This window comes from Pinus tabuliformis, chromosome 5_2 (assembly GCF_031772625.1).
Source record: "Pinus tabuliformis cultivar Carrire ecotype Pingquan chromosome 5_2, CPIR1, whole genome shotgun sequence".
In the NCBI taxonomy this organism is placed as follows: Eukaryota; Viridiplantae; Streptophyta; class Pinopsida; order Pinales; family Pinaceae; genus Pinus; species Pinus tabuliformis.
In genome coordinates this window covers 985,985,645-986,057,733 of record NC_142306.1, presented here as the reverse complement: position 1 = coordinate 986,057,733, position 72,089 = coordinate 985,985,645, and the positions used below count along the sequence as shown (strand labels likewise).

Genomic DNA, 72,089 nt, shown 5'->3' with positions numbered 1-72,089 from the left:
CATCTTCATTGTGGTGAAGAAATGGTAATCCATATATCCCACAACTTGATCCCAAGTATAGAAGGTAGATTTGTCTTACTTTTTCAACTTCGGCGTTCCTAACATGAATATAAGAGGAAGGTCAAGGTTTGAAACGAATAGGTGACCATATGTTAGCATATTCTGACACATAGGAAATAGTTAAGTATAACTTGGTCTAGTGTAGAGTTAGGTAAAGTGTGTTTCTTTACTATGTACTTTTGTAACTTACAATCCGACAGTCACGATATGTAGTGATCCGACGGTTCATTCTCTCCTCAGTATTACCAACACTTGATCTGTGTCTTAACACCCGATTGGTCCATGATCTCTATTTAAAGAGCATGGAGGGTCATTTGTAGGGTAAGCGTTCATGAGAGAATCTTATGTAAATTTTCATTCTTTTATTAATAAATTGCCTGAAGTGGCTGCGTTGGCTCAGGCCGTGGACTGTTTCCCTCTTTGAGGGTTTTAACCACGTCAACAATACTGGTGTATTGATCTGTGATCTATTTGTGAGCGGTGTCCTTTGGTGTTCTATCTGAGGAACTTACCCTGTAAATTCCTACATGGTATCAGAGCTATTTGAGGGTCGCATCCATTGGTGATCCAAATCTAAAGCCGGTAGAACTACATCCGACTTCAGTTTCCTAGATATATTGTTTCTGACTACTTTCAGGCTGAGAGGATTGCTCTATTGTGTTAGGAGCATCTGTTCCAGTGAGGAACCCCTTTCGTTTCACGTGAAAAGGTTTCTGGTAGCCCTAGCTACGTCATTTTTAAGATCTGGAGGTATACAGTGTTTATTTGCAGTTTCTAGTTATTTTCTCTCTGTTTATTTTGGTTTATTTAGCTCCATCTATACCTTTCATTTCTGCGTATGCTCTTTTCCCCGCGACTCTGTGTGATCTGGGAAAATCAGAAATAGAGAGGAAGGATTTTTCTCATTCGTATGCTATTTTCCGCCGCGCCTTAGTGTGATCTCGGAAAATCAGAAACATTGAGGAAAATATTTAATTTTCGGGTAAAGCTAACTTCAAGCCGTAAGGTTTGTTTTTTTTGTATGTCCGTGTTGGGTTTTGTGTTTTTTTTTTGTAGGAAAAAAAAGCTTTCTCAAGTAAGCACGCAGCCCAAAGCTTCAGTGATTAAAAAAAAATTACTAACCTTTTAATCTAGCTAACTTGGTCCAAAGCTACTTTATGAGAATAGAGGTCTTGAGTTCAAATCCTTCTTGGTCCAAAGCTACTTTATTAGATTAAGTTTGGAAAGGGGGCAGACTTTTTTTAACATTATCATTCATTTCTGCACATTCCTGCACTTCGTCGACATCTTCAACAACTTTTCTTCAAAAATCCATAATTTCCTCATCCGGAAGCCGTTTTCAGAGCCATTTTTTTGAATCAGCCTAATTTTTCAAGATCTTTCCATTGGAACACTTAGTTTGAGCATCTATAGCTTCAGTTTCTATTAAAATGGAAATTCCATGCCAAGTTATTCTTGACAGAACCAACTACTTCCAATGGTGGTCCTACATTGTTGATTTACTTAGAAGTAAAGGTCTTTACATAATAGCCTCAGGCCAAGAAACCAAACCAAAAGATGAAGATAAGGCAGCTAAATGGGAAAATAGGCAAGATCAAGCACGTGGGTTGATAGGGATGTCTATTTCTCTAGATCATAGATTCCATATTGCAGAACTTAACACTCCTGATGAAGCAATGAAACAAATCACTAAAGTTTTTGGAATTAAAATGAAATTAGAGGCCATCAACTCAAAAATGAGTTGCTTACATTGGACCCCAATAACTTTTCTTCCATTGAATATTTTTTGTCCAATTTTAAGACCCTTATACTTCTCTTGGAAGGTGTTAAGGTTAAGAAAGAAGATAGTAACCTTATCTATTCCCTTCTTACTAAGTTGGGACCAGCCTACTCTGTGTTTGTTTCCACCTTCCATTCTACAATAGAAGCCTTCATTTCTCAAGGACAAGCCTACAAGTCCCCTTCCTTTGATTCCTTTTGTGATTCTTTAATAAGAGAACAAGAAAAACTCTTACATATTAGTCTTCTTAATCTTGGAAACTCTTCTAAGAAAGCCTTAGCCACTCAGCAGCAACCAAATTCAAAGAATCCTAAGAAGTCGTATCCTAAAAGGAATGGTCCTAAACCAAACAAGTGTCCTAAGCAATTCCAGTCTCAGAATGGAAAATCATTTCAACAAAATGATAAGGCAAATAAAAACAAAGGGAAGAAGACTGATAGACATTGCCACTTTTGTAATCAAGATGGCCACTTAGAATCCAAACGCTTTAAGAAGATGGAAGCCTTGGAAGCAGCAATGAAGAAGCATAACATTCATTTGGAGCACTCTTCAACTTCAACTTCATCTTCAGGAATAGCACTTTTTGCATGTGGTTGTCAAGCATCTCGGTCTGGCTATGCACTAAATGTATCTTCTTCTTCTCGTTCTCATGAGTGGCTCATTGATTCTGGAGCTTCTTATCACATGGCCAAAAACAAAGCCATGTTTTCTTCTTTAAATGATTGTAACACCAAAAATATATATGTTGGTGATGATAGATCTCTTAGTGTTGTAGGGACTGGAACTGTTCATATAGACAATGGTCAGTTTAATGATGTATTATGTGTTCCAACCTTATCCTGCAACCTTCTATCTATATATCAGATAACTCATTCAAGTGAAGGTAAAATCGTTGAATTTTCACCTCACAATGTTGTAATTAAGGACCTAAGATATCCTAGACAGATTTTAGCTACTGGCATTGTTGATGATTCTACAAGGTTGTATAAGTTTAACAACTTTGGGTCATCGAATCTTCCCTCGGTATTTGTTGCTCATAACGATGAAGTGAGAAAACTTTGGCATGAGCGATTTGGTCACTTAAACTATCACTCCCTTCAGAATCTATGTAAAGAAAATATGGTGATAGGTCTTCCAATGGTATCTTACAAAGATGGTGTTTGTTTCGGATGTGTACTTGGAAAACATCATCGGGATAGTTTTGAAAAACGTGCCTCTTAGCATGCCTCAACCCCTTTACAGCTTGTGCATAGGGATTTATGTGGTCCACTTCCAGTTGTTTCATTCTCTGGCTACAAGTATTTCTTAACTTTCATTGATGATTTCTCAAGACACACTTTGGTATACTTCCTAAAACTCAAGAGTGAAGTATTTAACATGTTCTTGGCCTTTAAGGCCTTTGTTGAAAAACAATTTGGACATCAAATTCTTAAGCTAAGATCTGATAATGGCAGAGAATATGTTAACAACAAATTCATCAACTTTTGCACTGAGAATGGAATTCAAATGCAACATATTGTTCCATATACTCCACGACAAAATGGTATAGCTGAAAGGAAGAATCGCACCTTAAAGGAAATGGCTAATTGTATGCTTCAATCTAAAGAACTTAGTCTTAATTTTTGGGCAGAAGCAATTAACTGTTTAAATTACATAATAAATCGCACTCCTACAAAGGTTTTAAAGAATATCACTCCAGAAGAAGCATGGAGCTCAATTAAACTAGATGTAAGTCACTTTCGTGTTTTTGGAAGTGAAGCATGGGCCCATATTCCAGATGAGAAACATAAAGCTTTAGAACCTAAGAGTGAAAAATGTATGTTTGTTGGATATTCTGAAGATGTCAAAGGATATAGACTTATTCCACTTAAGTCCAAAAATGTTATCATTAGAAGAGATTTAAAGTTTGCTAAAAATATATCGGCCTACGAGCCTAGTTCAGCGGATGTGCCACCTCTCTCTATCTCTTCTACTTTTGAAAATATTTCTTCTCCAGATGATGAAAGCGAGGATGAAAATCCTCCCCCACCTTCTCAGGATCCTCCTTCAACTCGTCAGCTTCCAAAATGGGTCTGTGCTTCTCGGGATGCAGTAGGTGATCTTGCCCGTGATCCTACAGATCAGCAACGTACACATTCTTAGTTCGATAGAGCCTCTTCTTTACTGGCTCAAGCTTCAGCGAATTATGATCCTGACACCTTTGCAAAAGATTCAGGCCATCCATATTGGGACGCAGATATGAATGAAGAATATCGTTCATTATTGGCAAATGATACATGGGATCTTGTTCCTCTACCAAAGGGACGAAAACTCGTTAGATGCAAATGGGTTTATAGAACCAAGTATGGACCAAATGGGAATGTTGATAAACATAAAGCTCGTCTTGTTGCTAAGGGTTTTTCACAAGTTGAAGGCATTGACTATACTAAAACCTTCTCCCCTGTTGCCAAAATGAACTCTATCCACCTTGTTCTTTCCCTTGCTGCCTCTTTCAAATGAGAAGTCCATCAGATGGATGTTAAATCTGCCTTCTTGCATGGGGACTTGCATGAAGAAATTTATATGGAACAACCTACTGGATTTATACAAGCAAACTCCAGCCTTGTATGTCGGCTTAAGAAATCCCTTTATGGTCTCAAGCAAGCCCCTCGTGCTTCGTATGCCAAAATGGATAGCTTTCTTTCCGAAACTGGTTTTTCTAGGTGTCATTCTGATAATACTGTCTACACCAAGAAAGTGGGAAAGTCCCTTATCGTTCTTGTTCTTTATGTTGATGATCTTATCCTTACTAGTAGTGATCCCAACCTTATAAACCATGTGAAATCTAGCCTTAAAAAGAAGTTTGAAATGATAGACTTAGGACACTTGCATTATTTTCTTGGTCTTCAAGTCTTGCAATCCAAGGAAGGTATTTCCCTTTCCTAGTCCAAGTATGCATGTGATCTTCTACGCCATTTTCACATGGAAAACTGTAATCCATTTTAGCTGGGCAACCCATGGATCCCAATTCGTTTGGTGAGCGGCTCCCACGGGATACCTAATTTCATAAGGAGTATTGTTGGGGTCAAACAATGATGGCCCATTTTTCCTTGTAGAGAAGGTGATTCAAACAAGAGGGTCGCAACGATGGATCGACAATCCATGACAACTTTTGGTTATTGTATTTCTCAACTCAAGTCTGGTTCTTACTATTTATTTCTCAAATTTGGAAACTGTACCGTATTCTCATTGCAAACATTTTGTTTTGATATCGAATGAGATGGAAAAAAAATATCGACGAAAACTAATTTGAACAGATGAGCCACTCTTCTCCTGATACCATTGGTGCTATGTTGTGGTATAATGGTTGAAACTTGAAATTATGTATTTTTAGTTTATAAGTCTAGCTCCCCTTTGTTTTGGGTTTGATTTGAGGTATTTTTTAGGTATTTCTCCCACTGGCACTATACCAGTCTTTTAATTGCCTCTTTATCAAACTCCTCTAGACCTAAGTTGACTCAATTCTGACTCCAACCTTTGGGGAAAGAATCAAATCAGGGCCATTAAGAGATAACTTGGTCCAGAGTGTTGTCTCAATAGTCAAATTGACTATCAAATCATATTCTATATTTAAAAGGACAAAAAAAGTCATTATCCTTGTTTATTTATCCGATTTCACAACTTGGTCTCATAACATACAGATGGAAAACCACCCGTCGATGCCCAAAATCCATGGCATTTTATAACTTGAATGTGTTATCATCTATAGCATCTGTGGATTCTATAGAAAGTAAGACTCAACTAGAGATCACATCCATTGACACGACCTCTTTTGATTGCAAGGACTGGAGTGGTTCCTGAGGCTTGCAGGTTAGGAAGTTTCCCCCTTCAATGTGGCATTGTGCACCCCATAAGGTGATATTCATGATGCACCTTGACATGTAGCACAATGAGATAGTTTCCTTCCTCATTCCCTGCTCCTCCTCTTGACGTTCCTTTGCACCTCTCAGTGCAATTGCTAGTTATGTTTAGTTTAGGAGTTTGTCTATGTTGGTGTTGTATTTTTATTTTTGTTATATGTTCATATCTCCAATAATACTTATTTTAAATACATATTCATTAAAAAAAAAAAAAAAAATAATGAATGAATGACTTATATATATTGGTGTAGTTATGTTCCTAATTATGGTTTTTTATTTAGTATAAATATCAATTCAAATTTTTTGGAGTACTCGGAGTATTAGAGAGGATAATACGGGGTGATTAAGGGAATAATGAATGTAATGTGGTCGTAGTAATTAAAAATATCTACAATGTAATTAAAAGAAATTAATATAATAATTAAGGATAGTTCACATATACACCTAGGAATACTCATGAAAAATTATAAATACACACCATTATCATTATATTTGACTACGTTGGATGTATATTTTTGTATCAACCATAACTTATGGATTGATTCCTTCCATAAGGAGTATTTGATGGTATTACCTTACCTTAAGGGTTATTTTCTCTATATTCTTGCATGATTTATAATGAACATTTTGGTACCTCTAAAGTGAGGTTTAATTTTGAAGTTTTATGGTTTTTCTCTCTTATATTTAACAAGGTTCACTGCAATATGTATCAAATGCCTTTCTTGGGAATGAAGTGGGAGATTTTTGAGCACAAATTAGGAGTGTTGAGGTTTAATTTTGAAGTTTTATGGTTTTTCTCTGTTATATTTAGCAAGGTTCACTACAATATGTATCAAATCTCTTTCTTGGGAATGAAGTGGGATATTTTTGGGCACAAAGTGGGAGTGCTTATATATATATATATATATAAAAGAAAATGAGACAACAACCTCAAACAATTTTTTTCGAAAATTTCCATGCATAACTTGAAAAAACCAACTGCGTATATTTTATTTTCTCTCACAAAAAAATTACAACTTCCACATTAAAATAAATAAATAGTTTTGTTGCTAGGGTTTCAAGCGGGAAATAATTGGTTGCAAGCATAAGGACATCTTATGCCAGAGGAAACCCAATTAGCGACGTCAGATTCAGGAGTCAGCCAATCTCAGCTGCCAATGAGTGGCATATCGAGGGGTTGAGGGGGAGGGCTCCTCCTACCATAACACACTGAACGGATCTCAAAAGTTGGTTGGAGCGAATATTGGATTAGCATCTGTTGGAAAGGATACTGAGGTGTTTCCCATGATGTGATCCCAATGACAAGTGTGATCTCATGGGAGATGGTTTCTAAAGGCCTACAAAAACCTAAATTTTTTTATACCTAATAATAGATTGGAAAAAACCCGACATTTTATGAAGTATCATGCACTTATTTGAAAATTTATGAGAATATGACCAAAATAACAATAGATCGTACAATGAATCTAGGTGAAATGGATCCCTAAAGGGTCAATTGAGCTTTGGATGCACATCAAGGGTTTTTTTACAGTCATATTTGCAAATCTCAGAGATCAAAAATGGTTCCTTGAGAACGGACCATATTTCACGAACAAGGTAGGGTTATTCATCCAGTTTTGGGAGGAATGTTATAATCCAGAGAAAGAAAAAAATTTGGCTACTCTGTTATGGGTATGTCTCTTTTCCCTCCCAAAATATTTTTGGGAATCAGATATCCTAGAGGGAATAGGGAATGTCATTATAGAATTTGTATAGACCTCATAAATAACAAAGAGAAAGTGACATGCGGCCTATGCTAGAATCGGTGTTCATATGAATATATCCCATCCCTTGTTGGAAACCATCGATTTGGAATACCATTACGACAACTGGACGCACCCATTAGAGTATGAGCATGTGTCATTTAAATGTTTCTAATGCCATGAATATGGGCATATATTCTTTGATTTCTCGCTGATGGTGGCCAAAGAGAAAAAACTTAAGGAAATAAAAGATGAAGAAAGTTTTCAAATAGTTAGTCCAAGGAGAGGCCAATCTACTCACAATCAATAGAACTAACAGGGAAATTGATCCGTACAAACCCCTACAACACATATGGTCCATCTGACAGCCCAAGCATAAAAGTAGAAGACCCAAGGCAACAACCCTTTCACGACCTTGGAGAACCTAGACAACCTAGGAAACACAAATAGTAGACCGGATACTATGGCTATCCAAATCATGGATGTAGATCAACAAAAACACAAAGAGGTATAAATACAAATCCAAAACACAAATTTCCAGAAGATCTGGAGGAGGATAGGAAGCTTAAGGAGGTATTACTCAACACCAAGAAAATACTTGAAGTAGAGGAGAAAAATAATAGATTAAGTGTTGATTAGAAAACCATGTTGGAATTCTTCCATGTTTGGGTTAAAGCTAACTTAAAGGACTCACCTTATGCATTTCTGAAACATTTTCGGTCAATTATTTTCCAGACTTTCTCAACCATATGGGGAACAAAGGATAACTAACCAAAGTAAAGAGGGTGGGTAGCCGACCTCTCCCAGTTGGACCCTCCATTGGTAGAAAAAGGATATAAGGGGTGGAAATCGTCGAAGGAAGTGTTGAAGGAAGAAGAGGGGTTTTTGCTGAACTCTGGTCAAATGAGTCAGCTCACTGATTATTATCCTCAAACCTTACATCTTACTCAATGAGAATTGTTTCATGGAAAACATAAGGCCTAAATAACCAAGGTAAGCTATGTTATCTAGACCAATATTTATAAGGAAAAACCAAAGATCATTATTTTACAAGTGACAAAAGTACCTAGTGACAATTTAAAAGGAATAATGAAAAAATGTTGGAGAGGTGGCGAAACAATGGAAATATATTCTTGTGGCATGGTTGGAGGACTTGCAATACTTTGGGAACCAAATTTGGTGATTTTCCAAGACTGGGAGGCTACAACACATAGTTTGACAAGTACATTTAGGTGTTTAGGAGATAAGGAGTGGACCAGCTTGATAGTGATTTACATACCCCCCATTCCGAGCCAAAAAGATAAGTTCTTGGAGTATCTTAGGAGGACAAAGGAATCCCTGCAAGATACATGTTGGATAACAGCATGAAATTTCAATATGATCTGTAATCTAGATGAGAAGCATGCGGGGATGAGAATTCTAGACCCATCATCGGCCTTATTTAATGACACCATTTAGGACCTTAGGCTGGAAAATGTAGAAACTCAGAATGGTATTCACACATGGAACAATCGGAGGGAGGGAGATAAAAATAGCAAGCAAACTAAATAGATTTCATATCTCAGAGGAGGTTTTTTCTTGGGATGTATATGTTGAGGCCATGATTCTTCCAAGCTTAGGCTCAGACCATTGGCCTCTTTGTTTCAAAATATATATGAAATTTTCTTCCAGGAATAGGCTCTTTTACTTTGAGAGCTTCTGGCTTTGACACCCAGATTTTGTAGATAAGCTGGAGCACTGGTGGTAGGAGATCATAGTGCATGGAGAAAGCAAGATGAAAATTTTCCGGAGGAAATTAAAAGATCTGAAGCTCAAAATTAAAACTTGGAATAAGAAATAATTTAGAGATATTTTTATATAGAAAATATACTAGAGTAAAATATTGAAGTGATACAAGGCCAAATATTATTGGAAGGTCGATCAGAATCCCTTTTCGAAGAGGAAGGAAATCTCATCAAAGAGATAGAGCAAAGGTGAAAACAATAGGAAGTAATTTGGAGACAGAAGTCTCACATTCAATGGCTAAGAGAGGGAGAGAGGAACTCCTGGTTCTTTCATCGATCCATGCTCAATCATAGACAACATAATTGAATCTTTTCTCTCACATCCTAGAATGGAGAATGGCTAGTGAACCACAACGACATGGATGAAGAGTTGATTTCTTTCTTCTTGGGTAATTTATCGAAGGGGGGTCAATATTTCAATGAAGCCATAGACCGAGTGATAGAGCATATCCCATGATTGATCTTAGAAGAGAAAAATGAGGCCTTGTTAAGGGATATCTCCTTTGAAGAAGTCAAGATAATCATTAAAGAAATTCCTAATAACAAATATCTAGGCCCAAAGGGATTTATTTTTGAATTTTTTAAAGCCTACTGGCATTTCCTTGGTAGGGGTATTGTGGATCTAGTAGAGGAATATTGGAAGATGAAATAGATCTAGTATGGGCTTGACGTCACTTTCATCACCTTGATTCTGAATTCGAATGCATCCAGCGATCCTAGTGGATATAGGCCCATTGCGCTATGTGATCCATAAGATCATCTCATCAATCATAGTCTGATGGTTGAAACCCATGCTTCCACATATCATTAGCCCGGGACAATCCAGATTTGTGAAAGGAAGAAAAATTCTGGATGGAATAATAGTTGCACACAAGATCATTCATTCTTTGAAGAGAAATAAAAAGTTAGGTATGCTAGTGAAACTAGGTCTATCCAAAGGCTATGACAGACTAAATTGGGATTTCCTCACTCGAACTTTGACGGTGTTTTGGTTCTCCAGAACTTGGATCAGATAGATTAAATCATTGATTTACACTCCATGTTAGAAATTAATTAACAAAGCAATGGAACACATAAAATATTGTGAAATCACAAATAGAGAAAAGTATAAGAAAAGAGAGACTTAGATACATGTGGTTCATCCATTTTGGTCTACGTCCACGGGGAAACAGTCAGGCCTTCCTTTTATATTATATAGCAAAATGAAGATATACAACCTATAACAAATCCATTGTAATTTCATGTTCGCTCTCACGAGTCTCCTCTCTCTTTCTCACACAGAATAATAATACACAACCGCAATACAATTCCCTCATATAAACCAGGTTTCCTTCTAGGGAAAAAAACCATAAATTAACATAACTTCTATCGTCATATCTTTTTCCCAATGAATGACCTAGATTGGCTATGAAATTATAACATTTTACAAGGAATTTTTTATCAAACTTTTTCTTCGGGGGGCACTGCCCCCCGACACCCCCACTAGGGGGGTCTCATAAAATTGTCATCACCACTCCCTTGGACCCACCTAACAACAATTATATGGGTGGCATTTTCACCACGTTAGGAACTGGAGTCTAACACGACGAAAATGAGACCTCTGAATCAAGAAGATAATGAGGTTCCACACCCAATCATCTCTCACGTGGAGACGGATTATAGCAACTGCACCAATTCTTCACTTACTAGAAAATTCTCCCACTTGGAACTTTTTGTTTCTCATCTTCACCATCATACTTGAAGACTAACTGAAACAAAGACGAATCTCAGTTTCTCCCTGGTTACAACCTTTGTTAACATATCTACAAGATTATGTCTAGTGTGTATCTTGTCTAGCTTCAACTGTCCATATTCCAAAACTAACTGTATGAAATGGTACTTGAGTTGTATATGTTTAGCCTTGGAATTAAATTTTGAGTTATTTTCAAGATGAATGGCACTCTAGTTGTCATTGTATAACCTTCCCATCTCCTGCTTCTTACCCAATTCACCCATAAACCTTTGCAACCAAAACATTTCTTTTATGGCCTCTATGGTAGAAACATACTTCCCTTCCGTTGTTGAAAGTGCAACAACACTTTTCATTTTTGAAACACAACTTACGATAGTTCCATCTACGGTAAACACATAAATTTTTGTGTTCCTCATGTTATCTCCATTAGCTGCCATATATCCATCAACATATCCCTATAGAGAAATATTTGAACCACTACAATGTAACGCTTAATTAGCGGTACCTCTCAAATACTTGAGAATCCACTCACTACCACCCAATGCTCTTTTCTTGGATTTTTAATATACCTGCTCAGAACTCCCACTACATGTGCACTATCATGCCTTGTTCACACCATTGCATACATTAAGCTTCAAATTGTTGATGTGTATGGACCTTTAAACATATAATCCATCTCTTCCTGGGCCTTGGGACATGTCTTCTTACTTAGTTTGAAATGGCTAGCCAAAGGTGTACTAACTATTTTTTCATTCTGCGTATTAAATCTTTCTAACACCTTTTCTATGTACTCACTCTGAGACAATGTTAATTTGTGATTTTTCCTCTCTAGTTATTCTCATACCAAGGATTTGTTTTACAACACCCAAATCCTTCATTGCAAAATGAATTTGCCAATTTTCCTTTGAGCACATTTATTTCCTACATGTTAAACCTTAGAACAAGCATTTCATCTACATACAATAGCAATATAATATAGTTGTCATCATTTTTCTTTTTAAGTAAAAAAAATGCTTAGACTAACATCTAGTATAACCTTGTTCAGACATAAACCTGTCAAATTTTAGATAACACTACCTTGGAGCTTGTTTTAATCCATATAAGCTCTTCTTCAACCTGCATATTAATTTATCCTTCCCTTTGACCTCATACCCTTGTGGCTGCTTCATACAAATCTCTTCCTCCAAATCCCCATGGAGAAAGGTTTTATTTACATCTAACTATTCGAGATGCAAATCTTTTGTTTCCACTAAGCTTAAAATGGTTCTGGTTGAATTCCTTTTAACAACAGGAGAAAATATTTCATCAAAATCTATACCTTTCTTTTGTGCAAACCCCTTCACCATAAGTCTAGCCTTATACCTTGGTTTTCCTCAACCTTATTCCTTTCACTAGTAAACCCATTTACTTTGTAATCATGTTTTACCTATAGGCAACCTAACTAAGTCCCAAGTCTGGTTATGTACCAAGGAATCCATCTCTTATTTCATGCCTTGCTTCCACTTCTTCCTATTTTCTACCAGCATTGCTTCTTCATAATATTTTGGTTCACCGAAATCAATCAACAATACATAATACAATGAAGGAGAGTATCGTGCAAGGGTTCTAGTTATCCTGGTATATCTTCTAACACCACTTTCAGGTGTTTGGGGTGCTTGTTGCTGTTGTCGTTCTGGTTGTTGATCATTATGATTTTTATACACCTTTACTTTTTCTATGATCTCATCAAGCATTGTGTATTCTTTGTTTTCCTTTTCCTTTTTCTTTCCCTACATTTGATCCTTATACAAGGCCTTTTCATTGAATATGAAATCTCTTCTCCTTATGATTTTGTGATTTTCATTATCATATAAGTCATAACCAAAATCATTAACACCATACCAATTAAAGGTACATTTCTTTGATTTCGTTTCAAGCTTTGTTCTATTTTCTTTATTAATGTGGACAAAGGCTTCACAACCAAAAGTCTTTAGAAATGAGTAGATTACCTTTTTACATGTCCATGCCTCCTCTGGAATATCACCATCCAAGGAACTTGAAGTCCCTCTATTTATTAGATATATAGTAGTATCTATATCATCTGCCCAAAATTGTAAAGGTAATATTGCATGCAATCTCATGCACCTTGCAGACTCCATGCTTGTCATGTTCATCCTTTTTGACACACCATTTTCTCGTGGTGTTGCTGGAATTGTCTTATTTTCAAACTCCTTGTTGCATTATTCACCTCCACTATCTGATCTAAGACACTTTAACTTCTTTCATATCTCATTCTCAACCAAAGGTTTCCATTTCTTAAAATTATTAAAAAAAATAGACTTATTTCAAATAAAATAAAACCAAGTTTTCCTAGTGGCATCATTGATAAAAGTAACATAATAGAAAGATCCACCGAGAGATTAGTCCTGAGAAGGTCCCCATACATCTGTATGCACAAGCTCTAATTTTCCACTCTTCTTTTATTTCCCAACTCTAATAAATTTGACTCTCCTATGTTTTCCATAAACACAATTCTCAAAGAAATCCAAATATACATTATTAAAACCTAGCAACAAATTACTTAAGTGAAGAATCTACATCCCCTTCTCACTCATGTGTCCAAGCCTATGCTGGCACAATTTTGTATTTTCTCCTATGGAGGTTAAATCATTAACAAAAATAGAAATACCATTGCATAAATACAATGTACCAACCTTTTCTCGTTTTTCTATTACCGGGGCTCCTTTAGTGACCTTCTAGGTTTTGTCTCTAAATGTAGTTACACAACCTTCACCTCCCAACTACCCTATTGAAGTTATATTTTTCTTTATATCTGGAACATGCTTTACCTCCTTTAATAACCATTGGTTTCCATTCTATTTCTTTACAAAAACATTACCCATTCCAATGATTTTATAGGGTTTATCATCACCTAAACGAACCTGTCCGAAATCTCCTTGAACATAGTCATGAAAAAGTTTCCTATTAGGTGTGGCATGGAATGAAGCCCCTGAATATACCACCCAGGAATTAGTAATATTTTCTAATAAAAGAATCCAAGCATCTTGCAACACATCATTGTAGAGTCTCAAAGAAGGTATGTTTTGATGGTTATTTCAGTATCTTTTTCATTAGGATATATAAGCCTTTCTGCATTTTAAACTTAGATAATAACGAAACACGTGAGGTTAATAGGAAAAACTGATAATTGTCGTTCTTACGTGCAGGAAGGAGGAAAAGCAGAAATTATCCATCTCAAAGGGAAAGACGAAGAGGAGCTAACTGCTGTCCCTTTGACGGGGAACCGCAAACAGACCAGATCAAAACAGACCAACCCAGAAAAGGAAGCGGAGATACCAGTTCGAAGCAGAAAAGGAAAGAAGTGACTCAGGGTTAATGATTCTGCGAATCCCTCAGGATCTTAGATCCTGAGGGATCGCTATTTTATCTATTTTTTGTATCTAGATATCTCCGTCATCATCCTTATATAAGAGATAGCATTGTTGGATATAGGGGAGGTTCTGTTGTAATTCCTTTTTACCAGATCAACACTATGATCTTTATGTCCTGTTAAGACTCGCTTTGCTGTAAGTTTATTTCATGCATTAATACAGACTTGGTTACTCTTTTATCTTTGATCCTGGATCAATCTTAGGCGGTGTACCCCTAGAGGCTAAGGGCCCGGCCCTGGAGGACACTTGCTCTTGTACCATTACGCGTGGTGTCTGTGTGGTTTGTTCATAGGCGTAATCTGGTAATCTGTTGTGTTTTATGAACGTTATATTGCACGCTCTATTATGTTTAACTTGTTTAATGTTCCTGCAAATTGAAGTCTTATATTGACACTGCATTATGTTACCAATTCATTAAAGTTTTGATTAATCTCTACAGGATATTATCACTCCAGTACAGAGTTCATGGTGATTGTGTTTTAGCATTATGACAGTTATCTTGAGAAGTCTGATTTCAGATGATTATTGAATGTTACTGTTTATATCTTGAGATGCAATCGCATACGTTTATTTAGATCAATAAAGGAAGCAGATTGAGCACGTTGTGTTTCTAGGGTTGTAATTATTTTAAGACTGCAGGATTGATGTTTTGATTGGAGTGGTTAGATAGAATCGCAGCTTGATGAACTTGGTTATTGCTTATTCCAGTTGTTGTTCCATTTAGTTGTTGTTCCATTTCTGAATTGTTGTTCCATTTAGTTGTTGTTCCATTTCTGAATTGTTGTTCCATTTAGTTGTTGTTCCATTTCCGAATTGTTGTTCCATTTCAATTGCTGATCTATTTCAAGATTGCTAATTTGTTGTTTCATTTACTTGCCATTTCTTAAGGACAGACTCAGGCTGTAGCGAGTGTCAACTTCTGCTATTTGGCTCCCAGACCTCTGATCTGCTCCCATCAGTTATGAAAGGGATAGGTTATTGCCACCAAACCCTTGGCTGATGTGCTGTTCTATTTCATCGTTATTTCCTTTACTTGCCGTTTCATTTATATTCATCAAGGACGATCTCAGGCTGTAGTGAGCCCCAGCATCTGCTACCTAGCTCCCAAACCTCGGATTTTTTCTCATCAGTTATGAAAAGGATGGGTTATTGCTACTGAACCTTCGACTGATGCAATGCTTGGTGTGATTTAGCCTTTTGAAGTAGTTAAGTTGTAGACATGCAACCATTTACTTTTGTAGCCTTTAAGTCATTGTACTATGAGCATTACTCTGACAAGTGCTAAGCCTCAGACTGAGACACTCTTTTGAAATAACAAGACGTTCCGGGATTGACATTCTAATGTGAGGTAACTAGAGGTGAAAGAGACCCTTTTTATAGCTCTACATTTTGGCGTCATTGCCGGGGAAAGAGTGTAGCCATTTGTCTTTTTCAGGGTAGTGTACGAACCTGCTAGGGAAGAATTGGGTTTTGAAAACGGAAGGTAAGAACCTACGTATGGAGCATGTAAAAGCCCTGCTCCTTTGCCTGCTTTCCTGCAGATTTGTTGCTATCTGCTTAAGAAAGATTTAGTAGTTAAATTGAGTACATGACTAAGCAGAAAAAGCCAGAGAAAAATCCCAAACCTTTTCCGAAGCCAGAAAAAGCTAAGGGGCTGGTGACCCTTGGTCGAACAACATTCATAGACGAAATCTATAAGAAAGCCGAATCTCAGCCTTCAGTAGGACCTAGGAAAGTTATTTCCAGACATCCTACTAGCTCCCTTCAGGCCACAGATTCACCATCTGTAGCCTTTGCTGAGGTGCATAGTCAAACTGACGAACAGGACTTTCAAGAAATTGAAAATTCTATTCCAGAGCAATTGCAAGAAGGGAATTTTAGAAATCTTTGTTAAGGAGAAGGGGAAACATGGGAAGAGCCGAGATCTCCTCCTAGGATAACTCAGCCATTGAATAGCCCAGACAAAGGAAGTGCGGTAAAAATTATTATTGAAAAGATCCAATCCCCTCAGATAGGAATTCCAAATAGAGGAAGTGCTATTAAAACTAATCATGTCAAAGCCATTCCCGCTCAACCAAGGAACACTCTTCTAGATATTCCGAAAGGTTATTGGCATATATTTGACCCAATGGCTCAAAATCCACCAAACACCCAAACCTCTACATTACAATACCCCATAGTGGATTCTGCAACAAATGCCCCCATGAAAGCAATTCCCCTTCAACATATCCCTACATTTCACGGACTTACATCAGAAGACCCGGATGCATTTTTATTTGAATTTGATGTACTATGCAGGGGATATGACTACACCACTGACCCCCAGAAACTAAAATTGTTTCCCTCGACCCTGAAAGGGGCTGCTTTAAGATGGTTTATGGGATTAGGTGGTGGGGTTATAAATAATTGGGATCAAATGAAGGAATCTTTTCTAAAAAAATATCAAGATTACTGCAGGTCTAGAGAACTAAAAGATGAAATATTCCATATGGTTGCTAGACCAAGCGAAACATTAGAAGAATATGTGGAGCGTTTTTAGTATAATTTGCAAAGATCGCCCTATGCATCATCACCCTTACCCGATAATGTGTTGAAAACATCATTAATAAGAGGCATGAAAGAACAATGGATTGAAACATTAAACAGTATGGGAAAAGGGGATATTTATCAGGAAAGTTTTGCTGACATAATTGATCTATGTATCAGGAGTTCGAGAGGCAGTACACGGATCAAACCAGCAGAACATGATCGGTTTGCAAGAGAAAACAAAATCTCATCAGAAGGAGTAACACGGGCTGAAATTGGAAATTTATTGGAAAACTTTAAAATTGATATACTAGGAACACTGACTACACAATTGGACGTTTTGCAGGCCAAGCAAAAGCAAATGGAGGCAGAACAGAATTTAGCTATCTTCTGCCCCAGATGTAGAAAGAAGCATAGCCATAAGGAATACCCACTAGATGCAGTCCAAGCATGCGCCATTTGTGCAAAGGATCATTCGACAGAAAGTTGTCCCTCACTACCTAGACTAAAAGCAGTATATAAGGAGGCAGAAGAAGAACCAGAAACGATGTACATGCTCAACCAGAGTCGTCAGTGGCAGCCGCGACAAACTGGTATGTTTTCAGATCCAACTTCTTCTTTTCAGTATCCCCAGTATAACGCTCAACAGTATAATACATGGCAAAGCCAATTTCAGCCCCCATTTCCAAACTGGTCACCACAGTCATATCCTTCTGTTAATCCATGGCTAAATCAGACGAGCCAATCTGGTTGGTCGAATCCTCCTTATCCCCCACCATATTGGCAGAACAGCCCATATCCTCCACAATGGACTCCCCCTACTTCACAAAGTTCAGCCTGGTAGAATAACTGGCAGAGACCAACAAATCAGCCAGTAGGGAATGTCCCTCTCCCTCAACCTACACTTCCATCTTTACAGCAAAATCCCCAGGCTAATCTGAGACTGCAACTCCCAGCCCAGCCCAATCCCAATCCAAATAACAGACCGGTCCAAGCACTCCAAATTTTAGAAACACCAGAAGAAGGACCCGATCTGAGGGAGTGCAATGATCTTCAGCTAAGATCTGGGCGTATTATCCAAACAGAGGGAAATAAAACAGTTCAGATTGAAGATCAGTTACCTAGAGAACATCTGTCACAAGAAGAGGATGTGAATAGACAGCAAACTCATAATCAAGCAACCACATCCTCTCCCCCGTTCCCAGAACGTTTAGTCATACCTCGACCGATACAACAACCTAATTTTGACATTCTAGGAGAATTACAAAATTTGTACATAAAAATTCCATTCCTTCAGGCCATTCAAGACATCCCGATATACGCAAAAACTATTAAAGAATTGTGCATAAAAAGGCCAAGGAGGAATATAACAGATAATCCAAGAGTTCAAGTAGTCAGTACTTTATCTGACCTATTGTCAGGAAAGGAAACACCTTTTAAGTATGAGGACCCAGGAAACCCAATAGTAACTGTTCAAATTTATGTTCAAACCCTAACCAATGCCTTAGTTGATCTTGGAGCTGCAATCAATATATTGACAACTTCTACTTGCCAAAAGCTAGGCATTACATCTGCAGAACCTACCTCAACTCTGCTAGAATTGGCCGATCGGTCTGTGGTTAGGCCGGAAGGCATACTGCATGATGTCATGGTCTCGGTTGACTCCTGGGAATACCCAACTGATTTTCTGATAATAAACCCTAAAACCCGACTTGATGGACATCCACTGATCCTAGGAAGACCTTGGCTCGCTACTGCTGATGCCTATATCAGCTGTCGGCAAGGGAATATGATTATAACCAAGGGGGCGGATATCAATAATTTAGTACTATATCCCCCAGCACAGCCAAGTATCACTATAGTTAAAACTAATAGGCACCCTATATCATATCTGACTGACAACATCAGATCTCCATTAACTATATAAGAAGCACTAGAGTTCAAAGACCAAACAGAAGATGATGCCATCAGTAATTTCATTAGTCAAACTGAACTCACATCTCGTACCCAGTGTCATATGATAAAAGAAGCATTTGATAACGAAGTAGAAGAGGAACCTCTGAAAGATGCACATGATCACACAATCCCTATCACTTCAGTTGCACATAGTAAAATTGTGGAAATCGAACCTGGAAAAACCTTAAACATTAACGCTGACCTTACACCCGAACAAGAAACAAAACTCATCTATATTTTAAGAAAATATAAAGAAGCATTTGCATGGGATTACCCTGATATGAAAGGAATTGACCCGCAGTTATGTACACACCACATCTACATAGAAAATGATGCAAGACCTGTTAGGCAGCCTCAGAGAAGACTAAATCCTCACCTAAAAGAAGTAGTAAAAGCTGAGTTTCAAAAACTTTTAGATGTTAACTTCATCTACCCTATCTCTGATAGTAAATGGGTCTCCCCTCTTGTGGTGGTACCAAAAAAGAATGGGAAGTGGAGGATCTGCGTGGACTACAGGGAGCTAAATAAGGCAACACAAAAAGATCACTTTCCTCTCCCGTTCATCGATCAAGTATTGGACACTTTGGCAGGGAAGAAATTCTTTTCTTTTCTCGACGGCTTCAGTGGGTATAACCAAATACAGATTACCCCTGAAGATCAGGACAAAACCACTTTTACTTGTCCTTGGGGAACATTCGCCTACCGAGTTTTACCTTTTGGTTTATGTAATGCCCCTGCCACATTCCAAAGGGCTATCCTTAGCATTTTTGCAGATCTAATAAATGAAGGACTAGAAGTATATATGGACGACTTTACTCCATATGGAGATGAGTTTGATCCAGCATTGGAGACACTAGAAAAAGTCCTACAACGTTGCATAGCTACCAGGCTTTGTTTAAGCCATGAAAAATGTTACATGATGATGATAGAAGGACTTATTTTAGGACATTACATTTCAACAGCTGGCATTCAGGTAGACCCAGCCAAAATCCAAATAATTTTGCTTATTCCTACTCCTACTACTCAAACAGAGGTACGTAGCTTTCTTGGATTCTCTGGTTATTATAGAAGATTTATAGAACATTATTCACGTATTGTTGCACCATTGTATGCATTAACTGGTAATATTGATTTTTGTTGGACAAAAAAATGCGAACGTGCCTTCAACGATCTGAAGAAGCTCGTATCTACAGCCCCAGTTCTTTGGGGACCAAATTGGGATTTTCCATTCCAGATATCATCTTATGCCTCAGATACAGCCATTGGAGCGGTCCTTGGATAGGAAGAGGATAGAAAACCATATGCAATTTATTACATTAGCAAAAATCTATCCCCTGCTGAATTGAATTATATTGTCACTGAAAAATAATTTCTAGCTGTTATACATGCTATCAATAAATTCAGACATTACGTTACTGGATATCCTGTTATCCTGTACACAGATCATTCTGCTATAAAATATTTAGCAAATAAGCCTGTCACAAATGGCAGAATAACTAGATGGCTAATTTTATTGCAGGAATTTGATATTACAATCAAGGATCGACCCGGAAAAGAAAACCTGGTAGCTGATTTCCTCTCAAGAGTGCCAAAACCAGTCGATGCAGCAGCAGTTGAAGATCATTTTCCAGATGAGCATCTCTTTGTTGTTGTTGTTCAAACACCCTGGTATGCGGATGTCGCCAATTACCTAGCAGTAGGTAAGTTACCAAAGCATCTAACCCCTAATGAGCGAAAACAGATTATTCAACGAAGTACCAGATTTTCCTGGATTGGGGGTTATTTGTTTCATACAGGGGCAGACATGCAAATCAGAAGATGCATTAGACAAGATGAAATTTTTGATATATTGAAAGCATGCCATGACCAACCATGTGGTGGACATTTCGCTGATCGTAGGACTGCACATAAAGTATTACAAACAGGGTATTATTGGCCCACAATTTTTAAAGATGCAAAGAAATTCGTCCAAGCATGTGACAGTTGCCAGAGAGCGGGACGCCCTAGTCACTCAGATGAGATGCCTTTGAAACCACAGTTAGTCATCGAACCATTTGAGCATTGGGCTCTTGATTTCGTGGGACCAATCAACCCGCCATCAAACCAAAAAACATACATTTTGGTGGCAACAGAGTACGTCACCAAGTGGGTTGAAGCAGAGGCCTTGCCCAGAGCTACAGAAGAATCTGTTATACAGTTCCTGCTCCATCTATTTGTGTGTTATGGCCTCCCTAGAGAGATAATTACAGATGGAGGGCCATAGTTTGCTGGGAACAGAATAGCGACAACACTCAATAATTATCATGTTCAACATAAAGTTACCACCCCATATCACCCGCAGGCAAATGGGCAAGTAGAAAGCAGTAACAAAATAATAGAGACGATTCTAACAAAAAAAATTGCATCACATAGACGCGACTGGGCAGCCAAACTACCAGAAGCACTGTGGGCTTATAGAACAACATGGAGAAGCATAACTGGTCACTCACCTTATCAGCTAATGTTTGGAAAACAACCTATCTTTCCTATAGAATTTGAAATCCAGACATTACGAACAGCACAACAAGTTGGTTTAGATTTAACTGAGGCACAGACTAATCGACTACAATAGATTAATGAGCTAGATGAAATTAGGCTCTCTGCACTTCAACACACTACTCTGATACAGCAGCAGAGAGCTAAATGGCATGATGCTCTCATTAAAAACAGAGTCTTCCATGAAGGAGACTGGGCTCTTTTGTATGACTCTAGATTTCAGGACTTCCCCGGGAAACTCCAGACTCGTTGGTTGGGACCATATGAAATTCAGAAAGTACATGACAATGGGACCCTTACCTTGACTACTATCGATGGTTCTGGATATACCTTCAAGGCAAACGGCCATCGAGTCCGTCTCTATCGCAAACCACTTACTCGGGAGTCCTTCTGCCAACAACTACACCAAGATTCAGATATGGAGATCTTAGGGGAGGAAGACAAGTCTTCCCCGCCTGTAACTCACTAAAAAATCTACTTTTCTTTATAATTTGTATATAACTTATCGAATTATTTTTGTACATATTTTTTGCAGTATGTTTTGTTATTTCTGTTGTTCCTTTTCCAAAAGGAACAACACTTTTGATTTTTGTTGTTCCTTTTCCAAAGGAACAACACTTGTGATTTTTGTTGTTCCTTTTCCAAAAGGAACAACACTTGTGATTTTTGTTGTTCCTTTTCCAAAAGGAACAACACTTTTGATTTCTGTTGTTCCTTTTCCAAAAGGAACATCACTTTTGATTTCTACTGTTCCTTTTCCAAAAGGAACAGAACTTTTGATTTTTGTTGTTCCTTTTCCACAGCACTTTTGATTTCTGCTGTTCCTTTTCCAAAAGGAACAGCACTTTTGATTTCTGTTGTTCCTTTTCCAAAAGGAACAACACTTTTTATTTCTGTTGTTCCTTTTCCAAAAGGAACAAGAACTTTTGATTTTTGCTGTCCCTTTTCCAAAAGGAACAACACTTGCAACTCATGATTTTTTGCGGTTCCTTTTTCAAAAGGAACAGCACTTGTGTGTTTTTGCTGCTTCCAAAAGGAACAGCACTTTTGATTTCTGCCGATCTTTTTTAAAAAAGGGAACGGCATTTCCTTGAAACTACTGTTCCTTTCTCCAAACGAACAGCATCTGTGAACTGTTGTTATGACCTTCCTTGAAAGGAACATTACTCATACGATTTTGAAACAGCTTGATCCCTCTACCCCAAATTAAGGATGTTTATTGCTGATGTTCTTTCAAGTCTTTTGGAATACGGCTATACATTTATGAGATTAAAGCGAAAACGCAGCATACCGAAATCACTAAATCATAAATCGCTATCTTTATAAGAAACTGCCCTGACTTGGTGAAAGGATGCGGAGAAAGACATGCTTACTTATCATCTTTTGTTGCCATTGTTCTACTAACTTCGTTCTGATTGGTTATCTGTATTATGATGGTTCTTTTTCTTTAATTATCAAATGGCAATAGGATCAAAAGATCTATACCTTTCTATTGGGATATTAAGACTTCTTCCACCATTCCTACTCTTAAGGAGTGTTGAACCACCCTTTGTGCATAAACAGGAAAGGCTCTCTATTAAAAAGAAGCAAAACAGAATTTCTAAAGACTGTCAAATTGCAGGATAGGAAGTCTCATTACGAGCTGGCCTACCATGATCATCAGGATGGAAGCGAAGTGGCATTCCCATTAGGGCCACCACACCTGGGAAATGGTCCAAAAGGTATATCAAACAAATAATCCTTGGAACAGGAGGTCTCACCACGAGCCGGCCTGCCCACTATTCGCTCCTTCCTCGTGAATGGCATTATGACTAACTGGTCACCAAGCCAGCATAGTGGCCTACATTTTGACATTGCTCAAACGCTTCCTCGCATACACAAAGGACTATGGTTCCAGGGGTGAAACAAACAACTCTGCCAAGGTTATGGACACCTGTCGGCAGCAGAGCACTGTTAATGGTATTGAAGTCGTATGTTTACACCAATAGGTAAGAAGATTACATCCTTTTGCTTCTTATGCCGTGATAATTAAATTATATAATATTACCCAACCATATAGCGCATGACTATATATCATCGCCAATCATTACGAAGCTACTGACAGTGACCGCATGAGACCTTCTATTTATGGAAAATGTCTTATCCCCGAACTTCCATCAAATCACTGCAGCCCCATAATATTAAAAGCAATCTAACTTTTTTTACCTCGATTTCAGTATTAGGTTGTTTTTGGTGAACATGTCATATATCCATAAGCTGTTCCATAAAGACCTCGCGGCAGAACAGACGCTTCTCCTTTATTTGACGACTGGGACAGCCTATCACATTGCGGGGGGGAGGTAACCTCATCATTCTCTAGAGTACGTGTCAGTCAGTTATTTGAGAAAATTTTGTACTCAAGCATGACATGGCTCAACGGTATGATCTTTTGCTATTTTTGTTTTTCTTCTGCATGAGCTGACGTTCGAAATTATTTCCATGGCATACGCTGTTGCATTTAAATTTGAACGAGGAATACGCTACCATCTTCTCTGCGCTTCAACAAACAGCTGTTGTTCCTTTGAAAATTGGCAGTGAAACTATGGGAGGAAGGTCAGTCCGCCGAGAACCGCAAACATTAACTGTTTCGGCTGCAGCCCGAAGGATCCTGAAAAGAGTAGGATGGTTGAACTATTTCAACCGCCTGAAGGAGTCTAATGAAACAGTAGCAAGAGAATTTTTACAGAACTTACAGGAAGAATACTCCACAGTAAGAGGAAGGCGAATTGAAGTCACCAACGACATAATAGCAAGAGTCACGGGACTACCGGCCACGGGACCAGTATGGACAATAAAGAAGGAAAGGCTGCAGAAGATTTTGGAAATCTTTCAGGACGAGGGTCAGAAGTTGACAATCCGAGGAAAGGGGGTGCTACCAGCAACGCTAGGAGAGCCATGGGCGGAATTGGCAAAAATCATCCAAAGCTACATCACTTGCGAAGGCAGAAAAGACGTGGTAAGACCACGACATCTTAAACTCCTAGCTGTCTTAAAACAAAAATGTTCTGTGAATTTGCCTGCATTGTTGAATTCTCTATTGCATGATGTCGCACGAAGTATGAAGAAGGCACAGCACGTAGAATCAGTTATTAGCCACCACGGATTAATTCGCTTGATAGTAAATTACAGTCTCACCCAGCAGCAGAGCAGCTGGGAAGAACTAATTGTTGTTATCAATAAAGGGACGGCCACATCTGGACGCCCGAAAAAATGAAAACGAGTTGATAACACACCCCAACGTCCAGAGAAACGAAAACAGGACACTTGCACAGAAGTGCAACCTGAAAAACAATCTGAAAAATGACCCGAAAAGCGGAAACATGACGCTAGTACACCCGAACAACCAGAAAAGCGTAGAAAGTCAGCAAGGCTCGCAGGGTTACAAGGAGGGCTGGAGAAGCCCCAGGCAAGCACGAGCCAAGCAATAGAAATCGAAGATGAGCAGTCTGCAGAAACAGAAGCAGAAGAAGAAGGCAGCGAGGAAACAGAGCAGTCTGCAGAAACAGAAGCAGAAGAAGAAGGCAGCGAGGAAACAGAGAAGTCTGCAGAGACAGAAACGGAAGAAGAAGACACTGAGGAAGAAGAACAGTCTGCAGAAACAGAAACGGAAGAAGAAGACGTCGAGGGAGAAGAGCAGTCTGCAGAGGCAGAAACAGAAGAAGGAAAGGAGGATCCAGAGCAATCTGCAGGGAGAGAAGAAGAACAAAATGAGCAGGCTGAAGCAAAAGGAGACGAAAAGGAAGAAGTTGAGCAGTTCGAGCAGGAGGAAGGAATGGAACAGCAGGAAGGGAGCCCATTACAAGACCCGTTAAGGGAAGATGAATTGGCTGACATTTTGGCCAATATGGGCGAATATGGCCAACCCCTGAGTCCATAAAACCTCCATGCCGAAGAGAAAACCCAGGAGAAAGATGCACCCGAGGAATTGCATGAAGAAGAGGCAGAAATAGAAAACTTGCCCGTTCACAATGAGAAGATATTAGAAAATGTTGAGCAGGAATAACCCGTTCCTAGTCAAAAGCCACCAGAGGAAAGTCCGGAGGAAATAAGGGCAGAAGAGGAATCATCCCAAGAAATAACGGAGCCAAGTAAGGTTCTTACCCCGGAACAGTTACCTCAGGAAGAAAATCAGGAAGCTAGCCACAATCCAAACCGCAGCGAACAGCCTGTTGTTCCTTCGGAAGAGATGATGGAAATAAGGGAATTACGAAGGGAAAAGCGGACATTGTTGAACATAATAGCCCAGCTTCACCAACAGATTAGGATTCTAAAAGCAAGGCAAAGGGTGAAGGGGACTTCAAGGAGACAAGGTTTGACCACACCAGTAAGGCCCCTTAAGGGCAGAAGGCGGAGGACCAGAAGCCGTGCCACTGCTCAAAACCCTGACAGAAGCCAAACTGTTGTTCCAAATGAATCTGAAAAACAAATTGTTGTTCCATTTGAAAAGGAACAGCAGTGGGCTGGAGTTCGTGTTAAAATTGAAAAGGATGATAAGATGGTTCAGACGGAGGCACCACCATTGGGAGTAATAAGGGCTCTGAACTCGAGACAGCGTAATAAGAAAGTTCAAGTAAAGCTCCCGGCCTCCACGGATGCATGGAAGAAAGACCCGAAAACAAGGACCCTCCACCAACATTTGAAGCAGGCCCAGCAAGAAGCATAAAAGCTCAGGGAGCAAATGGTCCCCCGAGAAAAATATGAAGAATTACAGCAGCAGCTAAGGAACGTCAACTTATCTGAAAGCCAAGCTTTCGAAGGATGGCAAAGGGAACAGGAGAAAGTTGCCAAGGTAACCTGTATATTAGATGTAGTTATCAAACAAATGGATACCTTGTGTTCTTTATATAATGACGTTCTAGCATGTAGAGCCCCTGCCAAAAATTATGCCCTATTTTTAATGGAGAGGTATTTACAATTGAAAATAAAGGTTGTCAAAGCAGGCACTCCTATACAGATTAACACTATGGATGATTTCATAAACTGCTGTAAACATTACGGGGTGAAAGTGCAGAGATTATTATGTGAATTTTACTTGCATAACCTTATACTAGAACAAGAGACTGAATTGAACCCAGCCCCTTTTGTTGGGGACATTCAATTGCAAGCATTTATCTCATTTGCAGTTAATCAAATTAAATGGCTCAAAGCTTATAACACTTTTCAAAAACAAGAGAACGGATTAGATCTTTGGGTAAGAGCCGAGCCTAGGGATCCAGCGCAGTTATGGAGGAGTCATAGAAACCTTATGAGGGCTCCAAGAGTGATTGAAGCGCTAGGACCCATGCATGAGGCAATCATTCGGCAGGGACTTGAATACTTTTCCTCTATTAAGGACCCTGCCATTGATGCAGCTAAATTTCGATATCAAGTATCTAATCCGAATATTCAGTTCAGAGAACCATTTAAATACGAGAACTTTAGACTTGTTGCTAGCCGTTTTCCCCTCTATGGTGAAATTGTTTTGAGGGCAGGGCCATCCTGGTTAGGATATAGGTTCCGGAGTCCAATCATTTGGCATCCAGCACCTGGATACCAAGCCCTATATGAGATGCCTGAGGGTCAGACAGGCCACTTCTTTGATTATTTAGTTTTGCATCACGGCTGTAGACCCTCACATGAGATTCCATCTCCAGCTTACTCACTCACTGCATTGCATATCAACTACAATGTTTTCATGAGGTCATGAAAAAGGGTAAGCTGGGGGGTGTGTAGAGTCTCAAAGAAGGTATGTTTTGATGGTTATTTCAGTATCTTTTTCATTAGGATATATAAGCCTTTCTGCATTTTAAACTTAGATAATAACGAAACACGTGAGGTTAATAGGCAAAACTGATAATTGTCGTTCTTACGTGCAGGAAGGAGGAAAAGCAGAAATTAGCCATCTCAAAGGGAAAGACGAAGAGGAGCTAACTGTTGTCCCTTTGACGGGGAACCGCAAACAGACCAGATCAAAACGGACCAACCCAGAAAAGGAAGCGGAGATACCAGTTCGGAGCAGAAAAGGAAAGAAGTGACTCAGGGTTAATGATTCTGCGAATCCCTCAGGATCTTAGATCCTGAGGGATCGCTATTTTATCTATTTTTTGTATCTAGATATCTCCGTCATCATCCTTATATAAGAGATAGCATTGTTGGCTATAGGGGAGGTTCTGTTGTAATTCCTTTTTACCAGATCAAGACTATGATCTTTATGTCCTGTTAAGACTCGCTTTGCTGTAAGTTTATTTCATGCATTAATACAGACTTGGTTACTCTTTTATCTTTGATCCTGGATCAATCTTAAGCGGTGTACCCCTGGAGGCTAAGGGCCCGGCCCTGGAGGACACTTTCTCTTGTACCATTACGCGTGGTGTCTGTGTGGTTTGTTCATAGGCGTAATCTGGTAATCTGTTGTGTTTTATGAACGTTATATTGCATGCTCTGTTATGTTTAACTTGTTTAATGTTCCTGCAAATTGAAGTCTTATATTGACACTGCATTATGTTACCAATTCATTAAAGTGTTGATTAATCTCTACAGGATATTATCACTCCAGTACAGAGTTCATGGTGATTGTGTTTTAGCATTATGACAGTTATCTTGAGAAGTCTGATTTCATATGATTATTGAATGTTACTGTTTATATCTTGAGATGCAATCGCATATGTTTATTTAGATCAATAACAGAAGAAGATTGAGCACGTTGTGTTTCTAGGGTTGCAATTCTTTTAAGACTGCAGGATTGATGTTTTGATTGGAGTGGTTAGATAGAATCGCAGCTTGATGAACTTGGTTATTGCTTATTCCAGTTGTTGTTCCATTTAGTTGTTGTTCCATTTCTGAATTGTTGTTCCATTTAGTTGCTGTTCCATTTAGTTGCTGTTCCATTTCTGAATTGTTGTTCCATTTCAATTGCTGATCTATTTCAAGATTGTTGATTTGTTGTTTCATTTACTTGCCATTTCTTAAGGACAGACTCAGGCTTGTAGCGAGTATCAGCTTCTGCTATTTGGCTCCAAAACCTCTGATATGCTCCCATCAGTTATGAAAGGGATAGGTTATTGCCACCAAACCCTTGGCTGATGTGTTGTTCTATTTCATCGTTATTTCCTTTACTTGTCGTTTCATTTATATTCATCAAGGACGATATCAGGTTGTAGTGAGCCCCAGCATCTGCTACCTAGCTCCCAGACCTCGGATTTGTTCTCATCAGTTATGAAAAGGATGGTTATTGCTACCAACCTTCGACTGATGCAATGCTTGGTGTGATTTAGCCTTTTGAAGTAGTTAAGTTGTAGACATGCAGCCATTTACTTTTGTAGCCTTTAAGTAGCTGTACTACGAGCATTACTCTGACAAGTGCTAAGCCTCAGACTGAGACACTCTTTTGAAATAACAAGACGTTCCCGGATTGACATTCTAATGTGAGGTAACTAGAGGTGAAAGAGACCCTTTTTATAGCTCTACAATCATCTATTAGTTTCGCTTCATTATTTTTCTCTTGTTCTCCATCTCCTTCTTTTCCCTTTCGATATTTACAGTCTTTCTTCAGGTGTCCTTTCTTTCCACATTTCTACCACATTGTCCCTGATCTAGATTTGGATATGCCTTTCCTTGACTTACTATGATGTTCTGGTCTCTTTCGTCTCTCTAGATTTCTTCCCCTAGCCTCTGCAGTCAAAGCATTACCTGTTGTCTCACCTAATCTTTTCTATCACATTTTATCACTAAGGATAGCATCAATAACATCATAAAACTTTAAAGTACCAGATCCAGAGACAAAGATACTAATAGCCATGACTAATCCATTCCAAATTTCTGGTAATGAGCACAAAAACAATAAAGCCCTATCTTCATCATAAAAATTTACCCTTATAGGACTTAGTTGATTGGTAACCTTGTTAAATTCATTTAAATTGCCAGCAACAAATCCACCTTCTAAGATCTTCATATTAAATAAATGCTTCACAAGAACTATCTTGTTTGAGACTGAGGGTTTTTCATATAGTATGGCCAATGTCATCATTAGACCTTTTGTTGTCATTTATTTTAAAATTTTGAAAGTCACTCATGCTTCTGGACACAACCATATTGTTCCTAGTTCCTTTCTGTTAAGAAGATCCCATTCTTCATCTGTTATACTCGTCGGCTTCTTTATTTTTCCGCTCAAGGGTAGGTAAATATATTTTTGATACAAATAATCCTCCATTTTCATCTTCCATAGTTGGGAGTTTTGGCCGTTGAAATTTTCAACCCTAAACCTCCCATATTTTGTCATTGCTCCGATTTGAACCAAGAACCCTTCTTTCCTGTGAGTTTATGAGCCAAATAGGCCTTCGGCTCTTATACCAGTTGTTAGAAATTAATTAACAAGGCAATGGAACACATAAAATATTGCGAATTGAAAAACATAGAAAAGCATAAAACAAGAGAGACATGGATATATGTGGTTCACCCAATTTGGGCTACATCCACAGAGAAACATCCATGCCTTCCTTTTATATTATCCAGCAAAATGAAGAGATACAACCTACAAAAATTCTACTGTAATTTCCTCTTCGCTCTCACATAGTCTCCTCTCTCCTTCTTGCACAGAATAATTATACATAGTTGCACAACAACTCCATCATATAAACTGAGGGTTACCTTCTAGGGAAAAAAATCCCTAAATTAACATAACTTCTACTGTGAGATATTCTTTCTAATGAATGGCCCAAATTAACTATGAAATTACAATATTTTACAACAAAATTTTGATCAATTTTTTTCCTCGGGGGCGCTGCCCCCCGACCCCCCTGCTAGGGGGGGCTCATAAAATTGTAGTCACACCCCCCCCACCTTTGATCCCCCTAACAACAATATTACGGGCGATATTGCCTCCTCGTTCAGAAATGGGATCCAACGTGGCTAAAACGAGACCTTCAAATCAAGGAGATAATTAGGCTCCACACCCAATACTCCATTCTTCTTTATTGTCCTCAACGAGTACTTTTAGAGTCTCTAGGGGCTCGCATCAAGGCGATCTAAAATCACCTTTCATGTTCATCATATTTTCATAAGGGTTTGCTTGATCCATCCAAGCAGCAGCTCAATCGAGACACATCAGGGGTCTAAAGGTGTGTAAATCATATTTATCGACGATGCATCAACAGTTTGTAGATGATAACCTGCACTTCAGGGAGCCCTCAATCCATGAATAAATAGATATTATCTCGGTCCTAAAATACTTTCAATAGGAATCGAGTATGTTGGTTGATAATAAAAGTATTATTTATATTTTTTTAACACTCGAGTGTCAATTCAAAAGCATTTGACTCACATGATGGGCTTCTCAATTGACTCTCTTCCAGCCACGTGCCTAGGGGTTCCACTTGTGGCAAATCCCCTAAGGATATCATGTTGGAAGGAAGTATGTAGTAACCTATCGAATAGACTCTCCAACTAGACCTTCTGGAATTTAAATATGGCTAGGCAGACAACATTACTAAAAGCATTCCTTTAGGCAATTCCTATCTATCAATTGTCATTACTCCTCTTCCCCAAATGAATATACTCTGAAATTGTGACAATATTCCCAACCTCTATGGAGGTCTAGGGCTTCATGACCCCGAAATCCTCAATAATGTGATTGGAGTCAAAAAGTGGTTGTGTTGGTTTCAGGGTGGATTAAAAATTTGGAAAAGAATCTAGGACAAGAAATATGGCCAAGGGTGAACAGAGGTGGAAAATATCATATCTGAGGATTTTCCCCTACGGTTGGCCCTATGGAGTCTAGTAGGCAGAATAACAACCTTATCAAAGAGCATTTCTTTTGGGAGATACACGAAGGGACTACAACGTAGTTCTGGGAAGACTCATCGAAGAAACTCCCTAAACTGGAAGGGAAGGTTGAGCTAAACATAATCAAAGATTTTTTGAGCACTCAAAATTCCCATATGTTAGCAGAGTATTGGAAACACCCCAATCCTCAAGAGGAGTGGAGAAGGTGGAAGTTTGAGGTAGATTAGCAAGCAGAAAAAGGAATACATAACTAGAAAATATACAACAACTCACTCTGGGACCATCGAAACGCAATCTTGAGAGGATCAAACAACTTAAGATAGGGATATAGGTCTAAAGGTATGGTTTCGACAAAAGAAGCATATACTTTAGTAGAAGACTATGAAAATCTCCCTTAGGATCCCCTATGGTGCAAAATATGGACCTCCTTTATGGTCGAAGGTATCCCATTTCCTTTGGCTAGTGGGGCAAAGACATATTTTAACTTGGGATCACCTCCTGTGAAAGCTATATAATAGCCCCTGCAAATGGTTGGTATGCCAATTACAAGAGGAAACTATGGAACACTTGTTGAACTCATACTCAGAAGTAGAGGTGCTTTGGAGGTGCATATAAAGTACCTTTGGACACCTAGATTGATCAAGGAATAACCTTATTGAAACAATCGAATACTGGACGATGACATTCTTTAAAAACCCATTGTCAATCGAGCCTGGGTTCTGGTCCTAAGATTTCTCCTATGGAATATTTGGAAGGGACACAAGAGGATTATCTTTGAGGAACGGAGAATTCTATCGTAGGAAATTTGGAGAATTACTAAAGACAAGATTCGAAAATCAATATTGGCGGATAGCTGGACAAAAGATGATAGGAAGGTGAACATGGAGGAAGTTTATATTCAATATCATCTAAGCCTAGCTTCTTCAATGTTTATTCTAAAAGGAAACCCGTTCTGAGAGATCGAATCGCTTCCCATTCCACCATTGTACCCCCTTCGAAAGGCTTTGTGAAGATCAATTTCGATGGAGCTTCAAAAGGAAATCCTAGGCCCACAGGGAATGGAGGGATCCTTTGAGATTCAAAAGGTAGTCCTATGGGTCTATATGTAGATTATGTGGCTCAACAACTAATAATGTCATTGAATTCGCAGCTCTAGAGAAAGGCCTTGTGCTGTCTCGCAAATTGGAAATCGCAAAGATCCAGATCAAAAGGGACTCGAAAATGGTGGTTCAGGCAACCAAGAAAATGCTAAATGGTACCCCCACTTCCAAAATGGTCAAGCGTTAGTGATTGAAGACTTAGGCTAATCAAATAAGAAATATTTTGATATCATTTTGTTAGGATATTCCGACACATAGGAAATAGTTAAGTATAACTTGGTCTAGTATAGAGTTAGGTAAAGTGTGTTTCTTTACTATGTACATTTTGTAACTTACAATCCGATGGTCACGATATGTAGTGATCCGACGTTCATTCTCTCCTCGGTATTATCGACACTTGATCCATGGCTTAACACCCGATTGGTCCATGATCTCTATTTAAAGAGCATGGAGGGTCATTTGTAGGTTAACCGTTCATGAGAGAAGCTTATGTAAATTTTCATTCTTTTATTAATAAATTGCCTGAAGAGGCCGCGTTGGCTTAGGCCGTGGACTGTTTCCCTCTTTGAGGGTTTTAACCACGTCAAAAGTACTGGTGTATTGATCTGTGATCTGTTTGTGAGCGGTGTCCTTTGGTGTTCTATCTGAGGAACTTACCCTGTAAATTCCTACATGGTATCAGAGCTATTTGAGGGCCGCGTCCGTTGGTGATCCAAATCTGAAGCCGGTAGAACTGCATCTGACTGCCGTTTCCTAGATCTACTGTTTCTGACTGCTTTCAGGCCGAGAGTACTGCTCTGTTGTGTTGGGAGCATCTGTTCCAGTGAGGAACCCCTTTCGTTTCACGCGAAAAGCTTTTCGGTAGTCCTAGCTGCGTCATTTTTAAGATCTAGAGGTATACAGTGTTTATTTGCAGTTTACAGTTATTTTCTCTCTGTTTATTTCGGTTTCGGTTTATTTAGACTTTTTTATTACCGTATCTATACCTTTCATTTCTGTGTATGCTCTTTGCCCCGCGACTCTGTGCAATCTAGGTAAATCAGAAACAGAAAGGAAGGATTTTTCTCATGCGTATGCTCTTTTCCGCTGCGCCTTAGTGTGATCTCGGAAAATCAGAAACATTGAGGAAAATATTTAGTTTCCGGCTAAAGCTAACTTCGAGCCGCAAGGTTTGTTTTTTTTTGTATGTTCGTGTTGGATTTTGTGTTTTTTGTTTTGTAGGGAAAAAGAGCTTTCTCAAAGCAAGCACGCAACCCAAAGCCTCAACCCCCCCCCCCCTCTCTCTCTCTCTCTCTCTCAAACTTTTTGTATAGCTCACTTGGTCCAAAGCTAATTTATGAGAGTAGAGGTCTTGAGTTCAAGTCTCCTTTTTGTGGGGGCGGATTTTTCATTTCCGCACATTCCTGCACTTCATCGGCGACTTCATCAAATTTTCTTCAAAAAGCCATAACTTCTTCATCTGTAAGTCATTTTCAAAACCGTTTTTTTTTTAAACAGCCTAATTTTCGAGATCTTTCCATTGGAACACTTAGTTTTAGCATCTATAGCTTCAGTTTCAGTTAAAATGGAAAGTCCATGCCAAGTTATTCTTGACAGCACCAACTACTTCCAATGGTGGTCCTACATTGTGGATTTACTTAGAAGTAAAGGTCTTTACAGAATAGCCTCAGGCCAAGAGACCAAACTGAAAGATGAAGATAAGGCAGCTAAATGGGAAAATAGGCAAGACCAAGCACGTGGGTTGATAGGGATGTCTATTTCTCCAGATCTTAGATTCCATATTGCAGAACTTGATGCTCCTGATGAAGCAATGAAACAGATTACTAAAGTCTTTGGAATTAAAAATGAACTTAGAGCCCATCAACTTGAAAATGAGTTGCTTACATTGGACCCCAATAATTTTTCTTGCATTGAAGATTTTTTGTCCAAGTTCAAGACCCTTAGACTTCTCTTGGAAGGTGTTAAGGTTAAGAAAGAAGATAGTAACCTTATCTATTCCATTCTTACTAAGTTGGGACCAACCTACTCTGTGTTTGTTTCCACCTTCCATTCTACAAGAGAAGCCTTCATTTCTCAAGGACAAGACTACAAGTCCCCTTCCTTTGATGCTTTTTGTGATTCTTTAATAAGAGAACAAGAAAAACTCTTACACCTTGGTCTTCTTAATCTTGGAAACTCTTCTAAGAAAGCGTTAGCCGCCCAGCAGCAACCAAATCCAAAGAATCCTAAGAAGTTGTATCCTAAAAAGAATGGTCCTAAACCAAACAAGGGTCCTAAGCAATTTCAGCCTCAAAATGAAAAATCATTTCAACAAAATTATAAGACAAATAAAAACAAAGGGAAGAAGACTGATAGACATTGCAACTTTTGTAATCGAGATGGCCACTTAGAATCCAAATGCTTTAAGAAGATGGAAGCCTTGGAAGCAGCAATGAAGACGCATAACATCCATTTGGAGCACTCTTCAACTTCAACTTCATCTTCAGGAATGGCACTTTCTGCATGTGGTTGTCAAGCATCTCGGTCTGGCTATGCACTAAATGTATCTTCTTCTTCTCATTCTCATGAGTGGCTCATTGATTCTGGAGCTTCTTATCACATGGCCAAAAACAAAGCCATGTTTTCTTCTTTAAATGATTGTAACACCAAAAATATATATGTTGGTGATGATAGATCTCTTAGTGTTGTAGGGACTGGAACTGTTCATATAGACAATGGTCAGATTAATGATGTATTATGTGTTCCAACCTTATCCTGCAACCTTCTATCTTTATATCAAATAACTCATTCAGGTGAAGGTAAAATCGTTGAATTTTCACCTCACGATGTTGTAATTAAGGACCTAAGAGATCCTAGACAGATTTTAGCTACTGGCATTGCTGATGATTTTACAAGGTTGTATAAGTTTCACAACTTTGGATCATCAAATCCTCACGCGGTATTTTTTGCTCATAATGATGAAGTGAGCAAACTTTGGCATGATCGATTTGGTCACTTAAACTATCGCTCTCTTTAGAATCTATGTAAACAAAATATGGTGACAGGTCTTCCAATGGTATCTTGCAGAGATGGTGTTTGTTCCGGATGTGTACTCGAAAAACATCATCGGGACAGTTTTGAAAAACGTGCCTCTTGGCACGCCTCAGCCCCTCTACAGCTCGTGCATAGTGATTTATGTGGTCCACTTCCAGTTGTTTCCTTCTCTGGCTACAAGTATTTCTTAACTTTCATTGATGATTTCTCCAGACGCACTTGGGTATACTTCTTAAAACTCAAGAGTGAAGTATTTAACATGTTCTTGGCCTTTAAGGCCTTTGTTGAAAAACAATCTGGACATCAAATTCTTAAGCTAAGATCTGATAATGGTGGAGAATATGTTAACAACAAATTCATCAACTTTTGCACTGAGAATGGAATTCAAATGCAACATACTGTTCCATATACTCCACAACAAAATGGTGTAGCTGAAAGGAAGAATCGCACCTTAAAGGAAATGGCTAATTGTATGCTTCAATCTAAAGGACTTAGTCTTAATTATTGGGCAGAAGCAATTAACTGTGCAAATTACATAATAAATCGCACTCCTACTAAGGTTTTAAAGAATATCACTCCAGAAGAAGCATGGAGCTCAATTAAACCAGATGTAAGTCACTTTTGTGTTTTTGGAAGTGAAGCATGGGCCCATATTCTAGATGAGAAACATAAAGCTTTAGAACCTAAGAGTGAAAAATGTATTTTTGTTGGATATTCTGAAGATGTCAAAGGATATAGACTTATTCCACTTAAGTCCAAAAATGTTATCATTAGAAGAGATGTAAAGTTTGCTGAAAATATATCGGCCTACGAGCCTAGTTCGGCGAATGTGCCACCTCTCCCTATCTCTTCTACTTTTGAAAATATTTCTTCTTCAGATGATGAAAGCGAGGATAAAAATCCTCCCCCACCTTCTCAGGATCCTCCTTCATCTCCTCAGCTTCCAAAATGGGTCCGTGCTACTCAGGATGCAGCAGGTGATCTTGTCGGTGATCCTACAGATCAGCGACGTACACGTTCTCAGTTTGATAGAGCCTCTTCTTTACTGGCTCAAGCTTCAGTGAATTATGATCCTGACACCTTTGCAGAAGCTTCAGGCCATCCAGATTGAGAAGCAGCTATGAATGAAGAATATCATTCATTATTGGCAAATGATACATGGGATCTTGTTCCTCTACCAAAGGGACGAAAACTTGTTTGATGCAAATGGGTTTACAAAACCAAGTATGGACCAGATGGGAAAGTTGATAAACATAAAGCTCGTCTTGTTGCTAAGGGTTTTCACAAGTTGAAGGCATTGATTACATTGAAACCTTCTCCCCTGTTGCCAAAATGAACTCTATCCACCTTGTTCTTTCCCTTGCTGCCTCTTTCAAATGGGAAGTCCATCAGATGGATGTTAAATCCGCCTTCTTGCATGGGGACTTGCATGAAGAAATCTATATGGAACAACCTATTGGCTTTATACAAACAGACTCCAGCCTTGTATGTCGGCTTAAGAAATCCCTTTATGGTCTCAAGCAAGCTCCTCGAGCTTGGTATGCCAATATGGATAACTTTCTCTTAGAAAATGGCTTTTCTAGGTGTCATTCTGACAATACTGCCTACACCAAGAAAGTGGGCAAGTCTCTTATCATTCTTGTTCTTTATGTTGATGATCTTATCCTGACTGGTAGTGATCCCAACCTTATAAACCATGTGAAGACTAGCCTTAAAAGGAAGTTTGAAATGACAGACTTAGGACATTTACATTATTTTCTTGGTCTTCAAGTCTTGCAATCCAAGGAAGGTATTTCCCTTTCCCGGCCCAAGTATGCCTGTGATATTCTACGCCATTTTCACATGGAAGATTGTAAGCCAGCCCCTTCTCCCTTTCAGTCTAGAGTCAAACTTTCAATCACTTGTACTTCTCCTAAAGTTGATGCTACCTTATACCGTCAACTTGTAGGAAAACTTTTGTATCTAACCCATACTCGTCCTGTCCTTTCCTTTGCTGTTGGCCTTGTTGCTCGGTTTATGCAAAACCCACGTGAAAGTCATTGGAAAGCAGCTAAAAGAATACTTCGTTATGTTCGAGGTACAGTTCAGTTTGGGATTCATTACAGTGCCGAAGCATCTCCTCTATTAGTTGGTTTCACTGATTCCGATTGGGCTGGTGACCCTGATGATCGGAAGTCTACTGCAGGTTATGTGTTCACTCTTGGTTTAGGACCTATTACATGGGCTTGCAAGACACAAGGTTCCATTTCTCTTTCTTCAGCAGAAGCAGAGTATCGTGGTGCCGTAGAAGCTAGTAAGGAAGCCTTGTGGCTTCGTCAGATCCTGTTAGAGTTTGGTTTTCAGCAGCAGCATCCGACTACACTTTGGTGTGATAATCAAAGTGCCATTCAACTATGCAAAGATCCAGTCCAACATCAGCGCAGCAAACACATTGAACTGCACATGCACTTCATCAGAAAGCTCATCCACGACCATGTTCTTGAAGTGCAATATTGTTCAACAGATGATCAAGTTGCAGCCATCTTTACAAAGGCTCTCACAGAGGCGAAGTTCACTAAACTTCGATTTATGGTTGGAGTTCAGGAAGTTGTCACTAAGGGGGGATAGGCTCTAGTGCCTCCTTCCTTCTCCTATCGTGTCATATTTGTAAATCCTTCAATCCTATCCCAAGTTGTTCTTAAGGGGGGATGTTAGGATATTCCGACACATAGGAAATAGTTAAGTATAACTTGGTCTAGTATAGAGTTAGGTAAAGTGTGTTTCTTTACTATGTACATTTTGTAACTTACAATCCGACGGTCACGATATGTAGTGATCCGACGGTTCATTCTCTCCTCGGTATTATCGACACTTGATCCATGGCTTAACACCCGATTGGTCCATGATCTCTATTTAAAGAGCATGGAGGGTCATTTGTAGGTTAACCGTTCATGAGAGAAGCTTATGTAAATTTTCATTCTTTTATTAATAAATTAAGTGGTCGCGTTGGCTCAGGCCGTGGACTGTTTCCCTCTTTGAGGGTTTTAACCACATCAAAAGTACTGGTGTCTTGATCTGTGATCTGTTTGTGAGCGGTGTCCTTTGGTGTTCTATTTAAGGAACTTACCCTGTAAATTCCTACACCTTTCCCTATGTAATAACTTCTCACACCAAACCAAAAGGAAATATTGTGGTGAAGTGGCTCCCCAACTAGGGACTCCTAGAATCAAATCATGGTTTTGCCTCTTATTGGCCCCTAGATTTGGATTCACAAGACCTGGAACCTTAGAAATGATGGTGGATACTAATAAATCCTCTCCATTAGGGGTGACGAACAACGTAAGTACGCTGGAGTAAGGCATTAATCACTCACCCCCCCATGTGGTAGCAATGACGATTAAGCATGTTGAGTACAAAGGGCATAGTGGCCTGTAGGGGAATGTTCTCGAAATAACATGGGTTATTATTCTAATGGTAATGACATTCGCAAGTGGATGCAATAACCAGGAAATGATTGCTTGGATTTTGGGCAAAATTACCTACTTGGTTCATTTGAGCAGCCTATCTCGAGAGTCAAGTTAGGTTCTTCACTGGTGGAAAATAATGATTGTGGTTTCATACTGGCCTTATGAAGTCGCTCTACATGTAGTGGTAGCTCAAACAGTACTATGGGACCCTGGGTTGGCTTGCACTTGGTATTTGGCACCCTCTAGTAGTCGGGCTCTAAGCTTTGTCATAGAAAGTGAGAGGCTATCCCTGAGACCCGGGAGTAGCGACACTGAGGCCAATAGAGAAAGAGATAGATCTAACTCTTAGGTAATTGAGATTCTCTTGCTTATCACAGTGTTTGCAGTGTATGATTTGGTAAGTGGCTTAAAGTTTAGTGTGAGCAATGTTTTTCGGGCCTATTCTCCTTTGGTGGGTGGCCCAGGTGAGTGTGTTTTCTTTAGTTCTCTAGTTTTAGTCTCAGATGGGAAGGTAGTTGTTTTCAACCGCGAGAGGTTTGGGTACTAGTATCTTGCACGAACCCAATGTTTTGGTTCATCTGTGAAGTTTGGGTGGGGGTTCGGTTGAGTGGCGCACTAGGGAATTTGTGGGTGCATTAATTGAACTTTGTTTTTGGACCTGGAGTGTGGATAGCATTGGAGTATCCAATAATATGGGTAGGCTGAGGGAGCAGAGTCCATTGAATAGGGAGAGGGTACAGTGTTTATTTGGTGATGGAGGAGGGATAATTGGGACCCTTCGATGTCAGTGTGTGCGGGAGACGAGGGTGCAGGAAGTTGTAGTGTTACCTAGAGTTGTGGTTTGACATTGAGTAGTAGTGTGCATGACTACCCCATGCAGTGTCAGTGAGGTAGGTCGCGGTGGGGTGACAAACAAAGGGTTCAAGCGATCGTCACCATGCAAGGAAACAAGAAAACGAGAGTGAGCTAGATCAATTGATTAGTGGTTCTCTCCGGCGGGTGGACCCGCCTCCCCCTTTCAATTTTATTGAAGATTAAATTTTCCTTTTCCATGAATCACTTGACCAACAAGCCTGAGACCGACACAATGAGAGGAATGAAATTATCAATAATGATATTCAACATAACTAGTGCCACATTCTTGACCGATGGGAATCACTTTGTCACAGCCAAAATAGGCTCCGAGATTGGGTAGACAAATTTGATGGCCGCATGGCTCATAAGGAATCCCTTGTTCATGATGCTTTTAACTGCCCCGTTGAGGGATGTAATGCTGACCAAGTTCCTGATAATACTAATGTGTAATGAGGAGAGTGGTTTGTATTTTGTTTTTTGAACAATTTTGGGCCTTCTGGGCCATCCACATATGGTCCTATAGTTTTTTTAATGATATCAATGTTCTTTTATTTGTACTTGATGACAACAAATCCAATAGGAGTGTGGCCTTAGTTATATGGAAGAAGATATCCTCACGATATATCATTTTTAAGAATTAATAGAAAATTTTGACTTACAAAATAAATAAATAAATCTAAAAAGAAATTCAAGAATTTGAAATATTATTGATTTAAAATAAAATTTTAAGATTTTTTTTTAGTGATGACGGCCAAGTTTAGAGATTGAATCTATTTTGATAAAGTGCATATATTTCATTCAAACTGTGCCGGTAGATGCAAAGAAGCTTTGGCATTTTAAAATTGGGAATATAATATACAATCCAAGTATTATAGTAAAAGTTATGAACATTTTACATTAACTACGTCAACTCCTAAATACGTAAAATAATCTTCATGTAAAATAAGTGATTCCATTTGAAACTTTATTTCTATTTTTAAGGTTTTCACGAGCAAGATGTACTTACAAAAAAATGGAGGGTTTTAGTATTGGAAAGTACATTAAAAAAATATTATTATGGTGAATGGCATAGAAAGTGTAGGCAGGTAGGAATTCAAGAGGTGATGTGTTCATTTAAAAAAAATATTAACTATGAACATTTTACATTAATTGTCTCGACTCCTAAATACATAAAATAACCTTCTTGTAAAATAAGTGATTCCCTTTTAAACATTATTTCTATTTTTTAGGTTTCCACAAGCAATATGTACTTGCAAGAAAAATCGAGGGTCTCCATATATATGGAGATATGGAGAATGGCATAGAAAGTAGAGGTAGTAGGAATTCAAGATGCCATGTGCTCATTTTCAAGAATTTTTCTAAACTATGATAAGTTGATGGCACTTTCTAATGAACAATATGAAAAGGTGTTTTTAGATAAAAGGTTTCATATTGTGAACATGGATTAAAAAATTAGGGCTTTATTTTTTATGTGATATATTCATATTATAGGTCCATGGATGTATTCAAGAAAAGAAGGTGATTGTTTCTATTAATTTTATTTGTGAGCATAAATTCACTAATGTTAATTTGGCCAAAAGATTGCAAGTTTCTACAAAAATTATTCAAAACACACAAATTACACAAAAAATGTTCAAATTTTTAAACATTTGAAGATTAGTATGACTAATTATATGTTGCATTTATATTTTCATGCTATATATACGGATGATGTGCTTTTGTTTTGAGATATCCTCCAATAGACTTAGTTGATACAACTAATGTAATTATAAAAAATATTTTTTAAATTTTGATATAAAAAAATAAGACTACATTATAAGATATTTCCCTACTAATCAAAAAGAGCACAAGACTTGAAGAGGTTCATATATGGAAATAAATTATAGTACCTAAAGAGTTCAATGTTGAATTAGAATAAGCACTTACAAATAAATTTAAATTGATACAAACACAAGGTTATAGTTACTTCATATCAATGAAAGGCTATGTTGGTGTTGAAAATCCACATGTATATTTCAAATCTTTAAATAAAACTTGAAAGATATATTTAAAAAGAGTCTGTATATATATCTCTATCTAAGAACACCTCTGATGTTACAAAGACATTCATTTTATATGATTCAAAAATAAAATACATATTTGTAATGATAGGGGAATTTGTGTAATTACAAAAAGTCATAGGACAGTTATGATGCTACAAAGACATTCATTTTAGATGATTCAAAAGTAAAATACATATTTTTAATCAAAGGGGAATTTATGTAATTACGAAAAGTTATAGTGGTAATGAGTACAATAACATGTAATTGTTAAATTAATTATAGCCATGTCTTTTTTTACATCGATTAGGTTATAATGGTATTAGTGAGTTGAATATGAAACTAGTTAGTTTAATAATATAATTAGTTAGTTTAATTAATATTTTTTTATTTGTGATAATTTATTTATTTATTTTTAGGAAAAATTATAAATTTATATTAAAAAATAAGAAATTACATGTGTACATGTGTGCATTCGTCTATTGTTTTGACGACTGAATGTGCCTTAGACACCAAGCATAGATTATCTACCAAATAATATCATTTACCCATGTAAATTGAGTTTCTCTCTTTTACCTTATTTTATTCGCACTTTTTTCCAAACCTCGAAATCTGGAGTTGCCATTACAATTTCCATTTCTTTTTTTGTTGGAACTTCTTTATCTGAGTCTGAACTCTCAAAATCGTGAGTACATTTTATTCCAATTGTTCCTTGGCTGGTGCGGCTTTCCTCATGCCGATTTCACAAACCTTAATCATTGCTAGATCATTATCTTTCTCAACATGATTGACCGAACACTTCTTCTTTTCTCCCTCCTCCACTTGGGATGATTTTTTTCTTTTAGTTGTTGAAAATTCTCATCCAATTCTTCATCTTCGTCATCTAAAGAGGGAAGATCTGGAAATTTCCATCCCTTTGGCTTTTGGGATCTCTTCTTTGTCCTTTTTTTCGCTTGAGGGCAAGAGTTCTGCAGGTGCCCTGCCTGATGGCAGATCTAACACCTGAAATTAATGTTTTCAAAATCTAACAATTATGTCCACTTGAAATCTTGATGAACCAGATGGATGTGATCTGGTAAGCCTTTGCTTAGGTCTATCTCCACACAAATGCGAGAAAATTAAAGATACATTTTTCAACTCTTTCTTTATCCATCTTCAAAAATTTCCCCAATGTATTTCCAGTACCTTCTAAAACCTGGTGGTGCCAGAAAGGAAGAGGGATATTATGAAGCCGTATCCTACCAACATCTTCGAGACCACCATTGTTGTGGCATCAAAAGGAGGAAACCATGGAGTTAAGAAGATACATGCCCTTCCCCAAAACCATGGGCCCTCGTTGTTGACGCATTCAAGATCTTCTTGATTGTCTAATTGAACCAAAAAAATATCTTTGCACATAGGTAGATATCACATTTGTTGGTCTGGTTGAGGTAGATCCATTGATGAAGATCCTCAAACTTGGGCTAATAGCCATTAAAGCGAGAGATAAGAGCTATAGCTTAGAGAACCATGAAAAAGCCACTTACTTATGGAAATTTTACTGACATATATGGTGCTCTTTCCATCTTCTCAACTAGGTAAGGACATGCGGTTTTCATATTGGGGGTTTGTTTATCTAGATTGGTAACTTTCCCTTTCACCACATCCTTGAACAAAACCGAGGCCTTGGGATTTTTGGTAGAAGAGGAGGACCCATGTGGGGGATTTGGAGAATTGCAGATACACATTCTAGGACTTCCTCCATGTAGTCTCAGGGTCATGAAGATGGAGGAGTTATGTTCTATGTCATAACCTTGTAGTCGGTTGTCATCTTGTAAGCCTTTTCCTTCATAAGTCAAACTCTGGATTTTTCCAGGATACTTGTGGATTTTTACAGCTTCTTTTTCAGACATGTTACTCGATCTAAGCCCTAGACCTCTAAAAGATGTGATCTCCCTATAAGATTTTTTGCAAAAATTAGGAACGACTCAATCAGATATCGGTTTGGGTTCTGTGGAGCGAGCCTCTTTGCAGCATAATATAGTGGCCCACCTAGAAACCAAAGACTATTGCTGCCATAACCCAGATATGGTTGTGCAAGAGATGTATAGGACAAGAGCCCCGTGCCCTTAGGCAGTCCATAACTACATAGCTCACAAACCCCATTTATGTGGTCCTTTCCGTCGACAGGTCTAGACACTATGAAACCCTTCTTGTGATCTCCTTAAAACCAAATCGTATATAAATGCTTCAATTGAACTGTGGAACTGTGAAAGGAATAATCATATCTGCAAGGAAAAAACACCAGACCATCCCATAACAACCATGGCACTATGAAACAACATATAAGAGACCAGATTGACCTACTAATCCTCCCAAGGGGAGAAGGAAATCTAGTTCCAACCATTTGAAAGATGAATCATTAGTTGGATCAAATTCTATCAAATGTCTTACAGCATTGTCTCCAATCAGATCCAACCCAACCCATTTGCATAGCAAGGAAATTAGATACAGATAATTTGGATATCACGCACATCGAATGCATGAATCCCTACGGCTGCAAGCGAGCTGCAATGTTAAACCCTAGCCATCGGGAGAGTCATTTTCGTCCCTTTTACTTGTGATAATATTTTTTTATAATTAATAATGTTTTTGTTTTAATAATAATAGTAATAATAATAATAGTGATGATGTAAGCTTAAAATCACAACCAAATAAGACAAAACTTAGGTGTATATTATCCTCTTGTTTGTGGGAAAATGAACCCACCTCCTTGCAACTATTTAACTCTTAAAGTCTAAGAAAGCATACATACTATACATACATCCCATATGAAGAAACATAAGCTCTAAATCATTAAATCCACATAAACTATATATTAAATTTTATTTAATAAATTCAAATATCATTATCAAATTTTAAAAAATTAAAAACAAAAATTACAAAATCAAATATCTAAGAGACATGATTCTTCAATTTTAAAATATTATACTAACGGGGTTAAAACTCTATTTTATAGGTTAAAAAAATTATTTTTAAATTAAAAAACAAAGAATTATTGATAAAATTAATTAGATTTAATAAAACTAAAATTATTTTTGAATTAAAACGCATTAGTAATGATTCAAAAATTGAAAACCACATTTTCAAAAAGTAATCAAAAGAATCGTTACAGTCATATTTTAGTAAAAAGAATTCTCCGAGTGTAATGTAATCATAGATGAATGACCGATGTGAAGGGATAACCATGAATTATCGATGAATTTTTCGTCGTTAGTGGAAACCTCTTCCTCGTTGTTTTGCGATCATACTGTCAACATCTCTTTCATTTCTTTATTATTTCGTGATATCATGAAAAACCCGCGCATTCAAGAATGTAAGTAAAGAGAAAATTATATTCATTTTGATTACAGTTGGGAATGTGGAATCAATCCATCACAATCGACTGGCAAAGTGGGTGTTGAGTCGGTCATGCCCAAACAAAATTGCTGCAAGTCGAAGAGCATGAACTCCAACAGTTTCAGCAAATCCCAAGTCAAGTCAAGTCAAGGGAGGCGATTAAAACAGGGAAACGTGGGCACTGAATATATTGTCTCCTGTCATTCTCAATTTCCTTCTAGAATCGCTTTTGTGATCCTTCTTACCCTTCTGGAATCGCTGGCACTTGCTCTTTCATTCACTTTTCCACTCCACTGGAAAAAGAAACAGATTATTATTATTATTATGTTGACACCAGGCAAGAAGATTAAATAAAGTCTCACCGTGAATATTATATTCCACTGGCACTACCCACCCTCATGATTCCGTCGATGCATCTTCAGTGATTGTAAGCATGAAGCATTCGCAGAATATGACTACCATATCTACAGATCTCACTTTTAATTAAATTTCAAAATATTCCGAAAATGTACCTTAAAAAGTTAAAAAATAAAATTGTCAAGAATAGGCTACGGCTGAGTGGCCCACTATCGCGGGCTGCATGAGTGTCCGGATCCTTTTCCCTTTGTTCGTTCGTTCCATTCACTTCTACTGTATAGACCTCAAGTCAAGTCAACCGCAATTTTCGTATGAGATATTGTGCCAAATGGCTCAAACAGACCATCCTGCTCCAACTATAAAGACATCAAACATTTCATTTCAATTCATTAGTTGGATTCCATCCCTGCAATGCAATGCAGTTTTCTAGTACTCCTTTTGCTTCGTGATTCCTGTTTTATCTGGCACATACATAGTCACTGGTCTTGGCCGTCTCCAATATAATTTCCAACCTGAAACAATTCCAGGCCAATTCTCTGGTTCAGTTTGTCACATTCTGCACTAAATTGTTTGTGTGTGTATGGTGATAGATTTTGTCTGTCAATCGAATTGAGCTGCTGCTGCTGCTTATTTATTGACGTAGTAACGCAGTAGTAGTACTGAGCTCCATAGATATAAATATGGCAGCCGATCTGCAAGTCCCGAGATTCTCCAGCTGTCGTGGGGTTTCTTTTGAAATCAATAGGAACACCTCTAGTCATCCTCTCCCACCTCTACTTGATACCGCAAATCCAAATGGTGGATCAGAAGCTCATGATGGCAACAACATGGCCGACCCAGCTCCTCACCCTTCCTACTACTGGCGCCGCCTCCCAACACTTGCTTTTTCTGTGAATAATTTGTCTTCTTCAGCAAAAGTTGCTCCACATCCACTGGCAGCTGAATCTGCTTCCTCGTCACTCCGCTTCTTTTCCGCAACCCATAGTCGTGCAAGCAGCCATTTCTGTGATCTAGATATCGAAGACGAGGAGGCGGAATACCAAGACTTCCATCCCTCTAGTGCCTGTCAACGTCATCATGACATAGAAGACCCGGTGCCCTTGTTATCGAGTGGTTACACCAACGTCTTGGTGGAAAACGGCGCGACCTTGGCTCATATTCCCGACGAAACCAATCGCTGCAACGAAGAGTACAAGCAACAGCTGCCACTACCGCCAGCCAAGAATGTGTCGGGGACAAAGTCAACGGAGTCGCGTCTGTCTGTGATATTGTTAGATCAAGGCCTCTTCACCGTCTACAAACGCCTCTTCGCTCTGTGTCTGACAGTGAATTTAGTTGGATTGGTAGCGGCAGTTACTGGATACTTCCCCTACGCTAAAGACAAAGCCGCTCTCTTCTCCATTGGGAACATTCTCGCCTCGGTGCTCTGCCGAAGCGAGGCTTTTCTTCGATGCATTTTCTGGCTCACAGTGAAGCTGCTAGGTCGGTGGTCTTGGGTTCCCCTTCCGGTAAAGACGGCCGCTACATCATTTCTCCAGTGCGTGGGAGGAGTTCACAGCGGATGCGGCGTTTCGTCCATATTGTGGCTCATTTACTCGTTGCTTCAAACACTTTCCCACCGTGAGAGCAGTTCCGATGAGATTATAGGAGTTGCAATCGCCATCTTGGGACTCCTTGTCATAAGCTCACTCGCAGCATTTCCACTCGTCCGTCACCTGCACCACAATATCTTCGAACGATTTCACCGCTTTGCCGGCTGGTCTGCGCTTGTTTTGCTCTGGGCCTTCGTTATGCTCACTGCAAGCTACAATCCAGTGGACAAATCCTATGACGTTCGCGGTTCGAGTGTTGTGAAGAAGCAGGAATTCTGGTTCACTCTAGTCATAACATTGTCTATAATCTTCCCATGGTTGTTCGTGAGAAGAGTTCCGGTGAAAGTGTCGGCGCCTTCTAATCACGCGAGCCTAATCAAATTCCAGGGCGGAATAGAATCAGGCATCCTGGGCAGAATCAGCCGATCGCCTCTGTCGGAATGGCACGCGTTTGGGATTATATCCGACGGGAAGGAGGAGCATCTGATGTTGGCCGGCGCCGTTGGGGACTTCACCCGAGGACTCGTATCGGACCCTCCCACACACTTGTGGGTCCGTGGCCTTCGCTTCGCAGGGTTGCCTTACCTGATAAACATGTATAAAAGAGTGGTAGTTGTGGCAACTGGTTCGGGTATCTGCGTTTTCCTCTCCTTTATGCTGCAACCTTGCCCTGCCGATGTATATGTCATCTGGGTGGCCAAAGGAATTGAAGAGAATTTCGGAGATGAGATTGTGAAAAAGGTAAAGAGTTACCCTGCGGAGAAGATGATCATCCATGACACAGCTGTGTTTGGTCGCCCAAACGTTTCGAAGATGACAGTGGAGGCAGTGCGAACGTGGGGAGCCGAGGTGGTGATCGTGACCAGCAACCCGAGCGGAAGCAGGGATGTGGTGAACGGATGCAAAGCTGCGGGCATTCCGGCCTTTGGCCCAATTTGGGACTCTTAGATGTTTGTATTCAGCGTTTGTTTCTTTTTGTTTTAAACTTGGTACTTTAGGATGTGCCTTCTGTTCATCGCAAGTAGGATGGAAGGAAGAAGAAAAGATTACGCTGATCTGTTTCCCTTGAGTCTTTGATACTCTATTAGCAATAGTTCACTAAATCAAAATATAGGTAAGATGTACCACGCTGAATCATAAGACTAATATGGAATGCAAATGAACGTTTTTGTTTTCATTTATTGTTGTGGTTAGCGGCCGATTTCACATTATCACTATCCCGGGTTGATGTGCGTTTACCTTTTTTAATATTAAAGTAGTATATCTCTAAAGAATTTAAATTAATATGATTTAATGATTGAGAAAATCGATCTTATTTTCATCATCGCAAATATGCTAAACTTTATATTTTAAAAGATTTTTTTTTTGTTTTTTTAAAGGGTAATTATAACTTATTATTATGGGCTTTGCATTACATTACTCTTAGTGTCACTGCGTTATCATAGGCTATGCAATATACTCACATTACAATAATGGCTAACCTTAATAGATTAGTAAGCCCAAACCACTTAGATTGTTTTTAATAGGTAATTATATTTGTGTTGTATTTGGTTTATTATAATTTTCTTTTTCTAGTTGGGTTGTATTAATTATAATTTGCTTTTTTGTGGTTATTTATTAATTTGTTTAAGGTTGGTGGGATTAGTTTATAATTTAAAATTTTAATTGGGTCTCTTTAACCCTTAGTATGGTTGGTTTTTTTTAATGTGTTTCTTTTTCTTTTTACTAGAAGTTTAGGACCATGGCATGCCTAAAATGAATTTTTCAAAAGACAATTATGCTAATAGAATTTGATTTTTTATAAAATCAAGATATGGGGGTGGGCTTTGAATTGCTTATGTCTTCCTGGGTCATGAGACCATTTAATATAATCTCTTTGGTTACAAGCACACATTGAATCACTACCTCAAAGTGCCTCATGTCTTTAGACTAGAAAAAATGGTGAAACACTTTTCATTTTCCACCATTGGATCATACTCTTTTAAATTTTTCAAAGGACTCCATAAATTGAGTACCTCAAAATGTCTCAAATGTTGAATCCATATATACAATAAAAAACTCATTTTAAATAACCAAAATTAAGATTTGGTCCAAAATAAATCCAAGATGAAAAACTTGAAACTTAAAACTAAAAACTTGAAAACTTAAATGTTTAACAACCTTTTTTAATATACCCTAATTTAAAACGCTCATAACTTCATGACCAGATTATCATGGAATTTGAATCTTGATAAATGATTAAAAACTTTTTACATTCCACCCTTAAATATAACCAAAAAAATCCAAAAAAAACCATTTTTAATAACTTTATATTATTATATAATAACTTTTATTTTAATATAATATAATATAATATAATCTAATCTAATCTAATCTAATCCAATCTAATCTAATCTAATCTAATCTAATCAACGAAACCCCATTTAAAAATCAAAAGCATATTTTCAAATTGATAATGTGATGGCTCACTTGTCTTTCTGTTCACTGTATTTCTGACTTGGCTTTCATTTCATCAATATTTCAAGTCCAACGTGCGATCATGAGAAATGTTACCTTATAGGTATCATTGTTTGTAATGTTACGAGTAATAATTGTGGTTTTGATCATTTGAAGAAAGTCAAATTCAAATGTTTTTTAATTTGATATTTGCCTGTTTATCAACATAAGGAAGTATTATTTTATTTTTTCTTTTTCGAAGTGACGGTTCCTTAATAAGCATATTAATATAATTTTTTTGTTATGGATGTAGTTTTGAATTTGTGTAATAATAATTTTGTATGGTCTTATCAGTAATAATGGGCATCTCAAAAGATAAAATATATTTTGATTGGAAAGAAAAAATAAAACGTATTTTCATTCGAACGTATAATTTAAGATACTTGCGCATTAATGTGATTATGGGAAAAGATAAGAAAATATAAAAATTACGTGAGTTTAAAATATATTATTATTATTAATTAAGGAAATTTTATATAATTATATATAAAATTATTATTATTATAAAATATAAAATTTTATAGATAAAAATGATGTTGATAATGTTTTTTTATTTTTTTTAGTATTTTGTGTTTTTTTAGACGTTTAAAGTCTAGGGCAAATATTTCACTCATATTTATTTTTAGTATTTTGTTTTTAAAGATAGGTGAAGTGTTCTTTAGAAAAGTTGGACACCTCAATGAAAGCACAGAGTACTCTAGAAGAAGTTATCAATATTATTATTATTATTATTATTATTATTATTATTAAAAATAAATTTATTCAAATTAAAATAATTTATCATATTCAAAGAAAGTAAACTAGCATTTGCACCAGATGCTGCAAAGGAAACATTGTAAGTATTTCCAATGACACTTGCATATGTGTTTGGATTTTGCACAAGTTTGCGCCAAAGCAGTTTTCCAAGGCTTATGTTCAATTGTAAGATGCCTTTGAGGGACACATAATATCAAATTGGCAAAGGACCCTCCTAGTATCATAAAAGCTCATAGTGTTGCAACCATATTGGCCTTCCACTGTATGGTTGCATTTGTTTTTTATTTTGAGCTGATGATGATCAGGGCTCAAACATAACGCATGCTTATTAGGCACCTACCCACATTCTCATCATCATTCTCATTGACTTTTGTATTTTGGAACAACTGTAGTAAGTAGAACGGAGTGTCAATGTGAAGATACAGATGGTAAGAATGAGGATAGAAATATGTTGGAGATGAAAGCATATGTTCCAGATATGCATCCATTTTGCCCCCAAAATAGAAACACAGAGGATAAATGTTTTGGCATTTAGGTTGGTCATTTGGCTACAAATTTGTGAATATGGAGAGATTTGCTTACTGACTTAGATGATAAAAAAACAAATTTGGTTGTGCTTGCTAGGGTAGTATACTACAATAGAGAAGATTCTGATGAAGCCTTTATTGAGGAAAATGAAAATGATATAGATAGATTGAGAAGCAAGCATTTTGAGTTCCACAGATTGAATGTTTCTCAGAAATATTCTATAGTTGGTACAATGATTGTTGTTAAAAACACCTGGATGGAATGTACAAAGTGGGAAATGCACTGATATTGCTATCTATACATGTTGAATTCCCTCTATAAAGAGAGTATGTTGCATGTAGAGGGCATGTTGCATGAAGCAACTACAGTCCTTGATGATGTAGTGAAAAACAGAGAGGTGCACAAAGCATCCTAAATCATGTTGATGTTAAACAAAGAAACATTATTGAAATCTCCATCTTTGTGTATTATGTGCCAAATTGTAACAGTTATCATATAATATTGCTAGTTGTATCCAGAGGCTTTCTCTTTTCTGATTTTGACTGAAGAAAGGAAATAATAAAAGAATAGATGTTGGGGCAAAGTGATTGTCTGTCATTTAATTTGTAAACCTAGGGGTTTCGTAAACTTGTGAAGCACGCGTGCACTGTATGTGCTACAAATTGTCTTTCAGTTTATATCAATCTAACTACAAAATAACGAAAACCAATTCATCTAGTCTATGAAATCAAATAATGAAAATGAAATTAAACTAACCTATTAAATAAAAAACAACTAGTGTATACTTAGTTACTCCAGCATCCAATTATGTGTAAGCAATTATTTATACTTTAACTTCTAATGTCCTAGAAAAGCAAGTAAAGTGTGCAGAAAATAACTCAGTCATTTCATGTATTAAATATTCAACCATTCAATCTTGAAATATGAATAAATCAATTCTTAAAATGATCTTTAGGAATATAAGTTAATGCAATTAAATGAGGATCTTAAAAGCGAATCTAAAAGCATGAAAAAGTAAAGCTCAATGATTGCATAGGTTGAACATTCAATCACCCAATTTGAAGTCACCTTCTTGGCCTGATCTTTTATTCAATTATACAATGAATTGATATTTTGATCTAAGAAAGTAAATAACAGAACATGAAAGGAAACTAAATAACTATGAGCCCTTGCCTCAAACTTAATCCAATTAGAAAATACATAAATCTTTCCTATTGAAATGTTTTTAGAAAAGCAAATATTACACAATCATTCTAAAACTAATACTAAAAAAGCAAATGAACTTTAATCTATAAAAGTAACTAAATCTCACACATTTTAGGTAGCTGATCTAAAAGTGTGAGAGATGGTAAATCGAGATGCTCCATATGTAAGCTAAACCAATTCAAAATGAAGGAACATTCATGAGTAAGGTGCCACAATCTAATTATGTGTTCAAAGCTTAAGCATAACTCCAATTTTACACACCAGTTTTTAGAAGAGAGGCTCCCCTATTTATACAAGTACATAAGTAACTTCCTATTTAATGAAGATCCACTAAAATCTCATATAGTTACAACCAAATAGCTCATAATGAGACACATATCCCTTAAGTGTCTCATAGAGTTCTAATCCAAATAAGAAATGATGAGACACCTCATGGAGTTACAATCCAAATAGGACACATGTCCTTCTTTGACCTTTATCCAAATCTCCTTTGAAGGGAATTCGAATTTGAGCATTGGAGGCCACATAAGGGTGCCTTGGAAGCTTCCAAATGACCTACATATGTCATGAAACTCAAGCCACATATATAGATACATGAAACCATGTTAATTTCCTAGTTTTTAATCATAAATTCACTTTAAACACATAAAATAAATAACTTTGGTAAATAAGGATCCTAACCCATATATTTAAGAAAATGACCTGGCTAATGAAAGGTTATATGGTTATGGAGTTGTGACATGTGAGTGAAATGGTGGCGATAAAGGTGAAAGTAGATGTCATTTTGAAGACATTTTGGAGGCCACATACCCCCCAACTAGAGTAATTGCATGTCCTCATGCAAATATTTCATTAATTCCTTTGATTTGCTCGCAGCGTCTTTGCTTTTGAATGAGCTTGGCTTATATCATATGTCCTTAAACTTTGCATTTGACAATTTTATTTATTTTTGCAAAGTATTCCTTGTCATACATTGAATTGTAACATGTTTGGTTGGTTCTTGTGTTTCAATACCTTGTTTCTTTTTGTTGCAACAAGATTCATTGAACATATTTAAGAATGCATCTTTAAAATCACCATATAGTGCGCTCATAATTTAGGCATTTTTTGCAAATCATATAATTCATTAGGACAAGTATGTTAGGATGAAATGAAAATGTGTGATGGTGTATGATATATGAATATGAAATGATGTCCCTTCCCCCTAACTAAAGATACGACAATGTGAAAGAGAAAGTGAGGAATTTCCCAAAGTTACAATAATTTTAGTATTTTAAGGAATTGCATGACTAAAAATTAGAAAACCACATACCTTCACTTACCTTGAATGTGCTTGAGTTATGGAAATTGAAGAGTGTGGCTGCTTCTGGATCATGGAATGAAAGGTAGAATTCATCTACTTCTTGGTTGCATAAATGGTGGATGAGGTTGTGAAGTGGATTCTTTATTTTTGTTGCTAAATCTGTTGTATCTACTGCAAAATGCTGAAATGATATAGTCTTCAATCACTATAAAACTGATGGTACAACTCTAGTCATGCGAATAAATGTGTCAGTGTTGAGCATGAAGAGAGGTCATTGGATTACTGACCATTGATGAATGTCATTAACCAATGCGTGAAAAACTCGCCATTAATGTCAACGAGTGCCAAGGTACCTAAGTACATCTTGTGAAGGGAAAATAAATGAGCTGATGTCGATCCACTTGCAAGATCCAACGATCAAGGGACATTGATGTATCCCCATTATTGTTGGCGAGAGAGCCTATCATTAAGGCATACAAGCCTCAAGGTACTAATGAGGACTCTAGCCTTGGACCTAGAAAATGTGTCGATGTCGATAGGCCAAGGCTTGTTAGAAGGAAGGCCTTAAGGAATCCTCCATCATCTAACATGAACATGAAACAATGATTTTGAAGGACTATGAATGGAAAATTTTGCAGTGGATCAAGGTTTATTTCACGGAAAGGAAAATGACAAGTGAATGGAAAGTAAAAGGACAAATTAGCATGTAAGTGAGCTGAAAGTCTTTATGAAAATGGGTTATGAGATAGTGAAAGCAAGGCAGGAAAATATAGTTTATATGAATAAAAATGAGCAATGAAAGAAAATGAGATGAGAATTTCATTGACTGACAAAGTGAAATGCAATGCGACTACAAAGGAAATGAGATGAAGGTTTTATTGACTAAAGGATTATGGTTGCAATGGAAACACTGGCATCTGAAAGGCTTGCAACTGTTGGATCTGATATGCATTAGCATGTGCTCATGCATTGATGTTTCATCTCTGTTGCTGCTCTGATCATTTTCTTATGAAATAAATGTGGTCTTTGAGAGACACTATTTGCTTATGGTCATCTGTTCTTCCTCCTGGAACCTGCAAAAACTAGTACTTCTTCTCCAATGGATTGTAAGGTTATCAAAATAGAGAGGTGATCAATCTCTTTGTTAATGACATTTACATAAAAAAATTAAAAAATAAATAAATAAATAAAAATCAATACTATTAAACAAGTTCATGAAAGAAAACCAAAAGAGTTTATACTTGTGTCGAAATTAGTGCCTCAAGTTATCTATTGTTTCTTTTCAGAAATTTCTTCATTCTTTACTGTTTCAAAATCTTATAATAGCTTCCTCATTTTGTAGATCATTGAATTCCGATGTCGTATGAGAAAGTTAGACTATTTTGAAATTTTTATGAAACAGTGAAAATTGTCATGTAAAATGTGGCATGGGAACATGATGCTACAGTGAAAGATGATGTAAGCAGATGAAATGGCATGTTGATCATGAATTTCTGGTTAGAATGCATTGTTTGACAAATAAATCATTGAGTTAAATGCATAGCTGCAGAATTGTTGATTAGCTGCAAAATCGTTGTTCAGCTGCAGAATGTGCACAGTTTCTGTAGCTAAAATCTTGTCGATCTTCTTTGGTTGTGCCATGGCATAAGATTTTTCATTTTGTGATGTCGTTGGCTTCTGTATCTGCAAGGCTCATGATCATATAAAAATACTTTATGAAAAAAATGCATGTCCACAAGATTTGATCCTGCCATCTACAGGATTCTTGTTAAGGCATTGTGGGTATCCGCAATCCTGTAGATGAAGCACCCTATCAGTTTTTTTTTTTTTTCAAAAAATTTTTATCATGGCAAAAATATTTAAAATATTTACAATTAAAACTATATATAAAAGATGATGTTATAAAACAACATGAAAAAGAAAAAATATTTACAAAACCGTTTGTAATAATGACACCACCATGAAAAAAATCGAATTATAAAAATCAAACAGCGTGTGAGGTTTTTCTTTGAGGTTTGCTTGTAGCAGTGTTGATGGAGGAAGAAATGGCCAGCGTTGATGCAATTGCCACGTGAGAGTGGTGGATCTGCCTCCTCTGGTGGTCTATGAAATTGATATCAGCTCCAATGGCAGCGTCTGCGCTAAAAAGAGAGGAGGAAATTAGTGATAAATGCATGCACATTTTGAACACCTGTGGCTTCAGTGAGATCTACTAACTACGTAGTGGGTATGAATTAAATTGGATTCTTAGATCACGTGCCATGTGGATCAAATGCTACAGTAGAGTTTGTTTTTAATTTGAATTCTTCCCTCTTCAACGTGCCATGTTCAAACAGTTCACAGTGTATTAATTAGAAATCATTTTTCCTCATGAAATCAACGAAACAGGGTCCTGAAGAATCTTAGATTTCTCTCAAACGGTTGTGAAATTGAGAAAACCATTTTTTGGTTATCTAATTCACCCTCTTTTCGAAAACACCCATGTCTTGGATTTTTCTAATTTTCCTTGGTTTGCTCATAAAACACATTTTAAAATCATGTGTCAAAACAGTTACGTTTTTTGTGATGCTCCAGCAACAAAAATCGATTGCTGTGGTTGGATTTTTTTATTTGCAGGTTTGTTGTTGGTTATGCCTACTGGTTCATGATCGTCTTGGGAAATTCTTGCAGAAATTTTATGAGCAACCACAGCTTCTCTCTAATTGCATGTAGACGGGCTGCTACATCATCTACTTCTGCCATGATTTTTTTTCTATTCTGTGCCACCTCTCCAATTAGTTTCAACGGCCTTTCAGCCTCCCTTCGTGTTCAAGATTTCAGGACATACAAGGGTTTGAAATCTAGAGCAGAGCACTGGCTTCAAACACAGGTCTAGTCTGGTTTAAAGATCTAGTTGGTTTTTCGAAGCAAACTAATAAACAGAAATAGTTCCTTCTGGCTGATAACCTACTTGTTTCCGTTCAGGATCTTCCAAATTTGCACTTGAAATTGGACCATGTGCACCAGACCTGACATTGCTAGATGTTTGTCGATATCTTTAGTCACAGTGGAGATCTTCGTGATGGTTTGATGATGAGAAACAGCATCCCAGCTCCGTATTGTAATACATTTTTCCACAATTTCTTATTCTTGTTTAAAAAGGGCATACAACTCTTGAAACCTCATATTAGTTGTTAAATGCAAGCTCAAAAATAGGTTCAATTCTCTCTAATTAGATCGACTAGTGCTTTCTTCCATCTCCAAGATATTTTAATATGTCGAACTATTTGGTTGATTGTCGTCTGTTTTTTTTGTTTGTTTAAGTTTATTGAAAAATCAAATCATGAAAATAGAAATTAGCTGCAAAATTGCATTCTGTAGCTAAATAATTTTTATGATATACTAACAAAACAATTTCTTTTTCTGATCCTCCAGGTCACACGAAGTGCAGAAGGAGAGCATACGTGAGAGATTTATTTTGTTAGCATAGTCAATATTTTATCAACCGATTCCTCTGTAAATTTTGCAAAAATAAAATGAAAAGACTTGATCTCATACCTTAAATTATCATTTGTGATCTTCACTTGTGCTCCTTGTTCTCAACCATTTGTTTTATTGCAAATTTTTCCTACAAAGGGTTAGTATATGGGTGGTTCTTACTGCACCATAAAACATCAAATTTATCCTAAAAACTATAAAAGTTTATTTTTATTTTTCCTATCTATCTAAAAACTACTTTTTTATTTTTTAAGTATATTCATGCTTCCAATGAAGCCATTTGTGGATTAGAATTTTTGAAATGCTCATATCCCAACTTGAAAAATGTACCTAATTGTTTGTAAAGATATGCGAAATCAACTTGACCTTTCGATTTGCTGCAAGGATCTCTTGAAGAATTGATGAATATTGTGGCGTAACCACTTCTTGATACCATTCCTCAATGTAGTCTTTGGGCTGCATTCTAAATCCTTTGTCCATAAATGGTTAGTAAAAACAAAAACAAATAAAATACACTCTAAACTAAAAGTTAGTTCCTATGCACAATTCCCTAGCAACGGTGCCAAAATGTTGGGGCAAAGTGATTGTCTGTCATTTAATTTGTCAACCTAGGGGTTTCGTAAACTTGTGAAGCATGTGTACATTGTATGTGCTAGAAATTGCCTTTCAGTTTAGATCAATCTAACTACAAAATAATGAAAACCAATTCATCTAATCTATGAAATCAAATAATGAAAATGAAATTCAACTAACCTATGAAATCAAAAACAGCTAATGTATACTTAGTTACTCCAGCCTCCAATTATGAAGTGTTACCTTCTTGAGATGATGTGTAAGCAACTATTTATACTTTGACTTCTAATGTCCTAGAAAAGCAAGTAAAGTGTGCAGAAAATAACTCAGTCATTGCATGTATTAAATATTCAACCATTCAATCTTGAAATATGATTAAATCAATTTCTTAAAATGATATTTAGGAATCTCAGTTAATGCAATTAAATGAGGATCTTAAAATCAAATATAAAAGCATGAAAAAGTAAAGCTCAATGATTGCATAGGTTGAACATTCAATCACCCAATTTGAAGTCACCTTCTTGGCCTGATCTTTTATTCAATTATACAATGAATTGATAGTTTGATCTAAGAAAGTAAATAACAGAACATGAAAGGAAACTAAATAACTATGAGCCCTTGCCTCAAACTTAATCCAATTAGAAAATACATAAATCTTTCCTATTTGAATGTTTTTAGAAAAGCAAAGATTACACAGTCATTCTAAAACTAATACTAAGAAAGCAAATGAACTTTAATGTATAAAAGCAATTAAATCTCACACATTTTAGGTAGCTAATCTAAAAGTGTGAGAGATGGTAAATCGAGATGCTCCATATGTAAGCAAAACCAATTCAAAATGAAGGAACATTCATGAGGAGGTGCCACAATCTAATTTTGTATTCAAAGCTTGAGCATAACTCCAATTTTACACACTAGTTTTTAGAGGAGAGGCTCCCCTATTTATACAAGTACATAAGTAACTACCCTATTTAATGAAGATCCACTAAAATCTCATATAGTTACAACCAAATAGCTCATAATGAGACATATATCCCCTAAGTGTCTCATAGAGTTCTAATCCAAATAAGAAATGATGAGACATCTCATAGAGTTACAATCCAAATAGGACATATATCCTTCTTTGACCTTTATCCAAATCTCCTTTGAAGGGAATTCGAATTTGAGCATTGGAGACCACATAAGGGTGTCTTGGAAGCTTCCAAATGACCTACACATGTCATGAAACTCATGCCACATATATAGATACATGAAACCATGTTAATATCCTAGTTTTTAATCATAAATTCACTTTAAACACATAAAATAAATAACTTTGGTAAATAAGGATCCTAACCCATATATTTATGAAAATGGTGGCTAATGAAAGGTTATATGGTTATGGAGTTGTGACATGTAAGTCAAATGGTGGTGATAAAGGTGAAAGTGGATGTCATTTTGAAGACATTTTGGACGCCCAACAATAGAAACTCGAGTTTTTTCTTACATGTATCCCCATCAAAATCATTCTTTGCAAGAAAATTAACATCCTCCACTTTGGAAATCTTAGTGGAGGAAGAAAATGATCTCTTTCATACCACACAGGAAAAGGTGCATATTGAGCAATGATACACCAACTGATTAGCATTTAGCAAATCAGTTGACATGCATCATTTCCTATTGATACTATGAAAACAAACATATTATCAAATGAAGCTTTGCAATCCAAAGTGCTCAGCTCCTTCTCTCTAGTTATCTATGCATAGTTGGTTGTGGCATAGGGTAAGCAACTAGAACAACATAAGGAGCATATCCCAGAGTAAGCACTAAAAAAGTGCCAATAACAAAAACCATAGGCCCAACAATGGGCTGACCAATAATAGCTCCATATACACTAGGAAGCCCTGGCTGAGAAGCATGATTAGCAGATTTCCCTACAGATCCTGAAGATTGATTTCCTTGACCATTTATAGGTCCTTGTGTTGATGATACATCACTCCCATTCACACTAGTAATATCATGAATGTTAGATCGTCTTCTGTCCCTGTTCATCGAATTCAACCGAATAAAATACTTTTGTGCATGACTAGCCACCTGTGTGGGAGTTCGAGAAATAAAAAAATTCCTTGAGATGCTCCTCCAGTCACCTTTGCCAATTTTTTCCAGACCAAGCAAGAACATCTTGCATTAGCAAAGATACACACATTATCATTAAAATCAACCAAGGTAGAGTATTTGATGTCCTAATTTTTACCAAACATTTCTCCATCTTGAATAAAGTGGGTTTTGTAGCACAAACCTCATCCTCGTTGGGTTCTACTACTACTATTTCCTCTTCAACCCCTATTTCTTCTCCATCTACATCTTCTTGGATTGATTCCCAGAAATATCAAGCAGAAGGTCGAAGGTGTAGAAAGGAATTCCACAACCTGTGCAACCCCATGCACCCCATCCGGTGGAGACCAGGATGTTGCATTATGTGGCATTGATTCTTCCACCTCTTGTTCGTATAATCAGAGATTGGACATTGATTTTCATTGAGTTTGGCATGTGATTGAGATCATTGAAGGAGGATCTCAACCATGGAGTAAATAGGATGCAGCTAAAGTAGTGACATATAGCTATAACATGACATAAAAAAATAAATTGAAACATGTATAATTCTCTTTAAAGAATGCCACTGTAGCAGAATCTCAGAAACTGAGCATGAAATAAATTTCGAAGGCATCTTGGACTAAGCCTTGCGCTAGTTGTGAGAATTGTTATTGCATTGATGACAAGCATTGTTGCTTGTGTGTCCTTGTTGATAGGCACTGGAAGTGCCTGCAATATCAAAGCACTGGGAGGAGGAGTGGACCCTTCTGTGAGTGAATTCTAAGATGAAAAAACATTGGAGGGAATATTAGTGGTTAACAGTGTAAACTATGAAACGGGAACTGCTACTGTTACCCGTTTTGTAGAGATAGCAAAAAAGTGACCCGATTTTGAAAAGCGGTGATGCAGAACACACATGTTTTTTTTAAAGCATAGTTTTTGAAACTTTAATTTTTTTTATGTACATTGTGTTTTAGAATGGTAGTGATTTTCATGCTGATTTAAAAAAGTGGTTATTCTGCATCAGACCCTTTTTTTAAAAGGCCTATTTTTTGACTTTAAATTTTTCTAACATAGGAAATGTAAATAATTATTTCGTAAATTTAATAATTTTGGAAGTGGTCTTCTTTTTCATATTTTCTAGTTTTTATTTTAATTTTTATTTTTTTTGTAGTGGGGTTTTTATTGATTTGCATATTTAAAGAAGAAAGTCGATATTTTGTATTTTCGATATACTACATATTTATACATCGTTAATTAAATTTTCAATCCAAATGAAATAATTGTCTCTAAAAAAATATAAAAATATATGTAAAGAAAACAAAAATAAAAAATAAAAAATGTTAAAAAAAATTATCTCACAAACCATAAAAGAATTTGGAAAAGAAAAAAATATTAAAAAAATACATATATATATATATATATATATATATATAATTAAGTAAATATTGAGAAATTAAAAAAAAAAAACATTAGCAAAAACTAGGGAAAAGAAAAATAAAATAAAAACAAACTAGTTTAAAAAAAAGAAATAGAAAAATAACGAAAAAATTAAAAAAATAGTAAAATTAATATTAAAAAAAAATACAAAATGTAAAAAAAAAAAAAAAATATCTCACAAACCATCAAAAACTTCGGAAAAAAAAAAAAAAATTAAAAAAATATATATTTATAGAATTAAGTAAGTAAAAATAGATAAATTAAAAAAAACATTAGCAAAAACTAAGGAAAAAATTAAAAACAAACTAGTTTAAAAAAAAAAAAAAAAAAAAAAAAATTAAGGGAAAAAAATTAAAAAACTGGTAAAATTAATATAAAAAAAAAAACACAAAAACAAATTTAAATTATAAAAAAAACCCAATAAAAGCGCGTAATTTTTATTAAAAAAAAAAACTGCAATTATTTTTATTAAACATATATATTTTATTTAAAAATAAATAAATAATTTTTTTTTTAAACCATCTTTGTTTTTATTAAAAACAAAAAATAAAAAAAAAAATTAAACAATTTTTATTTGAAAAAACCAAAAAAACAATTTAAAACGATTTTTTTTTTATGTGAAAAAAATTATTTTGAATTTTATTAAATATTATATTAAATTTTATTAAAAATTAAATTATTAAAAAAATTATCAAATAATTTTAATAAAAATTAAATTTTAATTTTTTTTGGGCCGCTCGGGGGCCATGGGGCGATTCCCGGAATCACCCCATGGCCCCCGAGCGGCCCGGGGGTGGCGCGGCCGGGGGCGCACATTAATTTTTTTTTTCATTTTATTTTTTATAAAATGAAAGTTTTAAAAAAAATTAAAATTTAATTCTTATTAAAAAATTTTGTTAAATTTTTTGAATAGTTTAATTTTTAATAAAATTTAATATATATTTTTTTTAATTAAAAAAAAAAAAATCGTTTAAAAAAAAATACAATCATTAAATTTTTTTTTTAATTAAATTTATTGATAAGTGTTTTTAATAATTTAATTCTTATTATAATGATTTAAAATTTAAGTTATATTAAAATTGTTTATTAAATTAAAATTTAATAATTTTTATTAAAAAATTTTAATGATTTTTTTTGTTTGTTTTTAAATATGTAATGAAAATTTAATAAAAAAAAATTATTTTTATTTTTAAAAATCAAAAACACATTTTTTTTTTAAGTTTAGAATGTTTTTTAATTTTATTTTATTTTTTTAATTGGAAAAGACGTATGTTTTTAAAATTTTGATTTTTTTTTTTGTTTTTTGTTTTTAATATTTTGAGCTTATTTTTGTCTTTTTTGTTTTTTCTAAATGCTTTTAATAGCAATTTTATTAGTTTTTATTTTTTATTTTTTTGTTAATTTTCTAATTTTGTTTAATCTAGTTTGTTTTTAATTTAAATTTTTTTTTTTGCTAGTTTTTGCTAATGATTTTTTTAATCTTTCTATTTTTACTTACTTAATTTTATATATATAATTTTATTTTTTTTTTATTTTTTCTAAATCCTTTTATGGTTTATGAAACAATTTTTTTAAAACATTTTTTTATTTATTTTTTGTCATATATATATATATATATATATATATATATATATATATATATACATTTATTTTTTTAAGTAACCATCATTTTAATTTTAATTTCACTAGTTTTTAATATTTTTTTGTTAATTTTCCATTTTTTTTTAAATCTAGTTTGTTTTTAATTTTCAGTTTTTTTTTAGTTTTTTGTTAATGTTTTTTTTTTTTTTTTTTTTTTTTTTTTTGCCTACTTAATTTTAGAGTTTTTTATAATGTTTATTTTTTTCTTTTCCCAAATTTTTTAAGTTTACATATTTTTGTTTTTTTTTTTTTTTAATGGGTTTTTAACTATTTATTTGTTTATAATTTGTAATTTTTTTCTAGTTTTTTAATTCTTATTTTTTGTTGGTTAATTTTGTTTTTTATTTCCATTTTTATGATTGATTTTTATTTTTGATGTTTGTTTGTTTTTTTTTTTTTTTTTTTTTTTTTTTTTTTTTTTATTTTATGTTTTGTTTTTAGTATATATTTTTATTTATGTTTTTTTATTTTTATTTTTTTTGTTTTGTGTTTTTCATTGTTTTAACTTTTTTATTTTTATTTATTTATTTTTTCTATATGAAATTTTAATGTTTTTCGGGGTCATGATAAAATATTTTATGCTATTATTTTGAAATGTTGAAATTTTACCCTTGAAAAACAATTTGTTATCCCAGCATCAACACTTTTCGTTTTGAGGGTGTTTTCTGCACAAAATTTACCATTGAGAAAAAAAAATGTTATTCGAACATCAGCACTTCGTTTTGAGGGTATTTTTTGGATAATTTTTGCATAAAAAATTGGTTTTCGTCGCCATTTTTAAAACATGTTTAAAATTTACCTTGGAAAAAAAAAGGTGTTATTCCGGCATCAACACTTTTCGTTTTTAGCATTGTTTTTGATGTTTTTTCGGGGTTTTTTTGCCAGAGTTCCCGTTTTGAGTTTATAGTTCCCGTTTCATAGTTTACACTGTTGGTTTTTGAAGGTGGGGAGAATCTCACAATGGAGGATGTGCTGAATACAATAGGTCAACCAGCTTTGGCACTATCTACAAATCCAATCTTAGTGAAGGAGGAACTATTTCTCTGAGACTTCTTAGGGAAGGGACTTGCAAGGACTGAAAAGGAGTTGAAGGGACTTGCAAGGACAGAAAAGAACTCCTGCCTGTAATTAGAAAATATGTGCCTTCCCTTTACAACATTGATTTGAATTTCAAGAAACAAATTATACTTAACACTCCATACCCAAGGTCCCAAATGAGATTGCAAATCTCCTCTGGAGGCCATAAACGTGAAAGTGCATAAAATTTATGTTGTGTGGGAGGTGTTGTTTGAATAAACATTTCAATCAAATTCCAAATGTTGCTAATTTATCAAATCAGACTACTTGTAAATCAAACTCATATTGTTTTTAGTTTACCCATATTTATTGATGTTGGGTAAACCCATATATGCATCACTAGTTTCTGAAAATACAGTTGAAAGGAAACTTAACACACACAGTTGAAAGGAAAATGAACACTAACAACGATGAAGTTGTCAAGAATTCCCACAATGCCATTGATAAAGTTATTGTAATGATGCCTATAAATTTCAACAAATGGAAATTTTGGAACCCATGTTCAAAGTTTTGGTAAAAACCCTAAAGCTTCTCTAACTGGAACATTATTAATACTTTTTTAAATATAGCAGGCATTAGATTGTGTTATATTCTTTCCACAACTAGCCCACATAGTTGATCGGGGGGTTAGACCCCCTTCGTTGTGCCGATTGCGTAGCGGACAGGTCAAAGGGGGTTTGACAAGTGTAGATAACCCCACTCTATGGGGTACGGGGCAGCGCCCTAGAAAATTTTGGTTTTGGACCCTATGTTAGGTTGGGCGGACCCACCTATGGTTTTGTGCATGATTTTCGCACATGGTTTTGGACGCGATGGTTTTTGGTCCATGGTTTTGGACATGATGGCTTTTCGGTCCATGGTATTGGATGCTTCGGCATGTATACTATGTATTATAACACTGAAAGGAACATAATGAAAAATCAAGCTGGTAGTCCAGGTTTTGGGATCCAGGGGAAAATCTCTCTGTATATGTTTTTTATGTGTTATTCTCTCGCATTGTTTATTTTCTATGTTTTAGAATTCATTTGCAGGTAATTTTTGTATGCGGTTAAAACTTACATTTGGTATCAGAGTTGTTTTGGCTTCAAGGGGACGCGTTTGTTGCTGAGGGGTTTCGCTCGGGCCTATGGTAGACCCTGTTCAGTGGGAGATCTGCGAGATCGATTCTGGTGGTGAAAGAAGATGGTGAGCAGTGGAAAGATAGAGATCAAGAAATTTAATGGTCAGAGTTTTGAGTTGTGGAAACTCAAGATGGAGGATCTGTTAGTTGATAAAGATCAGTGGATCGTGGTAGATCTGGGTACTAAACCAACCAGAGTGTCCGATGAAGAATGGAAGAAGTTGGATCGGAAGGCAAAGAGCACAATACGATTGTGTGTCTCAGTTTCAGTATTGCTGAATGTATCAGGGGAAGCTACGGTGAAGGCTTTGTGAGACAAGTTAGGGACTTTGTACCAATCTAAGTCTCTGGTGGATAAAACTGTTCCTACGGAAAAAGCTATATAACTTGGGGATGAAAGATGGAGACTTGGTGACAGAGCATCTGAATGCGTTTAATACTGTGGTAAGTCAGTTATCATCTATTGATATCAAAATTTCAAATGAAGATAAGTGCATCAGTTTGTTGTGTTCTCTACCAAATTTGTGGGATAGTCTTGTTATTGCAATAGGTAGCAATGGAATTGCCTTGCAGTTTGATGAAATAGTCTCATCCTTGCTGACGAAGGAGAAGAGAAGGAAAAATATGGAGAGCCAGAAAGGTGATGCCTTGTCTGTATGAGGATGGTCCCAGAATAGAAACAAAAATAAGTCATCGAGTGGGAGATCTAAATCTAGATGGAGATCTAAATCTCTAGGAAAAACCTGTAAAGGTGGTGCTGGAAATGCGGAAAGGAAGGGCACTACAAAAGGGACTATAAATCTAAAGCTCCTCACAAAGGAAAGGGATCTGATGATGCTCTTTCTGCAGAGGCGAAAACCACCTCAGATGAAGGTGGGGATGTGTACTTGGCTTGTTCAAGTACACATGTAGAACATGAGGCATGGTTGATTGACTCAGGTGCATCCTTTCACTTCACTCCCCATAGAGAGTGGTTCTGCGAGTATGAGAAATATGATGGTGGTGATGTCTTCTTGGGGGATGACAGGAAGGCTAGAATCGTTGGTCGTGGAAAAGTAAAGTTGAAGTTGCAAGGTGGAAGGGTTAGAACACCTCTAGGTGTTCTGCATGTTCCTGCATTAGCCAGAAAGGTGATTTCTGTAAGCAATTTGGATGATGCAAGTGTAAAAACAGTGTTCGAGAAGGATACCTACAAAATGGTTAGAGGAGCACTGGTATTGATGCGAGGAGTTTGGATTGAAACTCTGTACAAGCTGCAAGGTAGCATTTTTATTGATGGGTGCAACAGTTCTGTGGTTCTTGAAAGTGGAGCAAAAAATCTAGTGGTCTCTGGAGAGAAGACCATGTTGTAGCATCAAAGGCTTGGACATATTGGAGAGAAGGGCCTTTGAATACTTCATGGTAAAGGTATGGTAGAAGGTATGAGTAATAGCTCTCTGGATTTTGATTTCTGTGAAAATTGTGTATATGGGAAGCAGAATCAGGTAAGTTTCCCCTCCGGTAGAAAGAGGGCGAAACATATATTAGAGCTTGTGCACAATGATGTGTTTGGACCTGTGAAGGTTCCATCACTGGGTAAGTCTGTGTACTATGTATCATTTATAGATGACTTGTCAAGGAATACATGGATATATTTCCTTAAGAAGAAATCTGAAGTCTTTGACAAGTTTAAAGAATTTAAGGCTCTCGTGGAAAATCAAACAGAGAAGAAGATAAAGGTGCTGAGGACAGATAATGGTGGAGAGTTTTGCAACAAGGAATTTGAAGAATTCTGTAAGAAGTGTGGTATAGCACGGCAAAAGACTACTCCATATACACCTCAGCAAAATGGAGTTGCAGAAAGAATGAACAAGATGTTGATGGAAAGGGCAAGAAGCATGCTCAGTGGTGCCGGGTTAGGACAGCAATTCTGGGCAGAGGTGGTGGAGACTGCATGTTACCTTGTCAACAGGTCACCTTCATCAATGTTGGAGGATAAGACTCCACAAGAGGCATGGACTGGTAAAAAACCCTCTCTTTCACATCTGACGGTATTTGGATGTGATGCATATGTACATGTTCCAAAGGAGAAAAGAACAAAGTTGGATAGTAAATCTGAAAAGTGCATATTTATTGGATATAAGGATGGTTTAAAGGGTTATAAGCTTTGGAACCCAGTAACATGGAAGGTTGTGTACAGCAGAGATGTGGTGTTCATAGAGGTTAAAGATGTTATTAAACATGAATTCCAACCAAAGGAACCTAAGAAGATAGAGTTTGAGCTTAAGGAGGAAGAATCAGACTCTACAGGAGAGGAGGAATCAGAAGATGAAGAGCCACAAACTCCGGGTGTGAGAAGATCAGTTCAAGAAAGAAAGAAGTTAGAAAGGTATAGTCCATCTGCTTTATGTTCAAATTTTGCTTTATCTATTACTGATGATGATCCCAGAACTGTGAAGGAAACAATAGATTCGGAGGATGGAAAACTTTGGAAAGAGGCCATGGTTGATGAAATGGCATCTTTGCACAAAAATGAGGCTTGGTATTTGGTGGAGTTGCCGGCTAGAAGGAAACCCATTGGTAGCAAATGGGTGTTCAAGAAGAAGACAAATGCAGAAGGAAAGGTAGAGAAATACAAAGCTCGGTTGGTAGAAAAAGGTTATTCCCAGGTGCCGGGAATTGATTTTGGTGATATTTTTTCTCCTGTTGCCAAGGTAGCTTCTATTAGATTGTTGTTATCTATTGCTGCTGCTTTTGATTATGAGGTAGAATAGATGGATGTGAAGACAACATTTCTTCACGGGGATCTAGAAGAGGAGATTTATATGAAGCAACCTGAAGATTTTGCGGTGAAGGGTAAGAAAGAACTGGTATGCAAGTTAAAGAAGTCCCTGTATGGGTTAAAACAATCACCAAGGATGTGGTATCAGAAATTTGATACATTTATACGAGGATTTGGCTTCACCAAAAGCAAAGCAGATCACTGTGTGTATCTTAAATTAATTGGTGACTGTGTTATTTATCTGGTCTTGTATGTGGATGATATGTTGCTAGTTGGAAATGAGGAACAAATTATCAAGGAATTGAAGACCCAATTGTTCTCCAAATTCGACATGAAAGATCTTGGTGCTGCAAACTATATTTTGGGCATGGAAATTAAAAGAGATCGGGTAAAGAGGAAGCTCTGGTTAAACCAGAGGAAGTATGTCGAGACAATATTATAGAGGTTTAATATGCAGGATAGTAAATCGGTGAAGGTTCCTATTCCTGTAGGTGTGAAGTTATCTGCTGAATAGTGTCACAAGACACAAGAAGAGGAGGAGGACATGTCCCATGTTCCATATGCAAGTGCAGTTAGTAGCCTGATGTATTCAATGGTCTGTACTAGACCAGACATTGCACATGCAGTGGGAGTATTGAGCTGGTTTATGTCAAAACCAGGGAAGGAGCACTGGACAACAATGAAGCGGGTTTTCAGGTATTTGCGTGGCACTAGTGATTATGGTTTGTGCTACCAAGGAAGACCAGGATTGGACAGAGTGTTGGATATTCGTGGCTTTGTTGATGCAGACTGGGCTGGAGATCTGGATTAGAGAAGATCTACAAGTGGGTATGTGTTTAACCTATTTGGAGGTGCAGTCAGTTGGATGAGTAAGAAACAATCTGTAGTGGCACTATCAACTACAAAGGCAGAATACATGGCAGCCACACATGCAAGAAAGGAAGCAGTTTAGTTGCAGAGATTGTGTTCAAGTATGGGGTTAGTACAGGGAGCTATAAGGATAGACTGTGACAGGCAAAGTGCAATTTTCTTGGCAAAAAACCCTGCATATCATTCAAAGACAAAGCACATTGATGTTCAGTATCACTTTGTCAGGGATATGATAGAAGATAAAAAGGTGTTGCTGGTAAAGGTGGACACTTTGAAGAATACTGCAGATGCATTGACAAAATATGTGAGCTCTGAGAAGTTCTCTTGGTGTAGACAAACAATGGGTGTTGCAGGGCTGGATAAATGACTAAGCTCTCTTGTGCTCCCTTGTGGAAAGAAAACAAGTTGGAGAATGTTGGGTTGTGTTATATTCTTTCCACGACTATCCCATGTATTTGACTGGGGGGTTAGAGTGGGGACGGAGCGCCCCCCCCCCCCCCCCCCCCCCCCTTTGTTGTGCCAATTGTGTAGCGGGGGGGATCATAGGGGGTTTGACGGGTGCAGGTAACCCCACTCTATATTTTGGTTTTGGACCCTATGTTAGGTTGGGCAGACCCACCTATGGTTTTTTGCATGATTTTCGCACATGGTTTTGGACGCGATGGTTTTCGGTCCATGGTTTGGTCCATGGTATTGAATGCTTTGGCATGTATAAATATGTATTGTAACACTGAAAGGAACATAATGAAAAATCAAGTTGGTAGTCTCGGTTTTGGGATCCGAGGGAAAATCTATGTGTATATGTGTTTCATGTGTTATTCTCTCGCATTGTTTATTTTCTATGTTTTAGAATTCATATGCAGGTAATTTCTGTACAGGGTTAAAACCTACAGCAGGCACCAGCATTGCGAGAAACAAGAATCGCATTTTTCTACCAAATACAACTACCCACAAATAACTTCAGCACTTGAGGGATAACTTTCCATATGAAGTTGTCGTGCAACGAGTTGAACGATTTTTTGTGCTTCGGGAATTGAGTGATGTGCAATGACTATTTTGCTCAAATTCAGTGCAACCTGAACAAGGAGACAGAAGAATTGATAGTAGATATACAACTGGGCTTTCTCTTAAAACTGAAATTATTCTCATATCTGTAGTGAAATTCTTATAGAACACAGCTGATGGGCATGTACTAGCACATGAAGACCGTCATAGCCATCATTGTTAAAGGGGCACTGAGCATAAGAAAATCCTTAACAAACTGGAGCAATTGGACAACAAATGTGAGTTTAATCAATGCTATTTGGGGGATGTGGATCCAAGGAAGAATGTGAGAACCCAAAAGAAGATGGACAAACTGCTCTAGCCAAGGAAGAAATGTAGGGCAAGAGAGACGTGGCAGTCACCCAAGATGACAAAGTTGTTGGAGTCAATCCAGGAGTGGGTACCCCCCTACCTTCATCAACATCACTTCAAGCTTAAACTTTGATGATTCGCCTAGGCCATCACAAATTAATTGTTGGACTATGTTCTCCTTTTTTTGATATGCTAGTGTTGCTGGTAAATCCTATAGTTAGTTCTAGATTTAAATTTAATAGTCATGCTATTTTTTGTGGGGTATATAAGTGTTGTGTTAAAATCTGTATATGAGAGAAGACAACCTATGAACAACTCCATTATTCATGAGAGAAGCCAGGCTAAGGACAACTCCATTATTATTTTGAATCATAATAGGCATGTCTTCTTTGTAAGCAGGTTACAGGATGGAATACCTGTAACACCCCTTGTATTTTATGAATATATAATTCAACTAATTTACAAAACAAGAAAACAAGTAAAATATTACCAAGATGAAAAATAATAGGAGTCAATAACATCATGGAAACAACATTAAGACATCACCAATTTCTATGGCAGAAGTGATAGAAAATATGTGCCTTCCCTTTACAACATTGATTTGAATTTCAAGAAACAAATTATACTTAACACTCCATACCCAAGGTCCCAAATGACATTGCAAATCTCCTTTGGAGACCATAAACGTGAAAGATCATAAACTTCTCGTTGTGTGGGAGGTGTTGTTTGAATAAACATTTCTATCAAATTCCAAATGCTACTAATTTATCAAATCAAACTACTTGTAAATCAAACTCATATTGTTTTTAGTTTGCCCATATTTATTGATGTTGGGTAAACCCATATATGCATCATCAGTTTCTAAAAACAAAGTTGAAAGGAAAATTAACACAAACAATTGAAAGGAAAATTAACACAAACAATTGAAAGGAAAATTAGCACAAACAATTGAAAGGAAAATGAACACTAACAACGATAAAGTTGTCAAGCATTCCCACAATTCCATTGATAAAGTTATTGTAATGATGCATATAACTTTCAACAAATGGAAATTTTGGAACCCATGTTCAAAGTTTTGGTAAAAACCCCAAAGCTTCTCTGACTGAAACATTATTAATAATTTTTGAAATATAGCAGGCACCAACATTGCTAGAAACAAGAATGGTGTTTTTCTACCAAATACAACTACCCACAAATAACTTCAACACTTGAGGGATAATTTTCCATATGAAGTTGTTGTGCAACAAGTTTGTTAGAGTCGGCCTTGTCAGTCCTCCGTCAGAGATCAAAACTCTTTTTGCATTTCATTTTTAGGTGTCCCATCCTGCTCGCTCACTTGCATTCCGCTAGGAGCATGCCATAAATCTGACGGATGGGCTTTGTCATTCATTCCCCTCTTGTCTTATAACTGCTAGCTTAGGTTTTTTCATCGATGTCTATTAAAGTCCATGACAGTCAATGTTTGATCTCTGGATGCAACAAGTCATGTCAATCATAGGTCTAGGGTTTCGAAAATTGAGTCGTTAAAGTGTTCAAATGCCAGCAGGGCAGAGGGAGGTTCTACACATGTTTTCTATTTTGCGAGTTTCATCATTATATCGATGGATTACGATTGTTCTTCAAAACTCTGTTTTGAAGAAAAGTCAACATTTTGTCCTTTGTAATGATTTTCAAAGGTTTTAAGTTTCTGAAATCTTCAGGCGCAGCCCTGGTCTCCTTTGCCAAATTCCATGTCAGCTATCCCTATAAGAATTTGCCAAGAATTTCATTGTTTCAGTCAAAAAATCAAAAGGAAATTCAAAAACAGAGTTGTATTAAAATAGAAAAAGTGCCAATGTCAAAACATTATAAAGATGGGTCTTGGAGAGTCAAAAATTAAATCCATGCCTTTATAAAGACATTCTCATGAAGATCAATGTTATTTGCATGCCAAGACCAAGGAGAAAGCCACTCAAAGCAAATTGGTTGAGTTGGTGTGCGATTTGGGGAAAGTTAGAGGAAATTTGGCCGGCGCGACGCACAGAGCAGGTGGCACGGCGCACTGGGAGAAAATTTCCAGTGTAAATCTGAACGGGCGCGGTGCACTGGGGAGGTGTGGTGCACTGGGGAGGCGTGGCGCACTGGGAGAAAATTTCCAGTGTAAATCTGAACGGGCGCGGCGCACTGGCACGGCGCGGTGCGTTGGGTATGCGGCGCGGCGCATACACCTAAAAGCCCGAAAACATTTCAAATTTCTCCAAATTGCCATTCATTTGCGTGGATTCGCCAGGTAGGGTCGACATCTCAATGCTTCATCCATTTTTGTGATAAGGGATGGTGGTTTATGGATGTTAATGTTTGAAATAAAAAACCAAACCCTACTTCAAACG

General features: G+C 36.9%; 1 protein-coding gene across 1 annotated transcript; it reads left to right on the top strand.

The window, feature by feature from the left end:
* Positions 1-45,860: 45,860 nt before the first annotated feature.
* LOC149162607 (adenylate-forming reductase 03009-like) lies at positions 45,861-48,194 on the top strand. Its single transcript, XM_089435747.1, has one exon. It carries the CDS (start codon positions 46,132-46,134, stop codon positions 47,989-47,991), a length of 1,860 nt encoding a protein of 619 aa, XP_089291873.1. The 5' UTR covers positions 45,861-46,131; the 3' UTR covers positions 47,992-48,194.
* The last annotated feature ends 23,895 nt before the right edge of the window (positions 48,195-72,089 follow it).

What these genes read in the sequence shown, in the direction of transcription:
- LOC149162607 (XM_089435747.1), top strand. Translation starts at nt 46,132, where the DNA reads ATGGCAGCCGATCTGCAAGTCCCGAGATTCTCCAGCTGTCGTGGGGTT.